The following is a 72,089-nucleotide window of genomic DNA, read 5'->3' on the forward strand; positions in this document are numbered from 1 at the left end:
GTCATGCAGAGCTAGTTCCCTTTTGTGACCACACCCCAGTCATCAGCTCTCTGTCACATATGCCTGCTCTGTCCTTTCCAGTCCTACTTGTTAAGTGGTGGCCCCAGTGGATCCCTGAGTTATCCTCCACATCCAGGGTCCAAAATGCCCCTTCCTTGGCCTCCAATGCTGCTGGGGAGAATGCAACGCATGTATCTGGGGACCCAGGGTACACAGAGCCTTCAGCCTTTCTGAGCTTCCTCCAGGGGTGGAGCTATAAACTCTCTGCTTGAAGCTGCCATGGTTAGGCACTTTTCAGTGGAAGCATCCGTTCTTTCCACCTGGAGGCCCTCAGTAGATGCCTCAGCTGAGACAGCAGGGGTCAGAGGTTGATTTCCTTTCAGATTGACTGGTTTGATCCCCTTGTTGTATAAGGGACTCTCAAGAATCTTCTCAAGCACCACAGTTCAGAAGCTCAATTCTTTGGCATTCACCCTGTCTTACGGTCCAGATCTCACACCTGTACATGATTACTGGAAAAACCATAGCTTTGACACTACAGACCTCTGTAGCAAAGTGAATCTCTGCTTTTTAATACACCATCCTGGTTTTTCATAGCATTTCTTCCTTCCAAGGAGCAAGTGTGTTTTAAGTTTGTGGCTGCAAACAAGGTCCACAGTGATTTTGGAGCCCAAGAAAATAAAATCTGCCACTGTTTCTACTTTTCCCTCATTGATATGCCATGAAGTGGTAGGACTGGATGCCATGAATGGTGAGTATCTTTTTGTGAATAGTTTATTGAATCTTGAGATTTAAGCCAGTTTTTTCATCTCTTCTCCTCATCGAGAGGGTCTTTAGTTCTTTGCTTTCTGCTATTAGGGTGGTGTCATCTTCATATCTGTGGATGTTGATACTTCTCCCAGCAATATTGATTCCAGCTTGGGAATTATCCAGACTAGCATATTGAATGATGTATCCTACATATAAATTAAATAACCAGAGTGACAATCTACACCTTGTCATGCTCCTTTCCCAATTTTAAATCTTTCAGTTGTTCCGTGTCTGATTCTAACTGCTGCTTTTTGACCTACATACAGACTCTTTTAGGAGAAAGGTAAGGTGACTTAGTACTCCCATTTCTTTAAGAATTTTCCACAGTTTGTTGTGGTCCACACAGTGAAAGGCTTTAGCATGGTCAGTGAAGCAGATGAAAATGTATTTCTGGGATTCCCTTGCTTTTTCTATGATCCAATGGATGTTGGCAATTTGATCTCTGGTTCCTCAAACTAGTTTGTATCTCTGGAAGTTCTCAGTTCATGTACTGTAGAAGCTTAGCTTGAAGGATTTTGAGCATTAACTTGCTAGCAAGTGAGATGAGCACAATTGCATGATAGGTTGAACATTCTTTGAAGTTGCCTTTCTTTTGGATTGGAATGAAAACTGACCTTTTCCAGCACTGTGGACATGGCGGAGTTTTCCAAATTTGCTGACATATTGAATGCAGCACTTTTACAGCCTCATTCTATAGGATTTTTAAACAACTCAGCTGGAATTCCATCCATCACTTTCCCTAGCTTTGTTTGTAGTGATGCTTCCTAAGGCCTACTTGACTTCATGCTCTAGTATATCTGGCTTTATGTGAGTCACCCCAGCATCTTCCCTATCCCAGTCATTATGACCATTTTTGTGTAGTTTTTCTGTGCATTCTTGCCACCTCTTCTTAATCTATCTGCTTCTGTGAGGTCATTGAGTTTTCTGTCCTTTATTGTGCCCAAGTTTGCATGACGTGTTCCTCTGGTATCTCCAATTTTCTTGAAGAGATCCATACTCTACTATTCTGTTGTTTTCCAGTAATTCTTGCACTGTTCACTTATGAGGACTTTTCTTATCTCTCCTTGCTATTCATTCCAGTGAATGCTATTCACTGGAAGTCTGCATTCCATTGGGTGTATCTTTCCCTTTCTCCTTTGCTGTTCACTTCTCTTATTTTCTCAGCTGTTTTTAAGACCTCCTCAGGCAACCACTTTACCTTCTCACATTTGTTTATCTTGGGGATGGTTTTGGTGACCACCTTCCGTACAGTGTTACAAACCTCCATCCACAGTTCTTCAGGCTACCAGATCTAATCCCTTGAATCTGTTTCATCTCCCCTATATAATCATAAGGGATTTGATTCTGGTCATAGCTGAATTTTCTAATGGTTTTCCTTACTTTATTAAATTTAAGCCTGAATATTGCTTGCTTCTGCCTAAGCATTGGTGCCAGATCACCACCCACCACTCCCAGTGGGTGTGGAGCAAAAACACACAATCAGAACTGTTACCCTGGGTTTGTGCTTGACTTTTCACATACTTAGCTGTGTGACCTTGATCAAGTCCCTTAACCTCAGTTTTCTCATCTGGAGAATGGGCATCATGATGATAATTCCACCTTCTAGACTGCATGTGTGCCTAGAAAGAACAAGTGGCCCTGAGAGAGCTCTCTGGGTTTCTGAGTCAGGAACAAATATGAATTATTCTGCCACCTGGGGAGAAGGAAATCTTATGTTTAGAGGTTATGGCTGCCATCTCCAAGGCTAAATATAGATTCAAGCCAAATGACCTGTATTTCTGAACTATGACACAGAACTCTGACTGAGCCGATCCCTCAGTTTTTTGGGTTCCCACAAGAGCTAATGATTACTGGCTCAGATTACTCCCTTCCTCAGCCTTACCATTCAGCCTTTCCTTGTCAACTACTTCTCCCCTGAAATCACACTGAAAGGAAAGCCAAAAAGGCTCTTGGTCTCTTGTCCGTTTCCCACATCTCCAGCATAGCAACAAGTATCTGCTATGGCTACTTGTCATAGCATCAACTATGGCAACCTGTACAGTCCAATCTCAGCCTGTTAAATGAAACTGCCCCCATTTGGCCCCTCATGTTTAAATTACCTACAGTTGTCTTAGAAACCTTCCTATGCTTGCTGTTTAAGGACAAAATATGTGTGGACCTCATCTAGTTTTCTTTCCCAAGCATGATTCCAACCATGCAGTGAAGCAACCAGACACTGAGTCATCTAACTACCCACAGGAATTGACAAAAGTGAACAAACCATTGTGCATTTCTTGCTTGCTCCACAACAGCACTGAAGTGATCTGCTGAAACAATCTGATACATTGGTATGTACACTCCAGAAGGGACACTTTTTCTGGATTCGTTTTCCACCTAGTGCAGAATGTTTACCACATGCCTTGCCCTCCAGCAGCTGGTCACCTGGTTTTTGCAGACTCAGCCTGATCCATATCCCTTCCACATCCCTCAGTAAAATCTAGAGCACAAACTCAGTCAAAATTCTCACTCCTGCAGAATACAGTTTTTTTGTTTTGTTTTGTTTTTTTCAGAAAACAATGTTCAGAAAACATTCAAAATCTTGTGCTCCTTGTCTTGGATTTAAGGACCTGCACCAGAGGATGGGAAGCCTCCCCTTCCACCTAAATCTTTCACCACTCCCACCAGGGCCACAGGCTTGACAGGACCCTCTGTTCTCATTGGTATTGTTCAGTTGCTAAGTCATGTCTGACTCTATGTGATTACATGTACGGAAACAGAACAGGTTTCCCTGGCTTTCACTGTTTTGTGGAGTTTCCTCAAACTCATGTCCTTTGAGTGAGTGATGCTGATTCACCATTTCATCCTTTTGACCCCTCTCCTTCTGCCCACAATCTTTTCAGGATCAGGGTCCTTTCCAATGAGTTGGTTGTTCACATCAGGGGGCCTAAGTGTTGGAGCGTCATCTTCAACATCAGTCCTTCCATTGATTATTGCTCTACCACTTCCAAAACAAAACTCATGTTTCCAATCACCAAGCGATATTGAGTATTGATAAATATTAATCGAACAGGGATCTTGTCCTCTGGGAAATCCCAGCACTGCCGCCCTGTCTTTCTCTTACCATTCTCTTCGCCTGGCATAGAATTGCTTCCCTACAGCTTCTCCAGCTTTAAAAGGCCTGCTGACCCATCATTGTCAGCCAACCAGGAATTGATCCTTCTACCTTCCCCAAAGACTTCTGCCTGCTCCCTGATGTTCTCTGTACATCAGTTCAGTTTAGTGTCTCAGTCATGTCCAACTCTTTGCTATATCATGCGGTGCAGCATGCCAGGTTTCCCTGTCCATCACCAACTCCCATAGCTTGCTCAAACTCATATTCATCAAGTCGGTGATGCCACACAACAATTTCGTCTTCTATCGTCCCCTTTGCCTCCTGCTTTAAATTTTCCCTGCATCTGGGCCTTTTCTAATGAGTCAGTTCTTCTCATCAATTGGCCAAAGTATTGGAAGTTCAGCTTCAGCAATGGTCCTTACAAAGAATATTCAGGACAGATTTCATTTAGGATTGACTGGCTGGATCTCCTTACAGTCCAAGGGACTCTCAAGAGTCTTCTCCAACACCATAGTTCAAAAGCATCAATTCTTTGGTGCTCAGCTTTCTTTATGGTCCAACACTCACATCCAATCACGACTTCTGGCAAAACCATAACTTTGACTATGCAGACCTTTGCTGGTAAAGTAATGTCTCTGCTTTTTAGTATGCTGTCAGGTTTTACGTAGCTTTTCTCCAAGGAGCAAGCATCTCTTTTTTCACAGCTGCAGTCACTATCTACAGTGATTTTGGAGCCCAGGAAAATAAAGGCTGTCACTGTTTTCAGTGTTTATCCAGGTTTTTGTTATGAAGTGATGAACCTGGATGCCGTGATCGTCGTTTTTTGATCTGTACATGCCACATCAAGACCATCCTCAGGAAAAAGAAATGCAAAAAGGCAAAATAGGTGTCTGATGAGGCCTTACAAAATCTTAGAAAAGAAGAGAAGTAAAAGGTAAAGGAGAAAACAAAGACATACCCATCTGAATGCAGAGTTCCAAAGAATAGCAAGAAAAGATTTAAAAAAAAAAAAAAAAAAAAAAAAAGCCTTCCTAAGTGATCAAGGCAAAGAAATAGAGGAAAATATTAGAATGGTAAATACCAGAGATCTCTTCAAGAAAATTAGAGATAGGGAGGGAACATTTTAGGCAAAGATGGGCACAATAAAATAGAGAAATGATATGGACCTAACAGAAGCAGAATATATTAAGAATAGGCTTAAATAATACATAGAAGAACTGTCCAAAAAAGACATTAATGACCCAGATAACCACAATGGTGTAATCACTCACCTAGAGCTAGACATCCTGAAATACTAAGTTAAATGGGCCTTCAGAAGCATCATTATGAGCAAAGCTAGTGGAGGTGATGGGATTGCAGTAGAGCTATATCAGATCCTAAAAGATGATGCTGTGAAAGTGCCACACTAAATGCCAGCTAATTTGGAAAACTCAGCAGTGGCCAAGTGACTGGAAAGGTTGTTTTCATTGCAATCCCAAAGAAAGGTGATTTCAAAGAATGTTCAGCTACCACATAGTTGCATTCATCTCACATGCTAACAAAGTAATTTCTCCAAGCAAGTCTGTAACAGTACATAAACTGTGAAATTCCATATGTTCAAGCTGGATTTAGAAAAGGCAGAGGAACCAGAGATCAAATTGCCAACATCCATTGGATCATGGAAAAAACAAGAGAATTCTAGAAAAACACCTGCTTCTGCTGTATTGACCATGCAAAAGCCTTTGACTGTGTGGATCACAACATACTGCAGAATACTTCCAGAGATGGGAATACCAGACCATCTTACCTGCCTTCTGAGAAATCTGTATGCAGGTCAAGAAGCAACAGTTAGAACTGAACATGGAAAAATGGACTGATTCCAAATTGGGAAACCAATAGGTAAAGGCTGTCTATTGTCACCTTGCTTATTTAACTTGTATGCAGAGTACATCATGCCAACTGGATGAAGTAGAAGCTGAAATCAAGATTGCTGGGAGAAATATCAATAACCTCAGATATGCAGAAGACACCACTCTCACTGCAGAAATTGAAAAGGAACTGAAGAATCTCTTGATGAAAGTGAAAGAGGAGGGTGAAATTCTTGGTTTAAACTGGACATTCAGAAAATGAAGATCATGTCATTTGGTCCCATCACTTCATGACAAATAGATGGCAAAACAATGAAACAGTGAGAGATTTATTTTGGGGGGCTTCAAAATCACTGCAGATGATGACTTCAGCCATGAAATTAAAAGAGGCTTGCTTGTTTGAAGAAAATCTATGACAAAGCTATGCAAATTTTTAAAAACAGAGACATTACTTTGCTGAAAAAGTTCAGTATAATGAAAGCTATGATTTTTCCAGTTGTCATGTATGGATGTGACAGTTGGACCATAAAAAATGGTGAGCAATGAAGAATTGATGGTTTTGAACTGTGGTGTTGGACAAGACTCTGGAGCATCCCTTGGACTGCAAGGAGATCCAACCAGTCAATCCTAAAGGAAATCAATGCTGAACATTCATTGGAAGGACCAATGTTGAAATTGAACCTCCAATAATTTGGCCAACGGATGTGAAGAACTGACTTATTAGAAAAGACCCTGTAAGATTGAAGGCAGGAGGAGAAAAGGACAACAGAGGATGAGATGGTTGGATGGCATCACTGACTTGATGGATATGAGTTTGCCCAAGCTCCAGGAGTTGGTGAAGAACAGCAAGCCTTCAAAAATGCAATTGTTTCCAAGAAATTAACAGTGTTTGCAAACAGTGAAAGAAATAATTTATAAATATTAAAGAACTATCCAGCATCCAAAGGGTAAAAGTGATTACATCCACAATCCAATTTAAAATTTCCATATAAATTGTGAAAGTATTGGTCCTCGTTTCATCTCAATATTGTAAAGTAATTATCCTCTGATTAAGATAAATAAATAAACTTAAGAAGAAAAAAAATCCAAATGTGTAAAGAAGCAAGAAAATACCCATAATGAGTGAAAAATCAGTTAGTGGAAACACAGGTAAAATATACATTACATAATTAGCAAGAAAGGAAACTAAAATGCTTCCTACATCAATAATCCTTATATTCATGTGGCTGAAGAATATTGAGTACGTTAAATAGAGATGTGTAAAATAAAAAGGAAAGACTGTGGGGAAAAATTAATTGTGCATCAGAGAGCTTAGAAACAGCTTTAAAAGTGCTAAAATATATGTAAATGGATTCCTACAGGAAGTGAAAGACAGGAGAATAGAGGAAAGAACTTCATAATTACTGGCTGAAAAATTTCCAGATATGATGAAAGCTTTAAACCTGTTAACACAGAAGCACAATTAATTCAAGGACAAGAAATATGACAACCAGTAAAAGGCATATCATAATTCATTGTTTAAAACAATCAATCAAAGGAATGTAACCAGAAGGGAAAACAGAAATAGCAGAACAAAAATGGGAATGACAGCTGATTAGGAATATGAAACAATGTCAGCCAGAGGAGACTGGCACCACATTTAAAATGCTGAAAGAAATCTAATTGACTCAGAATTCTATAGCCAAGAAAAATACATATCAAAAACAAGATAAAATACTTTCCCAGACATACAACTACAAGACTGCATCACCACCAACACACCAATGTAATAAATGTTTTTTTAAAGGTCTCAAGTCAGAATGAATTTTAAACGAAGTGGAAATCTGGATCTACAGGGGAATGAATGGTACCCAAAATGATAAACATGTAATATGTATTAAAAGGTAAATATAGAGATTTCCTTGGTGGTCCAATGGTTAGGGAACTGCTTTGCATTCCATGGGATTCTGGTTTGTTCCTTTGCCAGAGAACTAAGATCCCACATACCACTGATTAACTAAGCCTGCATATCTCAAATAGAGTTTACATGCTGCAAGTACTGAGCTTGCCCTGCTCAAATAGAGAATCCCTTCCACAAAGAAGACCTGCATCCCACACTAAGAACCAACACAGTCAAAGAAATGACAAATAAATAAATAATTTAATAATTATTAATAATTATCATAATTAATAATGACAGATGGGCAAGTTAAACACATACCATGGGTCTTAAAACTACTTTAAAAACAGTTATATTTAATAAAGTGACAAAGGATATAAAAGGGAATCATAAAAACTACTCAGTCACAAAGAAGTCAGGGGTAGACAGAGACGTGGAAAGAAAGAACATGGGATAAATTGAAGATAAAGAGCAAGATGATAGAATTAAACCCAACTAGAGTTAACCCCTCAGATGTGAACCCAGACTGAAGATATAACCCAGGGCCCAGACAACAGCAGATCCACATACACTACACTCTGCAACAGAAACAGAGCCTGCCAGGCTCCAGGGCCCCATGTGCCTGGGCACAGAACAGCCCCAAAGGTTTATATGGGACAGTAAATTAGAAGTCTTCCATCATACAAAGTATATGCTGTTTATAAAGAAATTGCATTAGAAATCAATGTTCACTGGAAAAAAGAAGAACTAGGTGATAGCATAGTGTGGACCTTCCCTCTTATACTACTCTAATTCTTCTCAGGAGGGAGCAGATAAATTGACAGGACTTACGTCTCTTCAGTGCTAAATATACTTGACCTGGGATACAGGTTTGATTTTCACGGTTCACTCTCCTCTCTCTTCTCCTCTCTTGCACAGCCTGGGCAACAGGGACTGATCCGCTAAAGCAACGCTCAATCACTACAAACAAATTCAGATGATATTTGCTGAGTCTTTCACATACACCAGTGAAAACTTGTTTCCTCCTATTTCACACTCTTGGCTCAACATACCATGGCTCTCGTCCTACCTCCTGGGATCCTGGTCCTCTGTCACTTGCAGCCATGTTCCCATATACTGGGCCTCAGTTATACCCATTGAAATTCCTATCTAGAGTGGCCATAATACATGCAAAAGGGAAGGAACAGTCAGATCCTTACACTCCTCTCTTGTTCCTTCACTACATACATTCACTGAAAGCCTGTCTAGAAAGTCTGTTACAATCAGACCTTCAAATGGAAAACTTTCAGACATGTAAAAGTGCATTTGCACGGGCAATCCCATCAGTTAGCTCACAGATCTGACACACACTGTCATGGGCACATCCCAGACAAGTGGGTGTGCTTTGTGTACTTTATTGTACAGAAGTGCATGGGGGACAATAGTGCAGTATTTTTACTTCAAGCCTACGCTGTCTGGACGGAAGCATAAATGCAGTGGTGATGTAGATGGTACTACTACTCTACTTTTAAAGGTGAGCTTAGTTGCTCAGCTGTGTCCAACTTTGGCAACATACGGACTGTAATCTGCCAGGCTCCTCTTACCATGGGGATTCTCCAGACAAAAATACTGGAGAGGGTTGCCATACCCTATCTAGGTATTGCAAGATTAAATATGTTTGTTTTATTGTTTGTGTTTGTTATTTTATGCATTACTTGTGTAAATAGTATCATAAAGCTATTAAACTACAATTTTAAACTAATATATAAGCAATTGTCTTAGTTGGCTACCTAAGTAACTTTGCTGGACTTATGAAGAAATTGGGATTTTTGAACACCCTTTTGAAATGTAACTTGTTCACATACAGGGGACTTACTCTTCTGCTAAGACCTGTGGATGCAAAAGTGAACACATCCCCTCCAGGGCCAAGGAAGTCACATTCTTGGTTAGGATTTTAGAGGAAACGTGAGATCTCCATAATTCTCCCCATCTCAGTCCTTCAAAAGACCTTGATCAGGACAAACAAATACTAAAGTAGAAATAGTCATTGTGTTTCTACCCACTTCTAGAAAGTATTGCTAACTCCTCAGTTCTGGACCTTGCAATGCTGGTGGACTAGACGGAGAAGTGATGTGAACAGAAATAAGGGAGGTGAGACAGTTAGGCCAGAATGTGAGGTAACAAAGACAAGGTATTTAGAAGCTGAAGAATTGAGAGAGATTTGGGACCTGAGTTGGAAAAGCAGTTTTCAAAACAAATTGGGTCGTGTGGTATGTATAATCCTCACTTCAGTCCTTAGAAGATCTCTACTGACCAGTCTGTGTCTTTTATCTGGAGCACAGTTCAGATCCATCTGTTTCCCATTGTTTCTCCTTCCTCCTGGCTCCCACACTGTGCCTAGCCATTCAGCCTCATCCATTCAGAAAAGGTTTTTACTTTAAGGCAGGCGCTTGTGGCTACCTACAAAGTGATCTATTCTCTGCTTCTCTTTCAAAACTGAAAATTGTTTGTTATATAGTTATGAGCCCAGTAGCTACTGGATTGCATTTCCTGCCCACCAATGCTCTTTGTCATGATCAGTGACTTTGAGATGCAAGCAGACATAGAAGAGGGATTTCTTGGAAGACTGCTTTCAAGGAGCTGATTTAGCTGAGAGATGAGACTCTTCCCTTCCCCACCTATTTCCTAACTGTTGTTTGGAGTTTAGTTGAGATCACTGGAACTCTTCTAGTTGTAATGGCCAATCATGTAAACTTGAAGATGGATACCACCAAGGTTTGGCTGGCACACCTCCAGCTTTGTTCCAGTGGGAGAGAAAAATCAAGTTTGTCTTGCTAAAATTATGGTTGTTTTAGTTTTTTGCAGTGTGCATCCAAATTTAATCCTGATATTACTATGTGTATAATATGATACAGCCTTATTATTTTGTTGCATTTAGTGAATATATTTATATTTTACATTTCTCTTATTTTTTTAAATTTTATAAATTGATTCATAACAGAGAAGGCAATGGCACCCAACTCCAGTACTCTTGCCTGGAAAATCCCATGGACGGAGGAGCCTGGTGGCCTACAGTCCATGGGGTCCCTAAGATTTGGACATGACTGAGTGACTTCACTTTCATTTTTCACTTTCATGCATTGGAGAAGGAAATGGTAACCCACTCAAGTGTTTTTGCCTGGAAAATCCCAGGGATGGGGAGCCTGGTGGGCTGCCATCTATGGGGTTCCACAGAGTCAGACACGATTGAAGCGACATAGCAGCAGCAGCAGGCCTAAATTGTATAAATGCAAAATTATGATTACAAGCATGCTTTCCTATAGATTTTGCATTTTTATACTTTCTTATCTTCTTTCCTTTCTTGTTCTCTACTTATTTGTAGAGCCTGGGCCATTTCCTCTCTTATAATCTCATCCATATCCATATCTGCAGACCAAAACAGACAGAGAGATTTGTGGGGAGAATCAAAGAAGAAAGAATTACGGGGACATGAATGAAGGATGGTGACCCTTGTTACTCATCATGAATGCTCTGTAGTAGGATCACATTCCCCTGCCCTTCTATGAACCCACCACCCCAGGTTTGCCATGACCATGGAAGATACTTTGGCCAGTGGAATTTGAGTAGAGTTGATAAGTCACTTCCAAATGGAAATATTATCTTCTGTCCCACGAGCTGGGATGCAAATATGACAGGAGCTGGAGTAGCCATTTTATACCAGAGGTACATAGCACAGGTGGAAGATGTGACAAGAAAGAAATGGGTCCCCAACTCTCTGGAGAGACCTGCACTACCATTATATGAAAGAGAATTGCAATTGTATTCTGTTTAACACAATGCTATTTCGGGTTTGATTACAGTAGTTGAACCTACAACCTAACACTCATAATAGAATAACTGATCTTTGTGTTAACCTTGTCTTGACATTAGAGTCTGAATGAGACAAGGTCTACTGATGTATACTTACAAGTGACAGCCTTTTAAGTCACTTGAAAGGACAGTCAAGTGACAGCCCTGCCATCTGGAAGCTGTGGTCTAGTGTGGGTTTCAGAAACTCAAACAAGAGCAAAGCCACATGGCAGGACAGTCAAGATACTATCGGAACACTTGGGAGGGGAACCTAAATCAGTCCTGGTCTCAGGAGATTGCTTGAAGCAGGGGACACTCCCCTATCAGTCTCCTCATCAATGGGCCATGGTGCCAAGATTCATGTAAAAGTGATACATTTCAAATTCCTTTCAGAGTGTTTTCCCTTTTGATCCAGTGCTTAAGATATGTGTTTGAGATCTGGTTTGGAAGACTGCAACTGCCCCAGGGCAACTAAGCTGGTGGGCCACAACTTCTGAGCTTCAGTACCCTAGAACCTGGGATCTGCTCAAGAGAAGCACAAGATTGAATACCAGTGCACTACAATTACAGAGTAGCCCATACTTGCTGCAAATAAAGAAGTCCTGAGCAGCAATGAAGCCCTAGTGCAGCCAAAATTAAAAACAAGAAACAAAAATATCCCAGAGAAACTAGTGTGGTCTCAGGGGAAGCAGGACATGGCAAAGGATGAAACCAGTCTGGGTCTGATTTCATGCAAGTCGTGGAGAGGGAAGCTACAGTCTGTTTTCACATGGAATTTGGGACGTAAGTTGTGCCTCAAATGTGCCCCAACCCAAGGCTAGGAAGCTGGGATTTCACTCTCCTACAAACACCTCCCTCTCACCCTGCAACTACACCCAGCTGTTGTCTCTAAGCCCTTGCATTTGCATTAGATCTTCGAAAGACAAATGAATGGTGACACTAGAAGCCAAAGACACCAATGCTCAGAAAAATGAAACCTTAGATCATTTCTAGATTTCTGCATCCACTCTGCCATCCCCAGCATCATATCTGAAACCCTGTGTCTCTAAAGAACAACATAGGTCTCTACAGGTAGTCTTTTTTTTTTTTCTAAATTGAGCTTTTAATTTATTTAGGACTATAGTGTATTTACAGTATTGTATTAATATTAGATGTATGGGAAATTAATTCCCTTATACATACACATGTATCCATTCTTTCTTGGATTCATTTCCCATACAGGATATTACAGACTACTGAGAAGAATTCCTGTGCTGTACAGTAGGTCTTTGTTGATTATCTATTAAATATAGTAGTATACATATATTAATCTCAAACTTTCAATTTATCCTTCTCCCACCTTGCCACTGTGGTAACTATAATTATTATTTTGGCTGAGGGAAGTGCCTAGGCACTTTCTGTATCAGAGTCTGTGCTTGTGAGAGTGCAGTGGCCAGGGAAAGCAAACCTGAGAGACACTCATTTGAGAGGATGCTAAATGTTGAGAAGGGCCCGGCCATGCAAAAAGCTGGAAGAAAAGTATTCTAGATGTGGGAAGTAGCCAATGCTAAGAACCAAGGTAACCATGCTTAATAAATTGCTACCCTTGCATTGCCAACCATTCTTCCATGCTTGGAATGTGGCCTGCAGGTCAACCACCATGGCGTCATCCCATACTTCAGCTCTGAGTTAGCAGCAGTAAGCCATATCAACCTCCCCAAGAAGGAAGAACCTGGGACTATCACAAGGCTGTATCGGCTCTGGCCTCAGGGACATGTACACACTCTGGTTATCACCAGAAGCCTCAGGTGCCAGAGGCACCACCAATGGCTTGGCTATCTCCATGTACTTGTTCTCAGGCATAGAAACTCCAAGGAACTGACAGAACAAAGAAAGAAGTAATCACTCTTGTTTCATCTTGCCCTGTGTCATTCCCATGGCCCTTTGACCACACTCCTCTCTGCCCAAAAACTCTTTCCTCTATTCCTTCTTTGAAGGTGGCTTGTGAATAACATCAGCCCCTGACTCTGAAGTCTGGTGGCTGAAACTCAACTCACAATCAGCTGGGAACCAGAGATGTCCAGCCTTGTCCTGTGTTTCTGTCCTTTTTCTCCAACCAGATTCATAAAGCAAAGTCCCTGAAAAACATAAAATTGATTGTAACCTACTTAAGGCCCTTGAAGCTCCAAGATCTCTTGGAGCATCAAAGAGGGAACACATCCCCTTCATCCAGGCTAGTCTCAAACCCCAAATTCGCTCAGCCAGGGGTTCCCTGAGGAAACTTAAGACACTTATCTAAGTTGCCAGAAGGCTGGGAGCAGAATGCTTCTAGCAGTGAATGCAGGTCCATGTTACCCAGGCAGCCGAAGTTCTGTGTTATGTGAATCAGGAGCAGGTGCTCTTTCGATCCTAAGTTGGGAGTGAGTCAGTCACCACCTGCACGACTGCCTCCTGGGGTCACAACAGCTGGGCCTTCCCCACTGTGCCTTGAAAACAGAAGAAATAGCCCTGAATATTGCTTTCCTGCTGCTACATGGAGGCAGGTTTGCTGGTCAAATTGGAACCAGACTTGAGGGGCAACGGAAAGGAACTTCCACTCTGGTGTTTGCAGACATCTGAGAGCTCCTCAGCAGTGGATGTAATTGAGCTTTCGCTCATCTTGCCCTTCCTTGAAGCCTCCTAGCCTGGGAACCGGAGTTCCTGGCTCCCAAGTCTTCACTAACTTACCTACAGCCTTAAGGTGAGTCATACACCCTAGGGTTCAGTTTCCCATCTCTTGGATGAGGGAGACTGGACTTCCTCCAGAACACTTGTTCCAGACTGAAGCTCAGTGCCAATCAGTGGACAAGTGGCTCAGAGGTGCGTGTTGCTGAGGATGCTGAGGCTGCCACTGGTGGCTGTAACTGTCTGGTGATGTTCCTGGGTGCTGGGCTCAGGCCTGGGAGTGGCAGACCACTTGGCACACAGCTCCTGTGACACCGGGGACCTTAGAGGCCTTGCCCATTGGAACTTAACATCACTTGGGTTCTGTGAGATGAGATCAGGTCATTATAAGCCAGAAGTTACCAATGGGGAAGCGTGTAGATTCTTCAGTGGAAACCCAAATTAGGCTGTTTAATCCTCTCTCCCACAAAACTCTGGGAACAAGATATGTGAAGGCTCTTAGACAAATTTTGAAATACTCTTTCAAGTAGGTCATCTTTTGGATGACCTGCTCTCTGGCTTAGGAGGATACACACAGTTAGAGTGGAATCAAAGGGCCTCCGGGGGAGGCTGTCCATCTCTTCGTGACTCCTTGGCAGTGAGTACAGCTCTATCCCCTCCACATCTGGAGTAATAATTCCAGCAGGAAGGACGTAACTTACATGTTTAACCAGAGGACTCAGCTAGGTATGGCCTTCTGTTAGGCTCTGTTCTTTTCCCTGTACTTCTTCCTTCTCTCCAGGGTCCTGTGCAAGCTGCCCACCTCCTAGTGACTGGGTTCTGAATTCCTCCTCCCTCACTTGCAGATATCTATGGAGTCCCACTTGTAGCTCACTCCTTACCCAGGCCAAATCCCTCACCTGACGATGGCACTAAAGAAGGGAAAACCAAGGAGCGGTCTGCCTAGTTCATTGTTTCTAAAAATGTCTGCATTCCTCCTGCTTCCAGACCCTGTCCTGAATCAATATCTCCACCAAGATAACTCAGATTAGCAGGGAAATGGAGATGAAAATGGTGGGGAAGGGCGGGCGTGGAGGGCTGTAAGTTTTTCAGGTGTGGGGGACAGTTTTCAGATGACAAGAGATGAGATGGAGTAAGGAGCATGTGGTCCTCCAGTTACTCATTCATTGGGAACCTGCCTGAGTCTGTTATCTAGGACTCATCAGGGTATCACTAAGACAGAAACTTCAAAATGGGCCTTCAATAAACTTCTTACTACTAAATGATTTCACACATAACAAATATAAGAAGGAAGAGTGCCATGAACCCTATATTTCATCATCTGAAATCTATTACTACAAAACTAACTTCTTAATCCCACAGGTTGTCATAGTTGGAGACAAAGCAACATCAAGGTGGTGGACACTTGAGTTCCCAGTAAAGACATTCTTTTTATTTTATTTTATTTATTTATTTATTCCATTTATTTTTATTAGTTGGAGGCTAATTACTTTACAATATTGTAGTGGTTTTTGCCATACATTGACATGAATCAGCCATGGATTTACATGTGTTCCCCATCCCGATCCCCCCTCCCGCCTCCCTCTCCATCCCATCCCTCTGGATCTCCCAGTACACCAGCCCTGAGCACTTCTCTCATGCATCCAACCTGGGCTAGTGATCTGTTTCACCCTTGATGGTACAATTGTTTGAATGCTATTCTCTCTGAACATCCCACCCTCTCCTTCTTCCACAGAATCTAAAAGTCTGTTCTGTACATCTGTGTCTCTTTTTCTGTTTTTCATTTAGGGTTATCATTACCATCTTTCTAAATTGCATATATATATGTGTTAGTATGCTGTATTGGTCTTTATCTTTCTGGCTTACTTCACTCTGTATAATGGGCTCCAGTTTCATCCATTCCATTAGAACTGATTCAAATGAATTCTTTTTAATGGCTGAGTAATATTCCATAGTGTATATAGCTTCCTTATCCATTTGTCTGATGATGGGCATTTAGGTTGCTGCCATGTCCTGGCTATTACAAACAGTGCTGCGATGAACATAGGGGCACACGTGTCTCTTTCAGATCTGGTTTTCTAAGTGTGTATGCCCAGAAGTGGGATTGCTGGGTCACATGGCAGTTCTAGTTTCAGTTTTTAAAGAAATCTCCACACTGTTCTCCATAGCAGCTTTACTAGTTTGCATTCCCACCAACAGTGTAAGAGGGTTCCCTTTTCTCCATACCCTCTCCACCCCAAAATTGATGCTTTTGATCTATGGTATTGGAGAAGACCCTTGAGAGTCCCTTGGACTGCAAGGAGATCAACCGAGTCCATCCTAAAGGAGATCAGTCCTGAGTGTTCATTGGAAGGACTGATTCTGAGGCTGAAACTCCAGTACATTGGCCACCTGATGTGTAAAGCTGACTCATTGGAAGGGACCCTGCTCCTGGGAGGGATTGGGGGGGCAGGAGGAAAAGGGGACGTCAGAGGATGAGATGGCTGGATGGTATCACCAACTCGATTGACATGAGTTTGAGTAAACTTCTGGAGTTGGTGATGGACAGGGAGGCCTGGTGTGCTTCGATTCATGGAGTCACAAAGAGTTGGACACGACTGAGTGACTGAACTGAACTGAACTGAACTGAATTGAAAGGCTTAACAAGTGCCTGCATGAGTCCTTCAAGAATACATCTGACAAAATGACTCTGATCTCATCTTTATTTAGCTATGTTGTAGTCCCAGTCTGGTTCTGTAGTTGGTACTGCCTGATTTCTAGTGGGTAGGGTAGTTATCTCGTCCTCCCTCTTCCCTACTGAATCATTACCTAACCATTCATCTCAATAAGCAACCGCTTTCCCCAATACTTGAGTCATTGAGTCAGGAGTCAGCGTTTGCCCCAAGACATACATCGCATCCTTACAAGTAAGGTCATAAAGCAGAGTAACACCTTTAAAAGCTCTAATATATTTTTCTGGGTCCTCTAAATAGTCTCCCAGATCCTCCTTGGGTTTTTGTATTTCTTGATAAGAAAAAGGCTTATTAACTCTCATAGACTGATTATTTCTCCTGGTGGGTGCTTCATGAAGAGGCAACAGCATGTGTGGCTGTTCCTCAATCTCTCTGGCTGCTCTGTGCATATGATCCCAGGGATAGATTGGAGAAACCTGCTTTTCTTTATCTCTTTGTCTCCTGTCCTCCATCTCATCTAGCAAAGTAGGAGGACAGGAGGGAGCTGAAGGTTTCACACCCAAATCTATTTCCTTAGGACCTAAGTCTGACATATTTCACAGAGAGAAAAAGGGCAACACATATGCTACTTCTACCCATTTCCCTTGTTTTCTACAGAACTGGTCTAATTGTAAACCAGTATTATACTTAAGAGACCCTCCAACCGGCCACCATTTGCTGTCCTCCATTGGATACTGTGGCCATGTAGTATCACATAGGAAGACCAGGTGTATTTTGTTTAAGCCCTGGGGATCAAATCTATCCCAGTTTTTCAGGATACAGTTCAAAGTAGTGAGGCTGGAATTCTTAGCTCCCATCTGTAAGAAAGAGGAAAAAAAAAAAAAAAAAGCAACCAGTTCCTTCTTTCTACCAGAGGCATTCCTCCCTGCTGTAGATGGGGTTATAGACAGACTTTACACCAAAGCTTTTCTTTCCTGGTCGGACTTAGTTGGTCCCTTTCCGATGCAGGTGACCTACTCGTCCCTCCTGGTTCTACCATTGAGATGGGGTGGAGATGCACCAGGGGGGTAGACATGATGATATCCCTGAGTAATGTCCAGCTCGTCACTATTAAAGCTTTGCTTGACTCTGATGCCACCCAGGTTGCAATCAGACTAACCTTCCAGAATGCCTCCCATGCTTAACCGCTGGGGGACACATTCTCATCACCTAAGTGCCTGTGCACAACCCTGAGTATATTTCTGACCACAATCTGGCCAATATGAACATAAAACTGAGATGTTCCTTCCAAGCCTCCCAACACCAATATAAGAGCCTCCTAAGAATCACCACACCAGTCCAAGAGTCTCCTCTGTTCCACTAAGAGCCTGCATTACCAAAGGGGGGGAAAACATCATTGACATTCCAATCTGAGTAACCTTTAACCTCAGAGATGCTCTTGAAGCTAGAGCTCCATCTATCTTCAAACTTTCCATGCCTAGCAAGGCTAGGCGCTTCCTGACTACCAATCCAAGTTTGGATCCGAAGTCATTGTACACAGTAATAGCAAGGTCACAAGTCCCTTGATAGTCTATGATCCAAAAGATTAGGTTAGTACTTCTAATTCCAAAGAGCTCTGAAATTATCAAAGAGATCAAAAAAGTTTGACCAAAAAGGAGAGTTCAGTCCACACACTTTTCCCATTTCTGGTGGGTCCCCCAAAGAAGCCATGGGTCCCTCTTGGCATTGGCAGGTCGGTATAAACCCCGAACAGGTATCTGCCATAAGCCGTGTGAGGTCGCCACGGAACCGCAGAGCAGGGCTCCACATGTGCATTGTGTAGCGCATGTGATTCATTCACACAAGCACACCATAGAGCTAGTAAAGCAGAGCAGAGAACGTGTTCACTAGGAGAACAAGGAACTAGAGCTCCAAGCATCCTTACCCTTTCCTGAAGAATCCCCCCAAGATGAAAGGTTGTTGCTGAACCATGCAAAGACGACTGAATTCTTGGCATCCAGAGGAGAAGAATTCAATCCGAGATGAGGCTTGATTGCTCAGAGCTTTTGTGTAATAAAATTTTATTAAAATATAAAGGAAATAGAGAAAGCTACTGACATAGGCATCAGAAGGGGGCAGAAAGAGTACCCCCTTGCTAATGTTAGCATTGGAGTTATATGCTCTCTAACTAGTTATTGTAGTGAATCAAAATAATATCTGGAGGTTGTAAACACCTCAATAGACCTACTCCCATAATTTACACCTTAAGATAACAGGATTAGCCACGAGGTTTTTTGTTTTTTGTTTTTTTCCCAGAGACTGTCCTCAAGCAGGAATCATTATCGTTATATAATCATAAGAAATGTAAAGGGACACAAAAAGTTTGTCCTTTCTTCCTCCTTGAGAATTCCAGATCCCTCTCTCCTTGGGGGCCCCTGGACTTATTAATCTGCCTAGGAATTTCTTCTCTCAACAATATACAGCATTTACATACTCCTTTTCCGATTTGGAACCAGTCTTTTAATCCATGTTCAGTTCTAACTGTTGTTTCTTGACCTGCATACAGATTTTTCAGAAGGCAGGTAAGATGGTCTGGTATTCCAATCTCTGTAAGTTTTCCACAGTTTGTTGTGATCCACAGTCAAAGCCTTTTGCATAGTCAATAAAGCAGAAGTAGGTGTATTTCTGGAATTCTCTTTCTTTTTCTTTTTCTTTTTTTTTTATGATCCAGTGAATGTTGGCAATTTGATCCCTGGTTCCTCTGCCTTTTCTAAATCCAGCTTGAACATATAGAATTTCACAGTTCATGTACTGTTGAAGACTTGCTTGGAGAAATTACTTTGGTAGCATGTGAGATGAGTGCAAATGTGTGGCAGTTGAACATTCTTTGAACTCACCTTTCTTTGGGATTGCAATCAAAATGAACTTTCCTCTCCTGTGGCCACTGCTGAGTTTTCCAAATTTGCTGGCATGTTGAGAGCAGCACTTTAATAGCATCATTTCTTAGGATTTCAAATAGCTCACCTGCAATTCCATCACCTCCACTAGCTTTGCTTGTAATTATGCTTCTGAAGACCCCCTTGACTTCACATTTCATGATGTCTATCCCTAGGTGAGTGATGATACCATCGTGGTTATCTGGGTCATTAATATATTTTTTTGTATAGTTCTTCTCTATATTCTCTCAACTTCTTCTTAATATACTCTTCTTCTGCCATATCCATGCCATTTATGGCTTTCATTGTGCTCATCTTGCATGAAATGTTCCTTCCCTAACTCTAGTTTTCTTGAGCAGATCTCTGATCTTTTGAATGCTATGGTTTTCCTCTATTTCTTTGCATTGATCACTTAGGAAGGCTTTTTTAAAAAAATCTCTTCTTGTTATTCTTTGGAATTCTACATTCATAGCGTATGTCTTTTGTTTCTCTTTTGACTTGTGCTTTTCTTCTTTCTTAAGTTATTTGTAAGGTCTCCTCAGACAACCATTTTGCATTTTTGCATTTCATTTCTTGTGCATGGCCTTGATGTTGTGTATAGAGATCAAAAAACAAGCATAATTGCCTCCAGTTACATTACTTCATGGCATATACATGGAAAAACAATGAAAACAGTGACAGACTTTATTTTCCTGGGATCCAGAATCACTGCAGATAGTGACTGCAGCTGTGGAAAAAAAAAAAAAAAAAGACACTAGCTCCTTGGAAGGGCGGGGGGGAACTATGACAAACCTTGACAGCATACTAAAATGGAGAGACATTCTTTTACCAGTAAACCTCTGTATAGTCAAAGCTTTGGCTTTTTCCAGAAGTCATGGGTGGATGTGAGCGTTGGACCATAAAGAAATCTGAGTACCAAAGTACTGATGCTTTTGAACTGTGGTGTTGGACAAGACTCTTGAGAGTCCCTTGAACTGCAAGGTGATTCAACCAGTCCATCCTAAAGGAAATCATTCCTGAATATTCTTTGCAGGGAACAATGCTGAAGCTGAACCTCCAACACTTTGGCCACCTGATGGGAAGAACTGACACATTAGAAAAGACCCTGATGCTGGGAAACATTAAAGGCAGGAGGCAATGAGGAAGACAGAAGACGAAATTGGTGGGTGGCATCACCAACTTGATGAACATGAGTTTGAGCAATCTGTGGGAGTTGGTGATGGACAGGGAAACCTGGCATGCTGCACCACATGTTATAGCAAAGAGTTGGACATGACTTAGAGACTGAACTGAACTGATGTACAGAGGGCAATCAGGGAGCAGGCAGAAGTCTCTGGGGAAGGAGGAGGGAACAATTCCTGAATAGTTGACAATGATGGGTCGGCAGGCCGGTTCAAGCTGGAGAAGCTGTAGGGAAGCAATTCTATGCCCGGTGGAGAGAATGGTAAGAGAAAGGCAGGGCAGAAATGCTCAGATATCCCAGAGGACAAGATCCCTATTCTATTAAACTTCATCAATGCTCAATTTTGTTAGATGGTTGAAAGCATGAGTTTTGTTTTGGACGTGGTAGAGCAATATTCATTGGACTGATGGTGAAGTTGAAACGCCAACCCTTAGGCCTTCTGATGAGAATATCCAGCTCATTGGAAGAGACACTGATGCTAGGAAAGGTTGAAGACATAAGGAGAGGGATCAAAGGGATGAGATGGTGAGATGGCATCACCGACTCAATAGACATGAGTTTGAGGAAACTACACAAAATAGTGTAAGACAGGGAAGCCTGTTCTTTTGCCATACATGTAATCACAAAGAATCAGACATGACTTAGCAACTGAATAATACCAATGAGAACAGAGTGTCCAGTGAAGCCTCTGGCCCTGGTGGGAGTGGAGAAAGATTTAGGTGGAAAGGGAGGCTTCCCATTCTCTGGTCCAGGTCCTTGAATCCAATGCAAGGAGCACAAGATATTGAATGTGTTACCAACCATAGTTTTCTAATAAAAAACAAAAAACTGTTTTCTGCAGGAGTGAGAAATTTGACTGAGTTTGTGCTCTAGATTATACTGAGGGATGTGGAAAGAAACTGGAGTGGGCTGAGTCTGCAAAAACCAGGTGACCAGCTGCTGGAGGACAAGGCATGTGGCAAACGTTCTGCACTAGGTGGAAAACAAATCCAGAAAATGTGTCCCTTCTGGAGTGTACATGCCAATGTATCCCTTTGTTGTAGTAGATCACTTCAATGGTGTTTTGGGGCAAGGAAGAAATGCATGATGGGTGTTTTGCTTTTGTCAGTTCCTGTGGATAGTTAGATGACTCAGTGTCTGGTTACTTCACTGCATGCTTGGAATCATACTTGGGAAAGAAAACTAGATGAGGTCCACACATATTTCGTCGTTAAACAGCAAGTATAGGAAGGTTTCTAAGGCAACTGTAGGTAATTTAAACATGAGGGGCCAAATGGGAACAGTTTCATTTAACAGGCTGAAATTGGACTGTACAGGTTGCCATAGATGTTGCTATGACAAATAGTCATAACAGCTACTTTTTGCTATGCTGGAGATGTGGGAAACTGACCAGAGATGAAAAGCCTTACAATTCTCCGTGCAGTGCAATTTTAGGCTAGAAGTACTTGGCAAGGAAAGGCTGACAGGTAAGGCTGGGAAGGGAGTAATCAGAGACAGTAATCATTAGCTCTTGTTGTACCCCAGAAAACAGATGCATCGACTCAGAGTTCTGTGTCATGGTTCAGAAATAGAGGTCATTTGACTTGAATCAATATTTAGACTTGGGGATGGCAGCCATAACCTCTAAGCAATAGATTCCCTTCTCCCCGGGTGGGAGGATAATTCATACTTGTTCCAGACTCAAGAACCCAGAAAGCCCTCTCAGTGCCACTTTTTCTCAGCAGGCACACATACAATCTGGAAGGTGGAATTATCATCATGGTGCCCATTTTCCAGATAAGACAACTGAGGTTAAGAGATTTGATCAAGTTCACACACATATACACATGAATCGCCAAGCAAAAACCCAGGGCAACAGTCCTCAGTTTGTGTGTGTTTGCTACACACCCACGGGTAGTGTTGGGTGGTGATCTGGCACAATGCTTAGGCAGAAACAAGCAATATTCAGGCTTAAATTGAAGAAAGTAAGGAAAACCACTAGAACATTCATCTATGACCTGAATCAAATCTCTTATGATTATATAGAGGACTTGAAAAATAGATTCAAGGGATTAGGTCCAGTAGCCTGCAGAACTATGGATGGAAGTTTGTAACATTGTATGGGAGGTGGTCACCAAAACTATCCCCAAGAAAAGCAAGTATGAGAAGGAAAAATGGTTGCCTGAGAAGGTCTTAAAAACAGCTGAGAAAATAAGAGAAGTGAAAGGCAAAGGAGAAAGGGAAAGATATACCCAATGGAATGCAGACATCCAGAGAAAAGCAAGGAGAGATAAGAAAGTGTTCGTAAATGAACAGTGCAAGAATTAGAGGAAAATAATAGAATTCTAAAGGGTATAGGACTCTTCAGGAAAATTGGAGCTACCAGAGGAACACTTCATGCAAACATGGGAACAATAAAGGACAGTAAAGTCAAAGATCTACCAGAAGCAGATGAGATTAAGAGGAGGTGGCAAGAATGTCGAGATGAACCGTACAAAAATGGGCAAAAATTCGGGATAGGGATGATGCTTGGGTCACTCTTATAAAGTCAAATATACTGGAGTATGAAGTCAGTGGGCCTTAGGAAGCACCACTGCAAACCAAGCTAGTGGGGGTGATGGAATTCCAGCTGAGCTCTTTAAATCATCCTAAGGCTATAAAGTGATGCATTCAGTATGTCTATAAGGCTATAAAATGATGCATTCAATATGTCAGTAATTTGGAAAACTCAGCAGTGGCCACAGTCTAGGAAAAGTTCAGTTTTCAACGAATCCAAAAGAAAGGCAATTTCAAAGAATGTTCAACCTATCATGCAATTGTGCTCATCTCACTTGCTAGCAAGGTAATCCTTGAAACCCTTCAAGCTAAGCTTCAACAGTACATGAACTGAGAACTTCCAGCTGTACAAACTAGTTTGAGGAACCAGAGATCAAATTGCCAACATCCATTGGATCATAGAGAAAGCAAGGGCATCCCAGAAAACATTTCTGTCTGCTTCACTGACTATGCTAAAGCCTTTCATTGTGTGGAAAACAACAAACTGTGGAAAATTCTTAAGGAAACGGGAGTACCAGGTCACCTTACCTGTCTCCTAAAAGTCTGTATGTAGATCGAAAAGTGGCAGTTAGAATCAGACATCGAACATCTGAAAGATTTAAAATTGGGAATAGAGCGTGACAAGGTGTACATTGTCACTCTCGCTATTTAACTTCTATGTAGGATACATCATTCGATGTGCTGGACTACATAGATCCCAAGCTGGAATCAAGATTGCTGGGAGAAGTACCAACATCCACAGATATGAAGATGACACCTCCATAATGGCAGAAAGCAAAGAACTAAAGAACCTCTTGATGAGGAGAGGAGATTCAATAATTGACCTAAAACTCAACATTGAAAAAACTATTCACAAAAAAATACTCAACATTCATGGCATCCAGTCCCACCACTTCAAGGCATATAGATGAGGGAAAAGTGGAAACAGTGGCAGATCTTTTTTCTTGGGTTCCAAAATCACTATGGACCTTGACTGCAACTGCAAAATTAAAACACACTTGCTCCTTGGAAGGAAGGAGGGCTATGAAAAAACTTGGACAGTGTATTAAAAAGCAGAGATTCTCTTTGCTACAGAAGTCTGTAGTGTCAAAACTATGATTTTTCCAGTAATCATGTATAGATGTGCTATCTGGACCATAAGAAAGGATGAAAGGCAAAAAACTGAGCTTTTGAACTGTGGTGTTTCAGAAGATTCTTGAGAGTCTCTTATAAAGGAGATCAAACCAGTCAATCTGAAAGGAAATCAACCTCTGACACATGCTGTCTCAGCTGAGGCATCTACTGAGGGCCTCCAGATGGAAAGAACGGATGCTTCCCCTGCAAAAGTGCCTAAACGTGGCAGCTCCAAGCAAAGAGTTTGTAGTTCCACCCCTGGAGGAGGCTCAGAAAGGCTGAAGGCTCTGAGTATCCTTGGTCCCCAGATACATGCGTTGCATTCTCCCCAGCAGCACTGGAGGCCAAGGGGCATTCTGGGCCCTGGAGGAGGGGGATGACTCAGGGATCCAACTGGGGTCACCACTTACCAAGTAGGACTGCAAAGAACAGAGCAGGTGTATGTGGCAGAGACCTGGTGACTGGGGTGTGGGAACAAGAGGGAACCAGCTCTGCATGAACTACCTCTCCCAGTCTCCCCTGGATGAGAAGCCCAGTGATAAGATCATCTGAGATGTGATGAAGAGAGTCTATTTCATTACCCTTTAGAATTCCTCTGAATGAGGAGGCGGTGGAGTTGTTGGATCATCACGAACTCTTCCATGGCCTAGACCATCCCCCAGTCGCTATCCTTGGGGCTGCCTCTCCCCAGCTTCAGTCATGTAGTTATGGAGGAAACTGAGAATCATGTGTGCTGCTGGGTCAGGGCCAATGACCATGTAGAGCCAGTCATAGGACCCCATGGCCCTGCTAGGATGGCTGATCTGGGGCTGTACAGGTGATCTGAGGTGGGTCATTCAGGGAACACCATTGAACTCTGATATCTCCTAGCTTCTTTCCTTACTAGGTGATGCCTTGGGGATATCAAACCCTAGTGGAAGTAGCTTGGACTTCCACACTAGGTGTTGAAGCCTTGAGGAAGAAAGTTGTCAGGCTAAGATCATCAAAGAAGAGGGAAGGGAAAGAGCGAGGGTGAGAAAGAGAGAACTGATGACTTCTGATTTCTTGGGTCCGGTCACTGAGATCTTTGTATTTGCTCTGATTCTTGTGTCCTGCATTCCCAGAATCATTTCAATGAGTCTCCCTTCTCCTTGAAGCCAGTTGGAGCTGGGCTCCTCTCAATTTTGATTCAGACTAGGTTCTAGATCCTTAACTCCCAGACACAAACAGAGGCACCCATTTGTTTCAGCACCATTACGAGCGAAATACTTTATTCTTTACTGAGAATAGGGTGTGCAGACCACCAAATACAGTTCACCAGCATCCTGGGCAAGAGTGCCCTAAGTGTGAGTGAGTGTGTGTTAGGAGTGTCCTTACTCATTCCTGAATCATTCCAAGTATTTATACTGCCTTTGCCAGGCCAATCCTGTCATTTCCTCGATCATAAACCGAGAAGTACTGCCTCAGGAAGACGTCACCCAGGGTCCACATCTCTGTAGATTTACTCACTGAGTCCTCTCTAATGCCGATATAGCAGTTGCCGCGAGAATCCTGGGGGAGTCAGAGACACACACCTGTCAGCCTGAGCCCTTATGTGTGACTCCCACAAATATCCAGACCCAGCACAATTCTTGGATTTATTTCCCTATTTTGGTAAGTATCAAGAGGTTTTATGAGCAGCAGGGGATGTGAGAGTTCATCCAAAACCAAAAAGGGCACATACATGTGGCTGCCTTGAGGAAGAGTGTAGTGAGTGAATGACTGGGATTTCGGGAAACAGTGAAATGATAAACAATAAAGTCCTACTGTAGGAACTATATTCAATATCCAGTGATAAACCACATGAAAAGAATAAGAAAAATAATATATATTTGTATGTGTATAACTGAGTCACATTGCTGTACAGCAGAACTTAAGGCGACAGGCTGTCATATAACTGAGTGGAGTTCCCTGTGCTACACAGTAACTCACTGTTGGTTATCCATCTTAAATACAGCAGTGCCCACAACACATTCTTGACGACTTAACTCAGGAACTCTGGGAAACATTCAGCCCACACTCACCCTCTTTGGCCACTCCAGGCTTGATTGGGTAACTTATTCTGGTTCCCCTTTCCCACCAGTCAGTCCGTAGCCCTCATCACCCCTAGTAAGTCCCCAGTGCCCCAATGTAGAGCACCTTGGGATGCCATTTGCATGGAGTCCAGTGCAGTGTTGCCTAGAACCAAGCAACCCTCCATATGGCTCCATGAGTTTGTGGTTTAAGAATTTCTGAAATTCCCTTGGTTCCTCAAAGCCTTCCTTGAGCCCATCAGCCTGCTATGTACTCCCACAGGGAGCTGACATGAAGCCTCCACCCTGTGCCTGGGCTGAGCAGTCACTGTGCACCCTTTATTCACCTAAGTATCCAACAATCCCACAAAGGGGTCGGGTATCCCGATTCATAAAGGGGACCTGGCCAGAGCAAGGGGAAGAAGCAGCCGAGATCTAGGCTGACCATGTAATTTGTCATCCAAAGCAGGAAAACTTTGAGAAGCGAAGGGAGACTGCTAATTTATGATGGGACATCACACCGGGATTGTCCCCAGCCATTCTCCTTGTAACATGGCCTATTTCAGGGACTCCTAGTTCTGACTTTTGTGTTCATGCACCTAAGTGTTCAGATTGAACTGAAGCTCTCTGAGGACTGAGGGCCTCAGTGTTCCCCTCGCCTTGTGATTCCCACCATGCCAGCATGGTGTGACGTCTCCACATTTATTTCAGGATGATCACTGTCCCAGAGGGCCCTTTACTCGTAAGTAGTTGATTTTGTGGGAGGCATTGGCCCAGCCACAAGGCTCAGCAGCATCTGCAATGGTGTGACATGGCCTGCAGAGGGCGCCCTCCTCCCAGCAGCAGCCCAGGGGATCCTGAAAGCTCCAGTTTGAGAACCAACCCTCAGTATTGTCCCCTCACCTTGATGGCGTAGGCTTGAGCTGGCAGTGGGTAGTTGATGCCGTTGATGGTGAAGTCAATAGAGGGCAGGGTATTGACCGCAGAACATGAAACGTAGTGCTGTTAGAGAGAGAGGGAGAGAGGTTGGCCCTGGAGATCATTATTGCGTGTGGAGACAGGGAGTAACCCTGGGGCATGACCTTTCACCTTGGAACCCCGTGGCGTGGCACCGATGAGCCTCAGGGTATTATTGACCAGACTTCTTGGGCCTTGGATCAGTGATGTTCCGGTGTCCAAAAGGGCCTCACAGCCGCCAGAACAAGCAATAGTCTGTCTGTTCATGGAGATGCTGAGAGACAGTAGAAGAAAATGGGCATCAAGGTCACTCTGAGTCTCCCCAGAGCTGTCCCCTTCCCGACTGTCTCCTAAACAGCCCTTTGTCTCTCGCCCTGACTCTTTTCCCTTGCTCTCGACACTGCACCTCCCTTCACATCCTTGAATGCAGTACTTGAATACACCAGGATCTTTCATACCTTGACAAAAGACTCCCCTCCCCTTTGACTAGCAAATTTCTTCTCACCTTCCAGATTCCGGCTTAATTGTATTGTTTTCAAGGAAGACTTTCCCCCAGTGGTTACCAGTCTCCTGTCTTAGTCAGTCTCTGTAGACCCTTCCTCACGTCTAGCATGTACCAAAGTCACAATTCACTATTTGTCTGTGTCATTTCTGTGCATCTGCTTTCTTAGATGTGAGGGCGAGTTTTATTCTCATTGCCTCCTTAAAGTGCCTGGAACACAGTGGATGCCCAATGTTTGTCTGTTCAATGAGTGAATGAAGACTGTGAAAATAATGAGAAACATCCAGAGAGTTGTATCTGGTGGGGAGGAAATAATTGGTCAAACACAGAGTGAAGATGGAGATTCGCAGGGGCAGCAGATTCTCATAGTAGGGGGAAAGAGGGGCTCCTCTGGGAGAGGGTGTCTCCCAGCACTGCTCCTACAACCAGCTCAGACCCTGAGACCATGGCCAGGAAATATATGACTAGCCCACGGAAACTCCAAAGGACATGTCAGCTTTTGTCTGAGGGTATCACACAGAATCCTATCAGTTATTGCCTCTTCTCCTCAGGTCACTCATGGATCCCACCTTTCTGAATCTCTCAGTTATAGCCCCTGCCCCACTCTGTGCCCAGGGATGTGGGGTGTCATTTTTATTAGTTGCTTTCAGATCTTAAGACTGCAGCCAACCTCTTTTCACTGCTGGGTAGCTTCTCCGTAAGGAGACCAGTTTTCCCCATTTTCTCAAAACTTTCCCTGTTTGTAAACTGACATTTATTTCTACTGAGAACTTCCTTGGTCCTAGGTATACCTGGACATTTTGTCATCTTATAATGCTGTCCATGCTAGTAAAATCCTCCCTGATCCTGTTCACCACACTGCAGAGTCCTCTGACCATGCTCCCCGCCTCACAGGACAGTGGGTGCAGCACTCTCCCAGCTGCACAGACTTCTCTGGACCCTTTGAGGACCCTGCTCTGAGCCCTGGTCAGGAGGCCTGGGGATTATGAACCATGGGCTGTTTGTGTATCTATTTGCTTGTGTGTTTGTATGTATGTGTCTCTGTGTGTACTTCTGTGTTTCTGATGAGCTATGCAATTCTTGCATGTTTTTATGTGTCTCTTTGTATATTTATATGTGTCTGTTTGTTTTTTACATGTGTCTGTGTGTCTGTCTCTGTCATTGTGGGTGGTGTATATGTCTCTGTGACTTTTTGTCTGAGAATGCATTTGTGAGTGTCTGCCTGTATCCTCGTACCATAGTGGGAGCCTCCCTTGGGTTGAACCTCAGAAAGAGAGGCTTACCGGTCCATGTGTACACGCCAGGTGCGTGCTTGGATTAATGGTACCCAGTTGAGCGTTCCCTGGTAGTAGGATTTATCCACCCCACCAAACATCACCACACTGCCCTCTGGCTTGCTTCTGTAGAGAGAAGACAGCGAGGGGATCCTTGGAGGATCGTAACAACAACACTGTCTGAGAGCTGTGCTTGTCTACTCATCAAGGCCCTAATAAGGTCCTCATCAACAGATGCAGAAATCGAGGCTAGGAGCAATTGAGAACCAGACTGAGGTCGGTTACTGGTTAATGAGTGGCACAAAGGAGGTTAGAAGCTGAGTCACCTGGCTGGGCTCCACCCACTATATCTTCTGAAGATGCCCTGGACCTCCTGTGACCTGAGTGCTCAGACACCCTCAGAGGACAGGGTGCTGAAGCATTTTATCTCTTCTCTTATCCACTTTGTCATTTTTCAGCAAAATCAAGGCCTGGGAGTGCTAAGGGTATGGTTTCAGGTCACCCAGATTTGGCTCCACTGGCCTGTGACCTCCCACATTTTCCTTTTTCACTGGCTACTGCAAATTGAGTAGCTGGTCCTGGGCTCGCAGTGAAATGCTAATGAGGAAGGAAAGCTACCCAACATCCTTCTCCTTCCTTATCCAATCCATGAGCAAATCCTAATGCCTTTCCCTCCAACTTGTTTCCTCTTGCCTTCCGTTAGTGTTTCTCATCACTCATCCCCCTAGACCAGGTTACTGATCTGGAGCCCAGGAACAGGGTTATGTTCCAATAAGATGTTATTTATAAAAGCCAATGGTGAAGCCAGGTAGGGCCTTGGGGCCATAGTTATCTTGGATTAGATTATCTCTCAGGATTTTTTTTTTATAAAATGTTCTATTAATTTCCTACAACTGAAAGCTAATTTGGAGAAATGGATTGTCCATCTCAGACTTACTTGCTCAGGTAGAAGGCAAAGACAGGCTCAGAAATGGCACCTTGATTCCTTAGGTTGTCAAAGATGGGGATGCCTCCCATGAAAGACATGTTGGGGTAGCTCAAGCCCAAGACGCCATCAAAAGGTAACTCCTCAAACCCGGATTGCTCCATGCTTAGACCGAACTGCTGGTCAACACTTACAAGGTCCCCAATCTGTGGGAGAGAAGAGTGATCCCACTTACAGATATGTGAATTGGGGCTAGGACTGGGCTGGGGTGCATTGCCAGTTGATCCTCAGAGAAGAATTGAGGCTGGGCTGTGTCTTTGGTGGACCTCAGACGTTAGACCAAGCTGGGAGGGGAATTTGGGTTCCATTTGAGAGAGGCTGTGAATTTTAAAACATCTGCCCCTCTGAAAAACACCACTTTGGTGTCAAATTGGCCTCGTGACTTCTGTACAGGTGGGGCAACCAAGAGTCACGCCAGGTCCCATCGGTGCCCCCTTGTGGACAAAATGAACCGAGAGAAAGGTAGCCTTCTCTTTCCCATCACTGTGACCTAATGAGAGGAATGGACTGCATTCTCTGTAAGGTACTGTGGATTCTGCATCTGTCCATGAAGACAGAAGCCAAAAACAAAAACTTCCTTGCAGGTATCCATAAAATTCCTGCCTGGGGATTCACCTTTGGGGATAAGTGTGTCTTTGTGTGAGTGTGTATGGGAGAGAAAGAGAGAGGGGGAAACTACTCAAATACTTTGGGGGAGGCAGGCCATAAGTTTTGTTGGACTATCAAAGGCCCCCTAGAGTGAGAACTCATTTATCAGGCCCCTTAACTTCTCAGGCCTCCAGTTTCCCAGTCTGGATATCTGAAGCCCTTGACTACCCCGAGGGTCCCCAGATCAGTTTTATCCTGTCCCCAAACACCCCACAGCAACTGCAGTCCTGAAAAGCCAGTTGAGCTCCACAGTTTACCACATGCGTTTCCTCAGTAAGGCCCTTGATGTCTGTACGTCAATTTTCTCATATGTCTCATGAGCTACTCAGAGTAACTGCTGTGTGGGGTTGTTGTAGAACTAAACTAGTTATCACCTGAAAGTGCCTGGAACAGTCTGTGAATATAAAAGTGGGTGCCTTTTCCTCCCTCTTCTCGCTCCCAGCAAAATGAACCTTGAACTGCTCATGGGCAGAGAAGCTGCAAGTCCCCATCTCAAGCCACTCTCTGGGTTAGCTAATCTGTGTGCTCATGTGTCACCACGGGCACTGCCTACCCAGGGACAGGCTCCTGTGGGTAAGATGGCCAATATCTATGGGACTTAGACTGGAAAGGGTCCTGCCAGATGGTCCTGCATCTGTTTTGCAAGCAGTGGTCACCCCACAGCCAGTCCTGACTCAGCATTTGTTACACTGTTACCCGAACGGTATCACGACCAACAACTCCCTTCATCCTCCCAGAACCGTATACAATGCCGAAGGTCTTTCTGATAAGCCGGAAGGTGGAAGACTCAAGATGTCTGAACATAACGTGTGAGGCTGCAGACACAAGAGATAAGTGTCATCAGGTGCCAAGGGTGCAAAACAGGGTGGCAGGGCAAGAGAATGATGATCTGGGTGCGGGGTGTCTGTACTCACCACAGGTTGGGCTGGTGCAGAAGATGGAGGGCACCCACAAGTCAGCTGATGCTGTGTCAAAGGCAACCTGGAATTCCTGAGGGGGTGTTCCAATGGTGATGTTACCCATGTAGATCATCTACAGGGAAAATGAGTGAGTAGGTTAGTGCAGAACTGGCTACCCACTATTCCCACACTCATGCCTCCCTCTGGATGTCACATATCTCTTGAGATCACTTTCTAACCATCGTGCAGCTCACTGACTTTGGTCACAGAGGTGCCTGCATTTGATATATTTTTCCTATGCTACATGGTATGCAGGATACTGACTCTATGACCAGGCGTTGAAGCGGTACCTCCTGCATTGGAAGCACAGAGGCATAACCACTGGGCCTCCACCAATGGACAACCAGGAAAGTCCTAGTGCCTTCATTTGAGAAGCTCTGTAGTCTCTTCAAACCCAGCCTTAGCACCCCCTTCTCCAGGAGCTCCTTCTTGATCAACCTCAGCCACTCCATCTAAACTCAGACCACATTCAATCAATACCACACAGGTGACCCTTTCATTTAACATGTATTTACTAATATGCCTATCTCTCAGGTCAGCATGAGCATTCTTGAAGACAAAATAATCCCTTTTTCCAATCTAAAAACAGTAACCACAGTGTTAGATACTCATGGCCTTACATGGAATACGGGTTCAGTAACATTTTACGGTTGTGGTTCTTGCTGCTGTGGGAACTGAATTCCTCTGCCTGGTCATTCACAATTGATTTGCCATTGGTTCTACTATGTGATCAGTGATGGTTCACTCTTCATCTGTAACTTACTGACTCACTTATTTCAGAAGGAACAATCTCCCTCAAACTAATGACACATCTTTGACACAGAAATGGATATTTTCCTGCCACCTGGTAATTGCCATGCCCAGTCACAAAGACAAACAGTTGAGGATGAGAGTGTGTTCTCCTCTGGGTGGGGTCCCTGTTTTCCAGTGTTTCTACCTCCTGCAGGAACCCCAACTCCCAACATCCCACCTGGCACCTCCAGATGAGCCCCGGGGCTAGGCTAGAGCACCAGGGGGCGCTGTGAAGCACCATCCTCCCAAAATACTCACATCCTGGATGTTTCTCAGGGGGTGAGTAGTTATTTTTGAGCCAGGAGAAGAAGTCAGGTACAGACTGTAAGCATGTTCCTTCAGGAAATTGTTCAGCATTTTTTTTTCACTGCGGGTTTTTCTTATGATCTGCACTCTCGTTAGAGGTATTCTTTACCGAGCAATTGACAAAGAAAACAAAGAAGATACAATTAGCTGTCATTGTTAAGATAAAACTGTTGTTATAATGGCCCTGTGTATTTTCTAATCATTTCTATGAGGCACATTATTATCAGAATTTTATGCATTTACAATAGCAAAGACATAGGTTTGATTACACGTTCTGTTCTGCAATCTGGGATAAGCCATATGACCATGTGGTATCTCAGTCTCCCCCTTGGTAAAATGGTGGAATGTAACAAAACAAACCCTCCAAATAGAATATCTTGGAGATAGTGAAGTGATGGATATAAGGTACCTGATAAATAGGAAGTCTCAACAATGACAGGCATTAGCATTGCTGTTGCCATCCCACTGTATCCTTCTCATAGAACCTCAAGGAAGGAGGTAGAAGGGGAACTCTTATGCCCTTTAACAAGGGAGCAATTTGAAATGCAGGAGGTTACTGAGTTAGCTGTGGTCACACTGCTTGTCAGATATAAAACTGTATATCAAACAGTGTATCTTTCTCCAAGTTGAAAGAGAAGAGGGAGTTGAAAGAAGAATCCAGGAGATAGGGAACAAGTAAGGGAAATTCAGAGGTTCAAGAAGGAGGGATGAGTCAAATGAAAAAATTAATTGAAAACAACACAGAGAGAAATGCACTCACAGAGACTTCCAAAGAGATGGAGAGGAAAATGATAGTGATAGAGATATGCAGACATAGTCATATACACACTGAAGTAGATAGGGAACAAAGAGGACTTGTTGAATGAAATGTTGAAAAGTGCTATTCCACAGGACCACACCTACATCTGTATAGACTGTGCACTGAACAGCTGTAAGGAATTGCACTTTCCATAGGTCATGACTGGACCCCAAGAGTTGTGCAACCATACATATCTACACCAAGACCCTTGGGATCCACAGTTCCTAAATCAAAGTACTTATCAATAAGTAAGAGCTGAACTTTAAGACTGTCAGGGAAATATTCCATTCCCATCTAAACCTAATGGGTGAAAGAATAATCAGATGAAAAGAAAAATCCGAGAAAGCAAGATGACACATATTACAGTCCCCATACTTACTTGACTATGCACTCTGAGAAGGCCACCAGCCAGAGGAGCAAAAGCCACTTCATGTTTCTTTCCTGGCTCCAAGTACTCAGGGACGTTCGGGTTCTGAGCATGCAGTGGTGACCATGAACCCCTAGTTATATATGCTCTGACCTACCCTAGCTTTCCTCTTTATGCCACTAGTAGATCTGATAAAAATACAAAGCTTTGGATAAAATCTTTATCTTCCTCAGTGTCCTTGGCGAGTGGAATTTGAAGCTTCTCAAAATACAGACAGTTGAACTGTAATCTCTTCCTTGAATCTTGGCTGGAAAATCTACCTGATCTGCGTGGACATCTAAGAAGATGGAGAACCTTGCCTACTTGTACAAAAAAAAAACTGCTAAGAACATCATGAAAATGGTAACTAGGGGCCATATTTGACATTAATGGTTTCATGTCATCTTCCTAGTCACTTCATGAGATATGCATTACTGTCTTCGTTGGAGAGGAGATTGCTAGGAGGATAAGTTGTCAAATGGCAAAGTGAAGATTTCAGGGACAGCACAGGTACCTACAACTGGCCTTAGTTAGTGGGTCTAATGGCAGATATCAGGGGCATCTGTGATGTCAGTCTGCATCAAAGATTTATGGCAGAGTTGTACTTCAATTGCATGGGTTTCAGTATTGGAAAAAATGTCATATGCATCCACAAGATACTTTATATCATCCAACAAACATACAAGGAAGAACTTTGTGCTGGGTTCTGGGTTAAAGGCTTCAAAGTCAAAGTTGATCAAGACAAAAGTAGTCTTTATCTTAAGAGAGCCAGCAGTCTAGTTCTCACAAACTCATGGCCCCAGGAGGCAAGAGAAATGATTGTCAGACTAGGTGGTTATGCTGGACCCTGGGCAGCACAGGCCTGACCACTGGGAGCAGCCTTTCCTCTGCTTCAACCATGCTGGAAAGCAAGCCAGTTGGCCTTGTTTCAAGAGAATCAGAAGTTTGGATATTTATGTCCAAGCTACTGATTTTAATGGTAACAACTAATTTTTTCTTCCCCAAAAAACAGTGGAAACAAAATCTCCACAATGATGTGCTGGAATCAGCCTTCAGTTTCTGCAGGTTTTTATTTCTAACCTAGACTTGGGAGTGCAGTGGGGACAGAGAGGAATGTAATTCAAGTTGGTTGAATTACAAAGAGACTGAATGCATACTGAACATGTTTGTTACTTTTCTATTCATAAAGAAAGATCATTGGGGACATACAGACCAACAAATTTAACTGCTGAAGATAAATGGATATATTTCTGATATAATTTCCCCATAGGGTCTATGCCATGAAAAATTTTGTCTGCCAAAGCAAACACACAGAAAAATAATTTTGAAAGGTCTTCCCAATCAAAGAAGACAAACACCCGTGGCAGCCAGCCAAAGTACAGACAGTTGTGTTTAATGACTCATCCAGGACTCCCAGGCCTATTCAGCATGAGATCTATCCAGGCTTGTCCCTTAAATACAACAGGAGCCTCTCCTGTTGCCAGGTGTATGTAGGTGGTGCTCTATGTCTTAATCCTCATTTTTGCATTTTGTTTCAATTCCGTTTTGGTGAGTAAATCCCAACAGGGGGAATATGACATCACTGAGAATTGGCACACATATATGCTCTTTGAACTATGGCATTGGACAAGACTCGTTTGTTTTTTTTTTGTTGTTGTTGTTTTTGTGGTATATTTCATTTATTTTTATTAGTTACAGGCTAATTACTTTACAATATTGTAAGGTTTTTTGCCATACATTGACATGAGTCAGCCATGGATTTACATGTGTTCCCCATCCCGATCCTTCCTCCTGCCTCCATCTCCATTCCATACCTCTTGGTCTTCCCAGTCCACCAGTCCTGAGCACTTGTCTTGTGCATCCAACCTGAGCTGGTGGTCTGTTTCACCCTTGATAGTATACGTGTTTCAAGTCTATTCTCTTGAACATCCCACCCTCGCCTTCTCCCACAGAGTCCAAAAGTCTGTTCTATACATTTGTGTCTCTTTTTCTGTTTTGTGTATAGGGTTATCATTACCATCTTTTTAAATTCCATATATATGCATTAGTATACTGTATTGGTCTTTATCTTTCTGGCTTACTTCACTCTGTATAATAGGCTCCTGTTTCATCCATTCCATTAGAACTGATTCAAATGAATTCTTTTTAATGGCTGAGTAATATTCCATAGTGTATATGTACCATAGCTTCCTTATCCATTCATCTGCTGATGGGCATCTAGGTTGCTTCCATGTCCTGGCTATTATCAACAGTGCTGCGATGAACACTGGGGAAAATGTGTTTCTTTCAGATCTAGTTTCCTAGGTGTGTATGCCCAGGAGTGGGATTCCTGGGTCATATGGCAGCTCTATTTCCAATTTTTTAAGGAATCCCCACACTATTCTCCATAGTAGCTGTACTAGTTCGCATTCCCAACAACAGGGTATGAGGGTTCCATTTTCTCCACACCCTCACCATCTTTATTGCTTGTAGACTTTTGGATAGCAGCCATCCTGTCTGGTGTGTAATGGCACCTCATCATGGTTTTGATTTGCATTTCTCTGATAATGAGTGATGTTGAGCATCTTCTCATGTGTTTGTTAGTCCTCTGTATGTCTTCTTTGGAGAAATGTCTGTTTAATTCTTTGACCCATTTTTTGATCGGGTCATTTATTTTTCTGAAATTAAGCTGCAGGAGTTGCTTGTATATTTTTGAGATGAGTCCTTTGTTTGTTGCTTCATTTGTTATTATTTTCTCCCATTCTGAAGGCTGTCTTTTCACCTTCCTTATAGTTTCCTTTGTTGTGCAAACGCTTTTAAGTTTAATTAGGTCCCATTTCTTTATGTTTGCTTTTATTTCCAATATTCTGGGAGGTGGGTAGAGGATCCTGCTGTGATTTATGTCGGAGAGTGTTTTGCCTATGTTCTCCTCTAGGAGAACATTTATAGATTCTGGTCTTACATTTAAATCTTTAATCCATTTTGAGTTTATTTTCAGGTATGGTGTTAGAAAGTGTTCTAGTTTCATTCTGGTTGACCAGTTTTCCCAGCACCACGTGTTAAAGAGTCTGTCTTTTTTTCCAATGTATATCCTTGCCTCCTTTGTTAAAGATAAGGCGTCCATAGGTGCGTGCATTTATCCCTGGGCTTTCTATTCTGTTCCACTGATCTATATTTCTGTCTTTGTGCCAGAACCATACTGGCTTGATGACTGTGGCTTTGTAGTAGAGCATGAAGTCAGGCAGGTTGATTCCTCCTGTTCCATTCTTCTTTCTCAAGATTGCTTTGACTATTTGAGGTTTGTTTTTTTGGTTTTTTTGTTTTTTTTTTTTTTTTGTATTTCCATACAAATTGAGAAATTATTTGTTCTAGTTCTGTGAAAAATACCGTTGGTAGCTGATAGGGATTGCATTGAATCTATAGATTGCTTTGTGTAGTATAGGCATTTTCACAATATTGATTCTTCCAATCCATGAATGCAGTACATTTCTCCATCTGTTTGTGTCCTCCTTGATTTCTTTCATCAGTATTTATAGTTTTCTATGTATAGGTCTTTTGTTTCCTTAGGTAGATAGACTCCTAAGTATTTTATTCTTTTTGTTGCAATGGTGAATGATATTGTTTCCTTAATTTCTCTTTCTGTTTTCTCATTCTTAGTGTATAGTTATGCAAGGGATTTCTGCCTGTTAATTTTATATGCTGCAACATTACTGTATTCAGTGATTAGCTCTAGTGACTTTCTGGTAGAGTCTTTAGGGTTTTCTATGTAGAGGATCATGTCATCTGCAAACAGTGAGAGTTTCACTTCTTCTTTTCCTATCTGGATTCCTTTTATCTCATTTTCTGCTGTGATTTCTGTGGCCAACACTGCCAAAACTATGCTCCATAGTAGTGGGTATAGTGGGCACCCTTGGCTTGTTCCGGACTTTAAGGGAAATATTTTCAACTTTTCACCATTGAGGATAATGTTTGCTGTGGGTTTGTCATACATAGCTTTTATTATGTTGAGGTATGTTCCTTCTATTCCTGTTTTCTAGAAAGATTTTATCATAAATGGATGTTGAATTTTGTCAAAGGCTTTTTCTGCATCTATTGAGATATTCAAATGGATTTTATCTTTCAGTTTGTTAATGTGGTATATTACATTGATTGATTTGAAGATATTGAAGAATCCTTGCATTCCTGGGAAAAAGCCTACTTGGTCATGATGTATGATCTTTTTAATATGTTCTTGATTTCTGTTTGCTAGAATTTTGTTAGGGATTTTTGCGTCTATGTTCATCAGTGATATTGGCCTGTAGTTTTCTTTTTTTGTGGCGTCTTTGTCTGGTTTTGGTATTAGGGTGATGGTGGCCTCATAGAATGAGTTTGGAAGTTTGCCTTCTTCTGCAATTTTCTGGAAGAGTTTAAGTAAGATAGGTGTTAGGTCTTCTCTATATTTTTGGTAGAATTCAGCTGCAAAGCCATCTGGTTCTGGGCTTTTGTTTGCTGGAAGATTTATGATTACATTTTCACTTTCTGTGCTTGTGATGGGTCTGTTGAGATCTTCTATTTCTTCCTAGTTTCATTTTGGAAAGTTATACTTTTCTATGAATTTGTGAATTTCCTCCAAGATGATCATTTTATTGGCATAGAGCTGCTGGTAGTAGTCTCCTATGATCCTTTGTATTTCAGTGTTGTCTGTGGTGATCTCTCCATTTTCATTTCTAATTTTGTTGATTTGCTTCTTCTCCCTTGTTTCTTGATGAGTCTGGCTAATGGTTTGTCCATTTTATTTACCTTTTCAAAAAACCAGCTTTTTGCTTTGTTGATTTTTCTATGGTCTCTTTTGTTTCTTTTGTATTTATTTCTGCCCTAATTTTTAAGATTTCTTTCCTTCTACTAACCCTGGGATTCTTCATTTCTTCCTTCTCTAGCTGCTTGAGGTGTAGAGTTATGTCATTTATTTGACTTTATTCTTGTTTCTTGAGGTAAGCCTGTATTGCTATGAACCTTCTACTTAGCACTGCTTTTACAGTGTCCCATAGGATTTGGGTTGTTGTATTTTCATTTTCATTCGTTTCTATGCATATTTTGATTTCTTTTTTGATTTCTTCTATGATTTCTTAGTTATTCAGAAGCTTTTTATTTAGCCTCCATATGTTGGAAATTTTAATAGTCTTTTTTTTTTTTCTGTAATTGAGATCTCATCTTATTGCATTGTGGTCAGAAAAGATGATTGGAATAATTTCAGTTTTTTGAGTTTACCAAGGCTAGATTTATGGCTCAGTGTGTGATTTATTCTGGAGAAGGTTCCTTGTGCACTTGAGAAAAAGGTGAAGTTGATTGTTTTGGTTTGAAATGTCCTATAGATATCAATTAGGACTAGCTGGACCATTGTGTCATTTAAAGCTTGTGTTTCCTTGTTAATTTTCTGTTTAGTTGATCTATCCATAGGTGTGAGTGGGGTATTAAAGTCTCCCACTATTATTATATTATTGTTTATTTCCCCTTTCATTTTTGTTAGCATTTGCCTTACATATTGCGGTGTTCCTATGTTCAGTGCATATATATTTATAGTTGTTATATCTTCTTCTTGGATTGATCCTTTGATCATTATGTAGTGTCCTTCTTTCTCTCTTTACACAGCCTTTATTTTAAAATCTATTTTATCTGGTATGAGTATTGCAACCCCTGCTTTCTTTTCATCTCCTTTTGTGTGACATATTTTTTTCCAGCCCTTCACTTTCAGTCTGTATGTATCCCTTGTTTTGAGGTGGGTCTCTTGTAGACAGCATATATAGGGGTCTTGCTTTTGTATCTATCCATCCAGTCTTTGTCTTTTGGCTGGGACATTCAACCCATTTACATTTAAGGTAATTGTTGATAAGAATGGTTCCATTGCCATTTGCTTTGTTGTTTTGGGTTCACGTTCTTACAGCCTTTCTGTGTTTCCTGTCTAGAGAAGATCCTTTAGCATTTGTTGAAGAGCTGGTTTGGCGGTGCTGAATTCTCTCAACTTTTGTTTGTCTGTAAAACTTTTGAATTCTCCTTCATATCTGAATGAGATCCTTGCTGGGTACAGTAATCTAGGTTGGAGTTTATTCTCTTTCATTACCTGAAGTATGTCCTGACATTCCCTTCTGGCCTGAAGAGTTTCTATTTAAGATCAGCTCTTATCTTTATGGGAAGACCCTCGTGTGTTATTTGTTGTTTCTCCCTTGCTGCTTTTAATATTTGTTCTTTGTGTTTGATCTTTGTTAATTTCATTAATATATGTCTTGCAGTGTTTCACCTTGGGTTTATCCTGGTTGGGACACTCTGGGTTTCTTGGACTTGTGTCACTATTTCCTTTCCCATTTGGGGGAAGTTTTCAGCTATTATCTCCTCAAGTATTTTCTCATGACCTTTCTTTTTGTCTTCTTTTCTGGGACTCTTTTGATTTGAATGTTGGGGTGTTTCACATTGCCCCAGAGGTCCCTAAGGTTTTTTTATTATTATTATTCTTTTCTCTTGTTTCCTCTCTGCTTCATTTATTTCCACCATTTTATCTTCTACCTAACTTATCCTATCTTATGCCTCAATTATTCTACTGTTGGTTCCCTTCAGAGTGTTTTTTATCTCATTTATTGCATTATTCATTTTTAATTGACTGTTTTTTTATTTCTCCTTGGTCCTTGTTAAACATTTATTGTGTCTTCTCAATCCTTGTCTCCAGGCTATTTATCTGTAACTCTATTATGTTTTCAAGATTTTTGTTCATTTTTATTATCATTATTCTAAATTCTTTTTCATGTATATTCCCCTTCTCCTCCTCTTTTGTTTGGCTTGGTAGGCATGTTTCATGTTCCTTTACCTGCTGGGTATTTGTCTGCCTTTTCATCCTATTTAGATTGCTGGATTTGTGGTGGCCTTTCTGTATTCTGGTAATCTTTTTTTTTTTTTTTTTTTTAATTGTGGAGCTTTCTCTCTGTGGGTGGGGCTGGACATTTGGCTTGTCAATGTTTGCTGGTTAGGGAAGCTGGGGTTGGTGTTCTTGTGGGTGGAGCTGGATTTCTTCTCTCTGGAGTGCAATGGAGTGTCCAGTAGAGAGTTTTGAGATTGGCCTATGTGTTTGTTTTGTGTGACTTTGTGCAGCCTGTGTATTGACGCTCAGGGCTATGTTCCTGCAGTGCTGGAGAATTTGCATGGTATGTCTTCCTCTGGAGCTTATTGGCTCTTGGGTGGTGGTTGGTTTCAGTGTAGGTATGGAGGCTTTTGGATGATCTCTTATTAGTTAATGTTCCCTGTAGTCAGGAGTTCTCTGGTGTTCAAGGTTGTGGGCTTAAGCCTTTTGCCTCTGGATTTCAGTCTTATTCTTCCAGTAGCCTCAAGACTTCTCCATCCATACAGCACTGATAATAAAACTTATAGGTTAATGGTGAAAGGGTTCTTCACAGTGAGGGACACCCAGAGAGGTTCACAGAGTTACATGAAGAAGAGGAGAGGGAGGAAGGTGATAGACGTGAGAAGCAGGAGAACAAGGGGGATTCAAGAGAAGAGAGACAGATCTAGGCAGTACTCTGTTCTCTGCAGCCCCAAAACACACAGAGATTCACAGAATTGGATTGAGAAAAGAAGGGATGGGGGAGGAAATAGAGGTGATCTGGAGGAGAAAATGGAGAATTAAAATGGGGAGAGAGTGATCAAACCAGTAATCACACTCCTCAGTAAAAATGGATATTGAAGGTTGGATTTGTAAATGTCCAAAATTGATAGCAAATACTGAAAAACAAAGATTAAAAATCTAGAGTAGAGGTTAGACTCTTAAAAATACTATATTAAAATAAACAAAAATTTAATAAATATATATGAATTTCGCTTTCAAAATAGGTTTTTTTTTTTTTTTGGCCAGTTTATAGTGGGTTATAAAATGAAAATTAAGGAGTAAAAGAGATCTTTAAATAAAAAAGAAAAAAACAATTAATAATAATAGCAAAATATATATCTAATAATTTCTCTGGAGTTGTTGCAGACAATGTGGATTCAGTTCAGTTTTAGATAGCTTCTTCTTCCAGCTTACACTTCTCAATATCTATAGGCCCCTTCCAGTGTGGTCGGTGTTCACTAGAGAGATTTTAATCCATTGCACCTGTCACTTCTAAGGCGGTTCCATTTGGTTATTTGGCTTCTGCTTGCAGGTCTCTTCAGTGTCTAATTTATGCCCTGACACAACTGGGTGGAGGTGGCCTGTTGCTTAGGTTCGATTGTTCAGTCGTGCTGTGGGGAGGGAGGGGCACTGCAGATAAATATCACTGGCGTGTGTGGGGAGTACTCGCAGTGTTCCGGCCACACTGGGTTTGCCCCTGCTCACTACATGTGTGCTTTCCCCCTCTAAACTGCTCAGGCTCCAGTCTGCTCTTCAGGGAGCAGGCCCTGAGTTGTGTACACTTCCCAGGCCTTAGCTGCTCAGATTCATGTTCTTGGGTACTCCACAAAGGCCCAGACTCAGTGGGGCCTGTGTTTTCTGCCTTCCCTGTCCAAGCAGCTCAGACAACCAGGAGCTTGATGAGTGCACTCTCCCTGGGTGCAGCACGCCTTATTCCCTCTGCGGTCCCAGACTCACTTTCAGGGTGCGCTGGTCAGGTGTGCCTTGTGTCTCTTCTGGGGAGCTGATTTCTGGCTGCGACCCTCCTGGCGGATGTCAACCATCCAGAATCTCAGGAAGCCTTTGGTTAGAGACTGGAAGCCTGTTTGCAGTTTGGTAGGGGATGCCATCTCTGGAGCCAGGTTTGCCCCTTTCCCCTCCCGCCTGCCTCCTGCCTCTGGTGGGGGATGGGCCGGTCCGCAGCCGGCTAGCTTTTCTCTGGTAGTCGCTCAGTCCTTTGTTCTGGGAACAGGCGGGTAGTGCCTTAGTTTAGGGCTTTTCCCAGGTTAATTCTCTCTCTCTTGCTATCCCACAGTTTAAGTTGCTATCTCTTGTTAGCTCCCTCACGTTGCCCTCAGGGCTTTCAGGTTCTGTCCTTACCCTGAGCAATGACGCCACCTGCTCTTCTGCGTTCACCCCCACTTGCTTGTGGCAGATGCGAGCATCTGAGGTACTTTTCTGCTGGGAGTTGTTTTTAGGCATGTAATCTGTGGGTTTTATTTATTTTTCCTCCCAGTTAGGTTGCCCTCCGAGATTCAAAAACTGACCTCAGACCCGCCAGTGTGAGGGTTTCCTGGTGTTTGGAAACTTCCTTTATTAAGACTCCCTTCCTGGGACGGATCTCCATTCCTTACTCTACTGTCTCTCCTTTTGTCTTTTATATTTTGTCCTACCTCCTTTCAAAGACAAAGGCTGCTTTTCTGGGTGTATGATGTCCTCTGCTAGAAATCAGAAGTTGTTTTGTGGAGTTTGCTCAGCATTCAAATGATCTTTTGATGAATTTGTGGGGTAGAAAGTGGTCTCCCCATCCTATTTCTGCAGCATCTTAGCTCCTTCCCCTGGATAAGACTGTTGAGAGTCCCTTGGACTGCAAGAAGATCAAACTAGTCCATCCTAAAGGAAATTAGTCCAGAATATTCACTGGAAGGACTGAAGCTGAAGTTGAAGCTCCAATTATTTGCCCACCTGTTGGGAAGAATTGATTCATTGGAAAAGACTCTGATGTAAGGAAGGATTGAAGGCAGGAGGAGAAGGGGAAGAAAGAGGATGAGATGGTTGGATGTCATCACCCACTCGATGGACATAAGCTTGAGCAAGCTCCGGGAGTTGGCGATGGATAAGGAAGCCTGACGTGCTGCAGTCCATGGTGTTGCAAACAGACAGACACGACTGAAGGACTGAACTGAACTGAACAAATGAGAACAAAGACTAATAAATCTAATTGCATCAAGTTGGTGACAAGCTGCAACAACACATTATTTAAGTGGCTTTAAAATTCAGACTTCTGACTACATTCAGAGTGGAATATCTTCTAAGGAAAAATAAAAACACTGCCCATCAAAAATAAAACCATTCAAAACCAAAAGAAAAAAAGGAAAGAAATCTGAAACTATATCCAACAACTTCTGTTCAATTCAGTTGCTCAGTCGTGTCCAACTCTCTGTGAGCCCATGAACCGCAGCTCACCAGGAATCCCTGTCCATCACCAACTCGTGGAGTACACACAAAATCATGTCCATTGAGTCGGTGATGCCATCCAACCATCTCATCCTCTATCATTCCCTCTCCTCCTGCCCTCAATATTTCAGTGGCCAAAGTATTGGAGTTTCAGCCTCAGCATCAGTCCTTCCAGTGAACATTCAATACTGATTTCCTTTAGGATGGACAGGTTGGATCTCCTTGCAGTCCAAGGGATGCTCAAGAGTCTTCTCCAATACCACGGTTCAAAAGCATCAATTCTTTGGGTCTCAGCTTTCTTTATAGTCCAACTCTCACATCCATACATGACCACTGGAAAAACCATAGCCTTGACTAGACGGACATTTGGTGACGCAGTAATTTCTCTGCTTTTCAATATGCTGTCTAGGTTGGTCACATCTTTCCTTCCAAGTTGTAAGCGTCTTTTAATTTCATGGCTATAATCACCATCTGCAGTCATATTGGAGCCCATAAAAATAAAGTGAACCAGTGTCTCCACTGTTTCCCCATCTATTCGCCATGAAGTGATGGGACCAAATGCCATGATGATAGTTCTCTAAATATAGAGCTTTAAGCCAACTTTTTCACTCTTCTCTTTCACCTTCATCAAGAGTCGCTTTAGTGCCTCCTCACTTTTTTCCATAAGGTTTGTGTCATCTGCATATTTGAGGTTATTGATATTTCTCTTGGCAATCTTGACTCCAGCCTGTGCTTCCTCCAGCCCAGCATTTTCATGATGTACTCTGCATATAAGTTAAATAATCAGGGTGACAATATACAGCTTTTACATACTCCTTTCTTATTTGGAACAAGTCTGTTACCATGTCCAGTTCTAACTGCTGCTTCCTGACCTGCATACAGGATTCTCAAGAGGCAAGTCAGGTGACCTGTTATTCCTATCTCTTGCAGAATTTTCCACATTTTATTGTGATCCACACAGTCAAAGGCTTTGGCATAGTCAGTAAATCAGAAGTATGTGTTTTTCTGGAATTCTCTTGCTTTTTCGAATATCCATTGGATGTTGGCAATAGGATCTCTGTCCACTCTGCCATTTCTAAAACCAGCCTGAACATCTGGAAGTTCACGGTTCACGTATTGGTGAAGCCTGGCTTGGAAAATTTTAAGCAATACTTTACTAGTGTGTGAGATAAATGCAATTGTGCAGTAGTTTGAGCATTCTTTGGGATTGCCTTTCTTTGGCATTGGAATGAAAACTGACCTTTTCCAGTCCTGTGGCCACTGCTGAGTTTTCCTAATTTGCTGGCATATTGAGTGCAGCACTATAACAACATCATCTTTCAGGATTTGAAGTAGCACAACTGGAATTCCATCACATCCACTAGCTTTGTTCATAATGATGCTTCCTAAGGCCCATTTGACTTCACATTCCAGGATGTCTGGCTCTAGGTGAGTGATCACACCATCGTGATTATCTGGGTTGTGAAGATCTTTTTGGTACAGTTCTTCTGTGTATACTTGCCAACTCTTCTTAATATCTTCTGCCTCTGTTAGGGTCATATCATTTCTGTCCATTATTGAGCTCATCTTTGCAAGAAATATTCCCTTGGTATGTCTAATTTTCTTGAAGGGATCTTTAGTCATTCCATTCTATTGCTTTCCTCTATTTCTTTGCCCTTATCGCTAAAAAAGGCTTTCTTATCTCTCCTGGCTATTCTTTGGAACTCTGCATTCAAATGGGTATATCTTTCCTTTTCTCCTTTGCTTATTGCTTCCCTTATTTTCACAGCTATCTGTAAGGTCTCCTCAGACAGCCATTTTGCTTTTTTGCTTTTATTTTTCTTGGGGATGATCTTGATTCCTGTCTCCTGTACAATGTCATGAACCTCTGTCATAGTTCATCAGGCACTCTGACTATTAGATCTAGTCCCTTAAATCTATTTCTCACGTTCACTGTATAGTCATAAGGGATTTGATTTAGGTCATACCTGAATTGTTGAGTGGTTTTTTCCACTTTCTTCAATTTCAGTCTGAATTTGTCAATAAGGAGTTCATGATTTGAGCCACAGTCAGCTCCCAGTCTTGTTTTTGCTGACTGTATAGAGATTCTCCATCTTTGGCTACAAAGAATATAATCAATCTGATGTCGGTGTAGACCATCTGGTGATGTCCCTGTGTAGAGTCTTCTCTTGTGTTGCTGGAAGGCAGTGTTTGCTATGACCAGTGTGTTCTCTTGGCAAAACTCTGTTAGTCTTTGTCCTGCTTCATTCTGTAATCCAAGGCCAAATTTGCATGCTACTCCAGGTGTTTCTTGACATACTACTTTTGCATTCCAGCCCCCTGTAATGAAAATGACATCTTTTTTGGGTGTTAGTACTAGAAGGTCTTGTAGGTCTTCATATAACTTCAATTTCAGCTTCTTCAGCATTGCTGGTCAGGGCATAGACTTGAATTATTGTGATATTGAATTGTCTGCCTTGGAAACAAACAGAGATCATTCTGTCACTGTTGAGATTGCATCCAGGTACTGCATTTCGGACTCTTTTGTTGACTATGATGGCTACTCCATTTCTTCTAAGGGATTCCTGCCTGCAGTAATAGATATAGTGGTCATCTGAGTGAAATTCACCCATTCCAGTCCATTTTAGTTCGCTGATTCCTAGAATCTCAGTGTTTACTCTTGTCGTCTCCTATTTGACCGCTTCCAATTTGCCTTTATTCATGGACCTCACAATCCAGGTTCCTATGCAATATTGCTCTCTACAGCATGGAATCTTCCTTCTATCAGCAGTCCAATCCACAACTGTATGTTGTCTTTGCTTTGGCTCCATCCCTTCATTCTTTCTGGAGTTATGTCTCCTCTGATCTCCAACAGCATATTGGGCACCTACCAACCTGGGGCATTCATCTTTCACTGTCCTTTCTTTTTCCCTTATCATACTGAACTTGGGGTTCTCATGGCAAGAATACTGAAGAGGTTTGCCATTCCCTTCTCCAGTGGACCACATTCTGTCAGACTTCTCCACCATGACCCGTCTGTCTTGGGTGGCCCCACATGAAATGACTTAGTTTCATTGAGTTAGACAAGGCTGTGGTCCATGCGACAGATTGGCTAGTTGTCTGTGATTGTGGCTAGTCTGTCTGTCCGCTGATGCCCTCTCACTGTGCATACCATATTACTTGGTTTTCTCTTACCTTGGACGTGGGGTCCCTCTTCATGGCTGCTCCAGCAAAGTGCAGCTGCTGCTCCTTACCTTGGAACTAGTGTAGCTCCTCTAGGTTACCACCCCTGACCTTGGATGTGGGGAAGCTCCTCTCCAACGCGCTTCTGCGCTGCCTTTGCAGCTGTGGCTAGCAGTAGTTCAGCAACTTATTCTTCCTGATATTGTTTTTGTTATTGTGACAGAATCATGCATATGTTAATAGCTAAAAGCAAGACAATAATTAAAACTAATATTCTGATGTAAACCTTTCAGTGGCTAGAAAAAGAAGTTAACACATAACATAAAGAAGCTTAATTAAAACCCTGAGTATTAAATCTTGAACTGAAAGCATAAGTTTGTACCAACTAAATACATTTCATTTTATTTTATTTTCTAAGGAAAATGTATCCTTCCTTCTGTAACCACTATAAAGCCTAGAAGCAAGACAACTTCATAACAGTGACTGTTCTGAGGTCTAATATGTAGCTTCTAAAGTCATTTCCCATCCCATGATCTTAAAGAGATGGCTGATTTCAGGACTGGATCAAGAAATGCACAAAATAATCTTGGGAATCTTGAATGACAGGAATCTTAGGAACTTCAAAGACCAGTGGGGACTGGACAGAAAGTTTAGGAATCCAAATGAAAAGCCCAAACATCTACAAGTTTGTTGGGCAGAATGATATTTCTCCTTCTCAACACACTGTTTCGGTTTGTCATAGCTTTCCTGCCAAGAAGCAAATTTCTGATTTCATGGCTACAGTCACCATGCACAGTGGTTTTAGAGGATAAGATGAAGAGATCTGTCACTCCTTCCTTTTCTCCTTCTATTTGCCTTGAAGGATGGGGCTGGATCCCGTGATCAGAGTGTTCTAATATTTAATTTTAAGCTGGCCAAATGGGTCCAAATGTTAATAGGCAACATCTAATTTGGCACTGTGATAGACTGCTAGGGCACCAACTCACCATTCTGAGCTCTGAGAAAGGAAATAACCATCAATATGTATGCTATTTTTGTTTCTATTAAGCATATGTCATGCAACTACAAACAGTTTTAGGAAAACAAGCTAGACTGCCCCTTCTGGGGGTGATGAGAGAGTAACAGGGAGCAGCTATAATACAGATGAAGCCTCACTCACTAGCCGGCAGCTCACCTCCTGCCATGGAATTCTGGTTCCTAATAGACCAAGGACTGGTACTGGTCCTGGCCCACTCTGCTCGTATTGTAGATTCCTGCTCTAAACCCAATAGTGGGACATTCTGTAAGACAAACCACCATGCTTCCTCCCAGTTTCTGAACAGTAGATGGTATTAGAATTGGGAGAGGAACAGTTAGTTTTTCTTAAAGGAAAACAACCAAGTGCAACAAATGAGTGCATTCTTTCAATAAACTTTGAAAAGACATCTGCTTTTTGAGAATCAGGGAAATTTGCATATGGACTGGATATAAGATGTTCATTTTATTGGGAAAAAAAGAACAATTTTTTCACATCCTATGATTTTACCCCCAATACTCATTATGTACATTTTGTGAAATGTTCATCTCATCCCTAAAACACTTCAGAAAAAGTGAATATGGAGTAAAAGAGAGAATGAAATGAGGGTATGTCTTGATTTAAAAAGATATCTGCATAGCTGCTATGGATTGAATTGCGTCCACCCTTGACTCCCAATGTGATGGGATTATGAAGTAGGGTCTTTGGGAGGTATGCAGGTTGACATGGGGTTTTGATGGTGGTCCCTCATGATGGGATTAGCCTCTCCTTCTTTTTCTTTCTTATTCTTCCTCTTCCTCCATCCCATCCCCCACCACATGTGTGAACATAGCAAGAAGAGAAAGATCTGATGCATGTCAAGAATGTCTTTACTGGGAACTCAACTGTCCACCACCTTGATGTTGCTTAGTCTCTAGTCTATTGACAACCTGTGGGACTAAGAGGTTAGTTTTGCCGTTATAGATGTCAAATGATGAAATATAGGGTTCATGACACTCTTCCTACTTATATTTGTTATGTGTGAAGTTGTTTAGTAGTAAGAAGTTTATAGAAGGTCCATTTTGACGTTTATGTCTTAGTGATACCCTGAGAAGCCCAAGATAGCAGATTCTGGCAGGTCCCCAATGAATGGGTGATTGGAGGACCACATGTTCATTACTCCAACTCATCTCTTGTCATCTGAAAACTGTCCCCCACACATGACAACCTTACCGCCACTCCCCACACCCCACCATCTGCATCTCCATCTGCTAAACTGAGTCATCTACCTGGAGATGTTGATCAGGACAGGGTCTGGAAGCAGAAGGAAAGCAGACATTTTTAGAAACAATGAACTGGGCAGACGCCTCCTTGGTTTTCCCTTCTTTAGTGCCATTGTCAGGTGAGGGACTGGGCCTGGGTAAGGAGTGAGCCACAAGTGGGGCTCCATAGATAACTGCAAGGTAAGAGAGGAGGAAACCAGAAGCTAGTAACCAGGAGGCAGGCAGCTTACACAGGACCCAGGATGGAAGTAAGAAGCACTGGGAAAAGAATAGTGTCTAACAGAGGGCCAGACCTACCTGAGTCTTCTCGTTAAACATGGAAATCATGTCTTTCCTGCTGGAAGTCTTACTCCAGGTGTGGAGGGGATAGAGCTGCACACACTGTCAAAGAGTCACAGGGAGATGGGCAGCCTCCCACCGAGGCCCTTTGATTCCATTCTAACAGTGGGTATCCTCCCAAGCCAGAGAGCAAATGACAGGTCATCCAAAAGATTACCTACTTGAAATAGTATTTAAAATACTACAAAATTTGTCTAAGAGTCCTGGCACATCTTGTTCCCAGAAATTTTTAGGAGAGAGGATTCATCAGCCTAATTTGGGTTTCTGCTGAAGAATCTACAATCTTCCCCTTTGATAACATCTGATTTATAATGGCCTGATCTTATCCCACAGAATCCAAGTCATGGTTAGTTCCAGTGGGCAGGTCCTCTAAGGTTCTCGGTGTCACAGCAACTGTGTGCCAAGTGGTCTACCACTCCCAGTCCTGAGCCCAGGACCTAGGAACATCACCAGACAGTTACAGCCACTGGCCCACCAGAGGCAGCCTCAGAATCCTCAGCAACATGCAATTCTGAGCCACTTGTCCACTGATTGGCACTGAGCTTCAGTCTGGAACAAGTGCTCTGGAGGAAGTCCAGTCTCCCTCATCTGAGAGATGGGAAACTGAACCCTGATGTGTATGACTCAGCTTAAGGCTGCAGGTAAGTTAGTGAAGACTTGGGACCCAGGAACTCTGTTTCTCAGGCTAGGACACTTCCAGGAAGGGCAAGATGAGCGAAAGCTCAATTGCATCCACTGCTGGGGAGCTCTCAGATGTCTGCAATCATCAGAGTGGAAGCTCATTTCCCGTCGCCCCTCAAGTCTGGCTCCGATTTTATCAGCAGACCTGCCTCCATGTAACAGCAGGAAAGCATTATTCAGGGCTGTTTCTTCTGTGTTCAAGGCACAGTGAAGAAACCCTAGCTGTAGTGACCCCAGGAGGCAGTCGTGCAGGTGGTGACTGACTCACTCCCAACTTAGGATCCAAAGAGCACCTGCTCCTCATTCACACAACACAGACCCTTGGCTGCCTGGGTAACATGAACCTGCATTCACAGAGAGAATCATTCTCTTCTCAGCCTTCTGGCATCTTAGATAAATGTCTTATGTTTCCTCAGGGAACCCCTGGCTGAGCGAAGTTGGGGTTTGAGACTAGCCTGGATGAAGGGGATGTGTTCCCTCTTTGATGCTCCAAGAGATCTTGGAGGCTTTGTTTTGTTACTCATTGGCATGTAGGATCTTAGTTCTCTGGCAAAGGAACAAACCAGCATCAAAAGCAATGCAAAGCAGTTCCTTAACCATTGGACCACCAAGGCAGTCCCTATATTTACCTTTTAATATATATTGCATGTTTATCATTTTATGTACTGTCCATTCCCCTGGAGATCCAGATTTCCACTTCCTTTTAAATTCATTCTGAGTTCAGACCTTTTATAAAACATTTATTACATTGGTCTGTTGATGGTGATGCAGTCTTGTAGCCGTGGTATGTCTGAGAAAGTATTTTATCTTATTTTTGATATGTATTTTTCTTGGGTATAGAATTCTGAGTCAATTATATTTCTCTCAGCATTTTAAGATGTGATGCCAGTGTCCTCTGGCTAGCATTGTTTCATATGCCTAATCTGCGGTAATTCTCATCTTTTTGTTCTACTGTTTCTGCTTTTCCTTCTGGTTACATTTCTTTGGTTGATTATTTTAAACAATGAATTATGATATGCTTTTTTTTAATTGTCATATTTATTGTGCTTGAATTAACTGAGCTTGAATTAATTGTAATTACTTTACATTATTGAGATGAAACGAGGACCAATACTTTCATAATTTATATGGAAATTTTAAATTGGATTGTGGATGTGATCACTTTTATCCTTTGGATGCTGGATATTTTTTAATTTTTGTAAGTTATTCCTTTCACTGTTTGCAAACACTTAATTTCTTGGAAACAATTGCAGCTTTTGAAGGCTTGCTGTTCTTCATGAACTCCTGGAGCTTGGGCAAACTCATGTCCATCAAGTCAGTGATGGCATCCAACCATCTCATCCTCTGTCGTCCTTTACTCCTCCTGCCCTCAATCTTTCCCAGTGACAGGGTCTTTTCTAATGAGTCAGTTCTTCATATCCATTGGCCAAAGTATTGGAGGTTCAATTTCAGCATCAGTCCTTCCAATGAATATTCAGGATTGATATCCTTTAGGATTGACTGGTTGGATCTCCTTGCAGTCCAAGGGACTCTAAAGGGTCTTCTCCAACATCACAGTTCAAAACCACCAATTCTTCATTACTCACCATTTTTTTATGGTCCAACTGTCACATCCATACATGACAACTGGAAAAATCATAGCTTTCATTATACTGAACTTTTTCAGCAAAGTGATGTCTCTGCTGTTAAAAAAATTTGTATAGGTTTGTCATAGATTTTCTTCAAACGAGCAAGCTTCTTTTAATTTCATGGCTGAAGTCACCATCTGCAGTGATTTTGTAGCCCCCCCCCCCAATAAATCTCTCTTTGTTTCCATTGTTTTGCCATCTATTAGCCATGAAGTGATGGGACCAAATGCTATGGTCTTCATTTTCTGAGTTTGGAGTTTAAACGAGATGTTTCACCCTCCTCTTTCAATTTCATCAGGAGGTTCTTTAGTTCACTTCAATTTCTGAGGTTATTGGTATTTCTCCCAGCAATCTCAATTCCAGCTTCTACTTCATCCAGTTGGCATGATGTATTCTGCATATAAGTTAAATAAGCAAGGTGATAATATAGAGCCTTTACCGAATTGTTTGTCAATTTGGACCCAGTCCATTGTTCCATGTTCAGTTCTAACTGTTGCTTCTTGACCTGCATACAGATTTCTCAGAAGGCAAGTTAGATGGTCTGGTATTCCCATCTCTGTAAGTTTTCCGCAGTATGTTGTGATCCACACAGTCAAAGGCTTTTGCATGGTCAATACAGCAGAAGTAGGTGTTTTTCTAGAATTCTCTTGCTTTTTCCATGATCCAATGGATGTTGGCAATTTGATCTCTGGTTCCTCTGCCTTTTCTAAATCCAGCTTGAACATATGGAATTTCACAGTTTCTGTAGTGTTAAAGACTTGCTTGGAGAAATTACTTTGGTAGCATGTGAGATGAGTGCAACTGTGTGGTAGCTGAACATTCTTTGAAATCACCTTTCTTTGGGATTTGAATGAAAACGACCTTTCCAGTCCTATGACCACTGCTGAGTTTTCCAAATATTCTGGCATATTGAGTGCAGTACTTTCACAGCATAATCTTTTAGGATATGATATAGCTGTACTGCAATTCCATCACCTCCACTAGCTTTGCTCGTAATGATGCTTCTGAAGGCCCATTTGACTTCACATTTCAGGATGTCTAGCTCTAGGTGAGTGATTACACCATTCTGGTTTTCTGGGTCATTAATATTTTTTTGGTACAGTTCTTTAATGTATTCTTTCAACCTCTTCTTAATATATTCTGCTTCTGTTAGGTCCATATCATTTCTCACTTTTATTGTGCCCATCTTTGCCTGAAATGTTCCCTTCCTGTCTCTAATTTTCTTGAACAGATCTCTGGTATTTACCATTCTAATGTTTTCCTCTATTTCTTTGCATTGATCGCTTAGGAAGGATTTTTTTTTTTAATCTCTTCTTCCTATTCTTTGGAACTCTGCATTCAGATGGGTATGTCTTTCTTTTCTCCGTTGTCTTTTCCTTCTCTTCTTTCCTAAGTTATTTGTAAGGCCTCCTCAGACACCCATTTTGCTTTTTTGCATTTCTTTTTCCTGGGGATGGTCTTGATGTGGTATGTACAGATCAAAAAATGAAGACCACGGCATCCAGTTCCATCACTTCATGACAAATCCCTGGATAAACAATGTAAACAGTGACAGCCTTTATTTTCCTGGGCTCCAAAATCACTGTAGATAGTGACTGCAGCTGTTCAAAAGAGATGCTTGCTCCTTGGAGAAAAGCTATGAAAAACCTGACAGCATACTAAAAAGCAGAGACATTACTTTACCAGCAAAGGTCTGCATAGTCAAAGCTCTGGTTTTGCCAGAAGTTGTGACTGGATGTGAGTGTGGACCATAAAGAAAGCTGAGCACCAAAGAATTGATGCTTTTGAACTGTGGTGTTGGAGAAGACTCTTGAGAGTCCCTTGGACTGCAAGGAGATCCAACCAGTCAAACCTAAATGAAATATGTCCTGAACATGCTTTGTAAGGACCGTTGTTGAAGCTGAACTTCCAATACTTTGGCCAATTGATGAGAAGAATTGACCCATTAGAAAAGGACCTGATACAAGGAAAGTTTAAAGGCAGGAGGCAAAGGGGAAGACAGAAGAGGAAATTACTCGGTGGCATCACCGACTTGATGAACCTGAGTTTGAGCAAGCTATGGGAGTTTCTGATGGACAGGGAAACCCGGCATGCTGCACCACATGATATAGCAAAGAGCTGGACATGACTGAGAGACTGAACTAAACTGATGTACAGAGGACATCAGGGTCCAGGCAGAAGTCTTTGGGGAAGGTAGAAGGATCAATTCCTGGTTGGCTGACAATGATGGGTCAGCAGGCCTTTTAAAGCTGGAGAAGCTGTAGGGAAGCAATTCCATGCCAGGTGAAGAGAATGGTAAGAGAAAGGCAGGGTGGCAGTGCTGGGATTTCCCAGAGGACAAGATCCCTGTTCGATTAAAATTTATCAATGCTCAATATTGTTCTGTGATTGGAAACATGAGTTTTGTTTTGTAAATGGTAGAGCAATAATCAATGGAAGGACTGATGTTGAAGATGAAGCTCCAACACTTAGGCCACCTGATATGAAGAGCCAGCTCATTGGAAGATACCCTGATGCTGGGAAATTTTGTGGGCAGAAGGAGAGGGGTCAAAAGGATGAAATGGTGATTTGGCATCACTCACTCAATGGACATGAGTTTGAGGAAACTCTGCAAAACAGTGAAAGCCAGGGAAGCCCATTCTGTTTCCGTACATGTAGTCACAAGGAATCTGACATGACTTAGCAACTGAACAATACCAATGAGAACAGAGGGTCCAGTCAAGCCTGTGGCCCTGGTGGGAGCGGTGAAAGACTTAGGTGAAAGGGGAGGCTTCCCATCCTCTGGTGCAGGCCCTTGAATCCAAGACAAGGAGCACAAGATTTTGAACGTGTTACCAAACAATGTTTTCTGAAAAAAACAAACAAACAAAAAGCTGTATTCTGCAGGAGTGAGAACTTTGACTGAGTTAGTTCTCTAGATTTTACTGAGGGATGTAGAAGGAATATGGAGTGGGCTGAGTCTGCAAAAACCAGGTGACCAGTTGCTGGAGGACAAGGCATGTGGTAAACATTCTGCACTAGGTGGAAAACGAATCCAGAAAAAGTGTCCCTTCTGGAGTGTATATACCAATGTATCAGATTGTTTCAGCAGACCACTTCAGTGTTGTTGTGGGGCAAGTGAGGAATGCAGGATGGTTGGTTTGCTTTTGTCAATTCCTGTGGGTAGTTAGATGACTCAGTGTCTGGTTACTTCACTGCATGGTTGGAATCATGCTTGGGAAAGAAAACTAGATGAGGTCCACACATATTTTGTCGTTAAACAGCATGAATAGGAAGGTTTCTAAGGCAATTGTAGGTAATTTAAACATGAAGGGCCAAATGGGGCAGTTTCATTTAACAGGCTGAGACTGGACTGTACAGGTTGCCATAGTTGATGCTATGACAAGTAGCCATAACAGATACTTGTTGCTATGCTGGAGATGTGGGAAACTGACAAGAGACCAAGAACCTTTTTGGCTTTCCTTTCAGTGTGATTTCAGGGGAGAAGTAGTTGACAAGGAAAGGCTGACTGGTAAGGCTGAGGAAGGGATTAATCTGAGAAAGCAATCATTAGCTCCTGTGGGAACCCAGAAAACAGAAGCATCGGCTCAGTCAGAGTTCTGTGTCATGGTTCAGAAATAGAGGTCATTTGGCTTGAATCTATATTTAGCCGTGGGGATGGCAGCCATAACCTCTAAACAAAAGATTCCCTTTTCTCCGGGTGGGAGTATAATTCATATTTGTTCCAGACTTGGGAACCCAGAAAGCCCTCTCAGGGCCACTTGTTCTCAACAGGCACACATGCAATCTAGAAGGTGGGATTATCATCATAGTGCCCATTTTCCCGATGAGACAACTGAGGTTAAGGGACTTGATCAAAGTCACACAGCTAAATATGTGAAAAATCAAGCACAAACCCAGGATAACAGTTGTCAGATTGTGTGTTTTTGTTCCACACCCACTGGGAGTAGTTGGTGGTGATCTGCAACCAATGCTTAGGCAGAAGCAAGCAATATTCTGGCTTAAATTGAAGAAAGTAAGGAAAACTACTAGAACATTCAGCTATGACATGAATCAAATCCCTTATGATTATATAGTGGAGATGAAAAATAGATTCAGTGGATTAGGTCTGGTAGCCTTAAGAACTATGGATGGAGGTTTGTAACACTGTATGGGAGGTGGTCACCAAAACAATCCCCAAGAAAAACAAATGCAAGAAGGCAAAGTGGTTGCCTGAGGAGGCCTTATAAACAGCTTAGAAAATAAGAGAAGTGAACAGCAAAGGAGAAAGGGAAAGATATACCCAATGAAATGCAGGCTTCCAGTGAATAGCAAGGAGAGATAAGAAAAGCCTTCGTAAATGAACAGTGCAAGTTTCCTGGAAAACAACGTAATTGTAAAGAGTATAGATCTCTTCAAAAAAATTAGAGAAATCAGAGGAACACGTCATGCAAACTTGGTCACAATAAACGACAGAAAACTCAGTGACCTAACAGAAGCAGATAGATTAAGAAAAGGTGGAAAGAATGCACAGAAGCACTATACAAAAATGGTCATAATGACCAGGACAGGGAAGATGTGGGGGTCACTCACATAAAGCCAGATATACTAGAGCGTGAAGTCAAGTGGGCCTTAGGAAGCATCACTACAAGCAAAGGTAGGAAAGGTGATGGATGGAATTCCAGCTGAGTTGTTTAAAAATCCTATAGAATGAGGATGTAAAAGTGCTGCATTCAATATGCCAGCAAATTTGGAAAACCCAGCCATGGCCACAGTGCTGGAAAAGGTCAGTTTTCACTCCAATCCAAAAGAAAGGCAACTTCAAAGAATGTTCAACCTATCATGCAATTGTGCTCATCTCACTTGCTAGCAAGTTAATGCTCAAAATCCTTCAAGCTAAGCTTCAACAGTAGATGAACTAAGAACTTCCGGATATACAAAGTGGTTTGAGGAACCAGAGATCAAATTGCCAACATCCATTGGATCATAGAGAAAGGAAGGGAATCCCAGAAAAACATTTTCATCTGCTACACTGACTATGCTAAATCCTTTTACTGTGTGGACCACAACAAACTGTGGAAAAGTCTTAAAGAAATGGGAGTACTATATCACCTTACCTTTCTCCTGAAAAGTCTGTATGTAGGTCAAATAGCAGTAGTTAAAATCAGATATGGAAAAACTGAAAGATTTAAAATTGGGACAGGAGCATGACAAGGTATAGATTGTCACTCTGGTTATTTAACTTATATGTAGGATGCATCATTCAATATGTTAGTCTGGATAATTCCAAGCTGGAATCAATATTGCTGGGAGAAATATCAACATCCACAGATATGAAGATGACACCACCCTAATAGCAGAAAGCAAAGAACTAAATAGCCTCTCAATGAGGAGAGGAGATGAAAATACTGGCTTAAAACTCAACATTCAAAAAACTATTCACAAAACGATACTCCCCATTCATGGCATCCAGTCCCACCACTTCATGGCATGTAGATGAGGGAAAAGTGGAAACGGTGGCAGATTTTATTTTCTTGGTCTCCAAAATCACTGTGGGTCTTGTTTGCAACCTTAAAATTAAAACACACTTGCTCCTTGGAAGGAAGAAGGGCTATGAAAAACCAGGATGGTGTATTAAAAAGCAGAGATTCACTTTGCTAGAGAGGTCTGTAGTGTCAAAGCTATGGATTTTCCAGTAATCATGTACAGATGTGAGATCTGGACCATAAGACAGGGTGAATGCCAAAGAATTGAGCTTCTGAACTGTGGTGCTTGAGAAGATTCTTGAGAGTCCCTTATACAACAAGAGGATCAAACCAGTCAATCTGAAAGGAAATCAACCTCTGACCCCTGCTGTCTCAGCTGAGGCATCTACTGAGGGCCTCCAGGTGGAAAGAACGGATGCTTCCACTGAAAAGCGCATAAGCATGGCAACTCCAAGCAAAGAGTTAGTAGCTCCAGAGGAGGAAGCTCAGAAAAGCTGAAGGCTCTGTGTACCCTGGGCCCCCTGAAACAAGCGTTGCATTCTCCCCAGCATCATTGAAGGCCAAGGAAGGGGCATATTGGACCCTGGAGGAGGGGGATGTCTCAGGAATCCACTGGGGCCACCACTTAACAAGTAGGACTGGAAAGGACAGAGCAGGCATATGTGGCAGAGAGCTGGTGACTGGGGTGTGGTCACAAAAGGGAACCAGCTCTGCATGAGTACCTCACCCAAACTCCCGTGGAGGAGAAGCCCAGTGATAAATTCATCTGAGATGGGATGAAAACAGTCTATATCATTACCCCTTAGAATTCCTCTGAATGAGGAGGTGGTGGAGTTGGTGGGTCATCACAAACACTTCCATGGCCTAAACCATCCCCCAGTCGCTATCCTTGGGTCTGCCTCTCCCCAGCTTCAGTCATGAAGTTCTGGAGGAAACTGAGAATCATGTGTGTCCTCTGGGTCAGGGCCAATGACCATGAAAAGCCAATCATAGGACCCCATGGCCAGGCCTGGTTGGCTGGTCTGGGGCTGTACATGTGGTCTGAGGGGGGTCATTCAGGGAACACACTTGAACTCTGATGTCTGCAATCTTTTTCCTTATTGGAGATGCCTTGGGGATATAAAACCCTAGGGCAGGTAGCTTGGACTCCCTCACTAGGTGCAGAAGCCTTAAGGAAGAAAGTTGTCAGGCTAAGACCCTCAAAGAAGAGTGAAGGTGAGAAAGAGAAATATGATGACCTATGATTTCTTGGGTCCAGTCATTCAGATCTTTATATTTGCTCTCAGTCTTTTGTCCTGGATTCCCAGAAACATTTCAATGAATCTCCCCATTCTTCCAAGCCGGTTGCAGTTGTCTCCTCTTTACTGTGATTCAGACTTTGTTCCAGATCCTTCCCGATCATTGTACACCTCCCAGGCACAAACATACGCACCCATTTGTTTCAACACCATTATGAGTGAAACCCTTTATTCTTTACTGAGAATAGGGTGTGCAGACCACCAGTTACAGTTCACCAGCATCTTGGGCAGGAGTACCCTAAGTGTGAGTGAGTATTTCTTAGGGGCGGCCATACTGATTCCTATACCACTCCAAGCATGTACACTGCCTGTGCCAGGCCAATCCTGTCATTTCCTGGATCAAAGGCTGAGAAATACAGTCCCAGGAAGACATCACCCAGGATCCAGGTCTCTGAAGATGTACTCACTGTGTTCTCTTTAAAGGTGGTATGGTGGTGGCCTCTAGAATCCTGGGGGAGTCAGAGACACACACCAGTCACCCTGAGCCCTATGTGTAACTCCCACAAATATCCAGACCCAGCACACTTGGTTTTATTTCCCTCTTTTGGTAAGTACCAAAGGATTTTCCCTTTAGCAGGGGATATATGAGAGTTCATCCAAAACCAAAAAGGGTCCGTACTTGCAGTTGCCATGAGGAAGGGTGTGGGGGAGGGGAGAACTGGGAGTTGGGAAACAAGGAATGCTAAAAAACTAAGTCCTAATGTAGAGCATAAGGAACTATATTCAATGTCCAGTGATAAACCACATGAAAGAGCATACGAAAAAGAACATATGTTTTCCCTGTGTATAACTGAGTCACATTGCTGTGCAGCAGAACTTAAGGCGACACTGAAGATCAGCCACACTTGAATACAATTTTCAGAAAAGAACAAGCGTGGCCCCTGGTTCTCCTCACTCCCTGTTTCCTTCTGACTCCTGCTCCTTGTTTTCTCTGCAGAGAATGCCAGTTCTCCTCCTGCATCCCCACAATCAGTACTTTATTTAAAAAACTTTATTTTGTGTTAGAATATAGCTAATTAACAATATTCTGGGTTTCAGGTGGACAGTAAAGGGACTCAACCATCTGAATCCATGTATCCTGGTCCCAGAGATACCCCTCCCATCCAGGCTGTCATATAACTGAGCGGATTTCCCTGTGCTACATAGTAACTCCTTGTTGGTTATGCATCATAAATATACCAGTGCCCACAACACGTTCTTGAAGACTTAACTCAGGAGCTCTGGGAAGCCTCCTTCAGTCCACACTCACCCATTTTGGCCACTTCAGGCTTGGTTGGGTAACTTACTCTGGTTCCCCATTCCCACCAGTCAGTCTGTAGCCCTCATCACCCCTAGTAAGTCCCCAGTGCCCCAATGCAGAGCACCTTGTGATGCCATTTGCATGGAGTCCAGTGCAGTTCTGCATATAACCAAGCAACACTCCATATGGCTCCATGAGTTTGTGGTTTTAGAGTTCCTGAAATTTCCTCTGTTCCTCAAAGCCTTGTTTGAGCACATCTTCCAGCTCTGAACTCCCATAGGGAGCTGACATGAAGCCTCCACCCTGTGCCGGGGCTGAGCAGTCACCATGCACTCTATATTCACCTTAGCATCCAGCCTCCCTAGAGAAGGGTCAGGTATCCCAACTTACAAAGGCATCACCTGGCCAGAGCAAGGGGAAGATGGCAGCCGAGAACTAGACTGACCATGTAATTTGTCATCCAAACCAGGAAAACTGCGAGAATGGGAGGGAGAGTGCTATTCCCTGTGTTGGGACAGCACACTGGGACTGTCCCCAGCCATTCTCCTTGTCACATGGCCTATTTCAGGAACTGCTAGTGCTGACTTTCCGGGTTCATGCATCTGAGGTTTCATTTTGAACTGAAGCTCCTTGAACACTGAGGACCTCAGTGTTCCTCTCTCGTTGAGACTCCCACCATGCCAGCATGTTGCGGCACCTCCGCATTTATTTCAGGATGATCAGTGTCCCAGACTGGCCTTTACTCTCAAGTGGTTGGTGGTGTGGGAGGTTCTGGCCCAGCCACAGGGCTCGGCAGCATCTGCAATAGTGCGAAATGGCCTGCAGAGGGCGGCCTCCTCCTAGCAGCAGTCCAAGGGTTTTTTTGAGTCCCTATTTGAGAACCATCCCTCAGGGTCCTCCCCTCACCTCGAGGATGTAGGCTTGAGCTTGCACTGGGTAGTTGATGCCACTGATGGCGAAGATAATAGAGGGCAGGTTATTGACGGCAAAATATGAAACGTAGTGCTATTAGAGAGAGAGGGAGAGAGGTTGGCCCTGGGATCCTTGTTGTGTGTGGAGACTGGGAGTGATCCTGGGGCATTAGCCTCCACCTCGGAACCCGCTTGTGTCAATGGTACCCAGATGAGCTCTCCCTTGTAGTAGTGTTGGTCCACCCCACCAAACATCACCACACTGCCTTTGCCCTGCATGTGTAGAGAAAATAGAGGAGGGAATATTTGGAGGACAGTAGCAACAGCACTGTCTGAGAGCTTTGCTTCTTTACCCATCAAGGCCCTAATAAGGTCCCCATCTGCAGATGCAGAAATCGAGTCTAGGAGCGATTGAGAACCAGACTGAGGTTGGTTACTGGCTAATGAGTGGCATCGAGGAGGTTACAAGCTGAGTCACCTGGTTGGGCTCCACCCACTATGTCTTCTGAAGATGCCTGGACCTCCTGTGACCTGAGTCCTCAGACACCCAGAGACAGTCTGCTGAAGTATTTTGGCTCTCTCCTTCTCCAGATGTCATTTTTCAAGAAAATCAAGGCCTGGGAGTGCTAAGGATGTGGGTTCAGGTCACCCAGAGCTGGCTCCGCTGGCCTGTGACCTCTACTGTCCAAAGGGCCCCATGCTCAGAAGGGAACCCACCTCTGCTCTCCCCGTTTTGAAATGCCTAATATTTAGTGAACAAGGGGTCCCACACTTTTGTTTTGTGTCCCACACTTTCTTTTTTCACTGGCTCCTACAAATTGGGTAGCGAGTCCTGAGCTTGCCATGAAATGCTAATGAGGAAGGAAAGCTACCCACCATCCTTTTCCTTCCTTCCTTATCAAATTCATAGGCAGATCCTTTTGCCTTTTCCTCCAACTTGTTTCCTGTTGCCTTCCATTGGTCTTCCTCCTCACTCAGTCCCCTAGACCAAGTTACTGGGCTTGAGCCCAGGAGCATGGTTGTGTTCCAATAAAACATTATTTGTAAAAGCCAGTGGTGAAGCTAGGTGTGGCCCTAGGGCTATAGTTATCCTGGGTTAGATTATCTCTCAGAATACTTCTTTATCAAGTGTTCTATAATTTTCGTGCAACTGAAAACATCTTACAGCTAATTTAGAAAAGGCATTGTCCATATCAGACTTACTTACTCAAATGGGAGGCAAAATCAGGCTAAGAAATGGCACCTTGATTCTTCAGGTTGTCAAAGATGGGGATAGCTCCAAAGATGGATAGCTCAGGGTAGTTCAAGCCCAAGATGCCATCAAAGGTACACCCTCACACCTGTATTCTGCCACACATAGACCGATCACCTGGTCAGTACTTACAAGGTCCCCAATCTGTGGGAGAGAAGAGTATTCCCACTTACAGATATTTGAAGTGGGGCTAGGACTGGAATGGGGTGCATTGTCATTAGATCCTCAGAGAAGAATTGAGGCTGGGCTGTGTCTTTGGTGCACTTCAGATGGTTAGACCAAGCTGGGAGGGGAATTTGGGTTCCATTTGTGAGATGCTATGAATTTTAAAACATCTGGCCCTCTGAAAGACACCACCTGAGTGAGTCAAATTGGCCTTGTGGCTTCTGTACAGGTTGGGCAACCAAGAGTCAGGCCAGGTCTCATCGGTGCCCACTTCTGGACAAAATGAGCCGAAAATAAGGTAGCCTTCTCTTTGGCATCACTGTGGCCTAATGACAGGAATGGACTGCATTCTCTGTAAGGTACTGTGGATTCTGCATCTGTCCAGGAAGACAGAAGCTGAAAACACAATCTTGTTTGCAAGGATCTATGAAATTACTGCCTGGGAAATTCACTTTGGGGATATGTCTGTGTTTGGGTATGAGAGAGAGAGAGAGAGAGGAACTACTGAAGTGTGTTGGGAAGGCAGGCCATAGGTTTTATTAGACTCTCAACGGTGCTCTAAAGTGAGAACTCATCTATCAGGGCCCCTGACTTATCTGACCTCCAGTTTACCAGTCTGGATACCTAAAGCCCTTGACTTCCCAGAAGGTCCCTAGATCAGTTTTATCCTGTCCCCAAACACCCCACAGCAACTGCAGTCCTGAAAAGTCAGCCTAGCTCCATTGTTCACCATATGTGTGACCTCAGCAAAGCCTTTGCTGTCTGCACCTCAGCTTCCTCATATGTCTCATGAGCTAATCAGACTACCTGATATGTGGGGTTGTTGCAGGATTAAAACAATTATTACCTAGAAGTGCCTGGAACAGTCTAAGAATATAAAAGTGGGTGTTTTTTCCCCTCTTCTCGCTCCCAACAAAATGAACTTTGAACTGCTCATGGGCAGAGAAGCTGCAAGTCCACACCTCAAGCCACTCTCTGGGCTAGCTAATCTGTTTACTTGTGTGTCACCACAGGCACTGCCTCCCCAGGGACAGATTCCTGTGGGTAAGGTGGCCAATATCTATGGGACTTAGGCTAGGAAGGGTCCTGCCAGATGTTCCTGCATCTGTTTTGCAAGCAGTGGTCACTCCATAGGCAGTCCTGACACAGCTTCTGTTTACACGTTACCCAAATGGTGTCATAAGCAAGAAATCCCTTCATGCTCCCAGATCCATATGCAATGCTGAATGTCTTTTGGGTAGGCCGGAAGGTGGAAGACTTGTAATGTCTGAACCTAACTTGTGTAGCTGTAGACAAGAAATGAGTGTCATCAGGGCCAAGGGTGCAAAACAGGGTGGCAGGGCAAATGAAAGATGGTCCAAGTATGGGGTGTCTGTACTCACAACAAGTTGGGCTGGTGCAAAAGAGGGAGGGTACCCACAAGTCAGATGAGCCTGTGTCAAAGATAACCCGGAATTCCTGAGAGGGTGTTCCAATGGTGATGTTACCCACATAGAGCATCTACAGGGAAAAGGAGGGAGTGGGTTAGTGCAGAACGTCTAACTGCATAGACATCTAAGAAGATTTAGAACCTTGCTTACTTGAAGGAAAAAAACTGCTAAGAACATCATAAAAATGGATACTAAGGGCCATATTCAACATTCATGGTTTCATGTCATCTTCCTAGCCACTTCATGAGATATGCATTGCTGTCTTCGTTGGAGAGGAGATTGCTAGGAGGATAAGTTTTCCGATGGCAAAGTGAAGACTTCAGGGACAGCCCAGGGACATACAACTGGCCTTAGCTGGTGGGTCAAATGGCAGAGATAAGGGGCACCTATGATGCCAGTCTGCATCAAAGATTTAGGGCGGAGTAGTACTTCAATTACATGGTTTCAGTATTGGAAAAAATGTCATATGCATCCAAAAGATATTTTACATCATCCAACAAATGTACAAGGAAGTACTGTGTATTGGGTTCTGGGTTAAAGTCTTCAAAGTCAAAGTTGATCAAGACAAAAGTAGTCTTTATCTTAAGAGAGCCAGCAGTCTAGTTCTCACAAACTCATGGCCCCCGGAGGCAAGATAAATGATAGTAGGACTAGGTGGCCATGCTGGACCCTGGGCAGCACAGATCTAACCAATGGGAGCAGCCTTTCCTTCACTTCAACCATGCTGGAAAGCAGGCCAGTTGTCCATGTTTTCAATAGAATCAGAAGTTTGGATATTTATGTACAATCTACTGATTTTAATATTAGCAGCTATTTTTATTACCAAAAAAACAGTTGGAATGCAATTTCCACAATGATGTGCGGAAATCAGCCTTCAGTCTCTGCACTTTTTTATTTCTGGCCTAGACTTGGGAGTGCAGCGGAGACAGAGAGGAATTTAATTCAAGTTAGTTGATTTACAAAGAGACTGAATGCATACTAAACATGTTTGTTTCCTTTCTGTTTATAACGAAAGATCATCCGGGACATACAAGCCAATGAATTTCACTGCTGAAGATAAATGGACATATTTCTGATACAATTTCCCCATAGGGTCTATGCCTTGAAAAATTTTGTCTACCAGAGCAAACATAAAAAAAATAATTTTGAAATGTCTTCCCAATAAAAGAAGACAGAACAACTGTGGCAGCCAAAATAAACACAATTGTGTTTAATGACTCATCCAGGACTCCCAGGGCCTATTTCTGCATGGGATCTATCCAGGCCTGTCCCTCGTATTGCTAAGTGTATGTAGGTGGGACACTGAGACTTAATGCTCATTTTTGCATGTTGTTTAAATTCAGTTTTGGTGGTTAAATCCCAAAAGGGGAATATGACATCACTGACAAATGACACACGTATATGCCCTTTGAACTACGGTGTTGGAGAAGACTCTTGAGAGTCCCTTGGACCTAAAGGAGATTAAACGAGTCCATCCTAAAGGAAATCAGTCCTGAATATTCACTGGAAGAACGGATGCTGAAGCTGAAGCTCCAATTATTTGCCCACCTGATGGGAAGAACTAACTTAATGGAAAAGACCTTGATGTTAGGAAAGATTGAAGGCAGGAGAAGAAGACAGAAGATGAGGTCATTGGATGGCATCACCAACTTGATGGACATGAACTTGAGCAAGGCCTGGGAGTTGGTGATAGATAGGGAAGCCTGGCATGCTGCAGTCCAAGTCGTTGCAAACAGAAGGACACAACTGAGCGACTGAATTGAACTGTACAAATACAGAACAAAGACTGATAAATCTCATTGAATCAAGTTGGTGACTAGCTGCCCATAACAACACATTACTTAAATGGCTTTAGAATTCAGAATTATGACTACATTCAGAGTGGAATATCTTCTAAGGAAAAACAAAAATACTGCCCATCCAAAACAAAACCAAAGAAAACAAAAAGAAAAACAGGAAAGAAATCTGAAACTATATTCAACAACTTATTGTTCCTCATATTCCTTCTGTTATTGTGATAGAGTCATATATATGTTAACAGGTAAAAACAAAACAATAATTAAAACTAATGTTCTGAAGTAAGCCTTTCAGTGACTAGAAAAAGAGGCTCACACATAACATAAAGAAGTTTAATTAAAACCCTGCTGTCTTAAATCTTGAACTGAAAGAGTAAGTTTCTACCAACTAATTATATCCCCTTTTATTTTATTTTTTAAGGAAAATGTGCACTTCCTACTCTGACAAATGTAAAGCCTACAAGCAATGACATCTTGATAACACTGACTATGCTGGGGTCTACCATGTAGCTTCTAAATACATTTTCCATCATACGATCCATGGATTCTTAAAGAGAAGGCTGATTTCAGGACTTGGTAAAGAAATACACAAAATAATCTTGGGAATTGTGATGGACCAGAAAGCTGAGGGACTTCAAAGACCAGTGGGGACTGGACAGAAAGTTTAGGAATCCAAATGAAAAGGCCAAACATCTATCAGTTTGTTGGCCAGAATGATGTTTCCGCTTCTCAAACAACTGTTTATGTTTGTCATAGTTTTCCTGCCAAGAAGCAAATGCCTTCTGATTTCATGGCTGTAGTCATCATTCACAGTGGTTTTAGAGGCTAAGATGATAAAATCTGTCCTGCTTTGACCTTTTCTCGATCTATTTGCCATGAAGGATGGGGCTGGATCCCATGATCAGAGTTTTTTAATATTTAATTTTAAGCTGGCCAAATGTGTCCAAATGTTAATAGGCAACATCTAATTTGTCACTGTGATAGACTGTTAGGGCACAAACTCACCATTCTGAGCACTAAGAAAGGAAAATAATCATCAATATTTATGCTCTTTTTGGTTCTATTAAGCATATGTTATATAACTACAAACAGTTCCAGGAAAACAAGCTGGACTGTCCTTTCTGGGGGTGATGAGAGACTGATGGGGAGCAGCTGTAATACAGATGAAGCCTCACCGACTTGCAGCTCACCTCCTTCTGTGGAGGTCTGGTTCCTAATAGACCAAAGACTGATACTGGTCCTGGCCCACTGTGCTGGTATTGTGGACTCCTGCCCTAAAACCAATAGTGGGACAAACTGTAAGAAAAACCACCCTGCTTCCTCCCAGTTTCTGAACAAATAAATGGCATTTAAATTGGGAGAGGAAGATATTTTTTCTTAAAGAAGAACAACCAAGTGCAACATATGATTATATTCTTTCAATAAACTGTGAAAACTCCTTTTTGTGAATCAAGGAAATTTGTACATGGACTGGATATTAGATGGTAATTTTATTGGGGACAGAAGAGCATTTCTTTCACATCTTATCATTTTACCCCAAATACTCATTATGTACACTTTGTGAAATGTTCATCTCATCCCTAAAATACTTCAGGAAAAATAAAGAGGAAAAAAGAGAATTAAATGAGGGTTTGTCTTGATTTAAACACAGATCTGCATAGCTGCTATGGATTGAATTGTGCCCACCCTTGACTGCCATTGAGATGGAATTAGGAATTAGGGTCTTTGGGAGGTACACTTGTTGACATGGGGTTTTGATGGTGGTTCCTCATGATGAGATTTGACTCTCCCTCTTTTTCTTTTTTATTCTCCCTCTTCCTCCTTCCCTTTCCCCACCACAAGTGAGAACATAGCAAGGAGAGAAAGACCTGGTACAAATCAAGAATGTCTTCACTGGGAACTCAATTGTCCACCACCTGGATGTTGCATAGTCTCCAGTATATGGCAACCTCTGGGACTGAGGAATTAGTTTTGTAGTTATTGATGCTGGATAGTGAAGTATAGGGCCATGACACTCTTCATTCTTATATTTGTTATGTTTGAAATCATTTTGTAGTAAGAAGTTTATAGAATGAAATTTCTCTCTTAGTGATACCCTGAGGGGCCCAAGATAGCAGATTCAGGCAGGTCTCCAAAGAGTGAGTGCTTGGATAACCACTGCTCTTTACTCCAACTCTTCTCTTGTCATCTGAAAACCATCCTCCCTCACCTGACAACCTTACCTCCAACCCTATCTGCATCTCCACTCTCTTGCTAAGCTACTGAGTCATCTAGCTGTAGGTCTTGATGATTCAGAAGAGGATCTGGAAGCAGAAGGAATGTGGACATTTTTAGAAAGAATGAACTGGGCAGACCACTCCTTGGTTTTCCCTTCTTTAGTGCCAACTTCAGGCGAGGGATTGGGCCTGAGTAGGGTGTGAGCCACAAGTGGGACCTCGTAGTTATCTGCAAGTGAAGGGAGGAGGAATTCAGAAGCCAGTAACCAGGAGGTGGGCAGCTTGCACAGGACCCAGGAGGTAAGGAAGAAGCACTGGGAAAAGAATAGTGCCTACCAGAGGGCCAGACCTACATGAGTTATCCGGTTAAACTTGTAGGTCATGTCATTTCTGCTGAAATTCCTACCCCAGATGTGGAAGGGCTAGAGCTGTACTCACTGCTATTGAGTCGTGGGAAGAGGGAGAGCATCCCCCTGGGGTCCTTTGATTCCACTGTAACTATGGGCATCATCCCAAGCCAGAGAGCAAATGGCAGGTCATCCAAAAGATGACCTACTTTAAACACTGTTTAAAATACTACAAAATTTGTCTAAGAGTCCTGGCGTATCTTGTTCCCAGAGTTTTTTAGGACAGAGGATTCATCAGCCTAAATTTGTTTTCCGCTGAAGAATCTACAAGCTTCATCATTGGTAACTTCTGACTTATAACTGCCTCATCTCAACCCACAGAACCCAAGTGATGGTAAGTTCCAGGGGGAAAGGCCTCTAAGGTCGTCGTTGTCACAGCAGCTGTATGCCACGTGTTCCATCACCCCCAGTCCTGAGCCCAGGACCCAGTAACATCACCAGACAGTTACAGACCCCTGCCGACCAGAGGAAGCCTCAGCATCCTCAGCAACACGCCCCTCTGAGCCATTTGTCCGCTGATTGGCACTGAGCTTCAGTCTGGAACAAGTGTTCTGCAGGAAGTCCAGTCTCCCTCATCCAAGAGATGGAAACTGAACCCTGATGTGTATGACTCAGCTTAAGGCTGCAGGTAAGTTAGTGAAGACTTGGGACCCAGGAACTCTGTTTCTCAGGCTAGGACACTTCCAGGAAGGGCAAGATGAGCGAAAGCTCAATTGCATCCACTGCTGGGCAGCTCTCAGATATTTGCCAGCACCAGAGTGGAAGTCTCTCTCCTGTCACCCCTCAAGCCTGGCCAAGATTTTGTCAGCAGACCTACCTCCATGTAGCAGCAGGAAAGCAATATTCAGGGCTGTTTCTTCTGTGTTCAAGGTACAGTGGGGAAACCCCAGCTGTAGTGACCCCAGGAGGCAGTCGTGCATGTGGTGACTGACTCACTCCCAACTTAGGATCCAAAGAACACCTGCTCCTCATTCACACAACACAGACCCTTGGCTGCCTGGGTAACATGAACCTGCATTCACAGTGATAAACATTCCCTCCTCAGTCTTCTGGCAACTTAGGTAAGTGTCTTATGTTTCCTCAGGGAACCCCTGACTGAGCAAATTTGGGCTTTGAAACTAGTCTGGATGAAGGGGATGTGTTCCCTCTTTGATGCTCCAAGCGACCTTGGAGCTTCAAAGGCTTTGAGTAGAATTACAATCACATTTATGTTTTTCAGGGTCTTTGCTTTATGAATCTGGTTGGAGAAAAAGGACAGAAACACAGGACAAGGTTGGGCATCTCTGGGTCCCAGCTGATTGTGGGTTAAGTTTCAGCCACCAGGCTTCAGAGTCAGGGACTTATGTTATTCACAAGCCACCTTTGACGAAGCAATAGAGGAAAGAATTTTTGGGCAGAGAGCAGTGTGGTCAAAGGCCATGGGAACCACACAGGGCAAAATGAAACATGAGTGATTACTTGTTTCTTTGCTCTATCAGTTCCTTGGTGTCTCTACACCTGAGAACAAGTACATGGAGATAGTCAAGGCATTGGTGGTGTCTTTGGCACCTGATGCTCCTGGTGATAAACAGTATGTGTACACTTCCCTGAGTCCAGAGCTGATTCAGCCTTGTGATAGCCCCAGAGTCTTCCTTCTTGGGAAGGTTGATATGGCTCCTTCCTGCTAACTCACAACTGATGTACGGAATGAAGCCATGGTGGTTGTCCTGTAAGTCAATTTCCATGCATGGAAGGATGGTTGGCAGCAGAATGATAACCATTTATTAAGTTTTGTTACCTTGGTTCTTAGCAGTGGTTACTTCCCACATTTAGAATGCTTTTCTCCCATCTTTTTGCATGGCCAGGCCCTTCTCATCATTTAGCATCATCTCAAATGAGTGTCTCTCATGTTTGCTTTCCCTGGCACTACACTCTAACAAACAAAGACTCTGATCCAAAAAGTGTCTAGACACTTCCCTTGGTCAAAACAATACAGTTACCACAGTGGCAAGGTGGGAGAGGGATAAATTGAAAGTTTGAGATTAATATATGTATACTATTATATTTAATAGATAATGAACAAAGACCTACTGTACAGCACTGGAATTCTACTCAGTATTCTGTAATGTCCTGTATGGGAAAAGAATCTAAGAAAGAATGGATGCCTCTGTATGTATAAGGGAATTAATTGCCCACACAACTAATATTACTACAATACTGTAAATAGACTATACTCCTATTTAAATTATAAGTTCAGTTTAGAAAAAAATGTTTACCTATAGAGACCCATGGGCTTTTTTTACACACAGCATTCCACATACGATGCTGGAGATGGTAGAGTGGGTGAAGAAATCTAGACATGATCTGAGGTTTCATTTTCCGGAAGTCTGTTGTCTTCTGATTCTAGTGTCACCTTTGATTTGTCTTTGGAGGATCCAATACAATAGCTCAGAGACACCAGCTGGTGTAGTTGCAGGATGAGATTGAAGTTCTAGTAGGAGAGAGAAATCCCAGCTCCCTAACCTTGGGTTGGGGCACGTTTGAGGCACGACTTGTGCCCCAAATTCCATGTGAAAACAGATTATAACTTCCCTCTTCATGACTTGCATGAAATCAGGTCCAGGTTGGTTTCATCCTTTTTCCTGTCCTGCTTCCCATGGGACTACACTGGTTTCTTTGGGAGAATTTGTTTTTGTTTTTGTTTTTAATTTTGACTGCACTAGGTCTTCATTCCCGCTCAGAACTTGTCTACTTGCAGCAATCAGGGGCTACTCTGTAATTGCAGCACACTGGCTTTCAGTCTGTGCTTCCCTTTAGCAGATCACAGGCGCTAGGGTAGTCAGGCTCAGAATTGTGTCTTACTGGCTTAGTTACCCTGGGGCATTTGCAATTTTCCCAAACCATGTCTCAAACGCATATCTTAAGCACTGGATCAAAAGGGAAAGCACTCTGGAAGGAATTTGAAATGCATCACTTTTACATGAAACTTGGCACCATGGCCTATTTATGGAGACTGATAGAGGATTGTTCCTTGCTTCAAGCAACCTCCTGAGACCAGGACTGGTTTAGGTTCCCCTCCCAAGTGTTCTGACAGCATCTTGACTGTCTGGCCATGTGGCTTTATTCTTGCCAGAGTTTCTGAAACCCACACTAGACCACAGCTTCCAGAGGGCAGGGCTGTCACTTGACTCACTTGTAAGTACACATCAGTAGATCTTGTCTCATTCATACTCTAATGTCAAGACAAGGCTAACACAAAGATCAGTTATTCTATTGTGAGTGTAAGGTTACAGGTTCAACTACTGTAATCAAACCCTAAATATGATTGTCTTAAATAGATTACAATTTCAATTCTCTTTCATATAATGGTAGTGCAGGTCTCTCCAGAGAGATGGGGACCCATTTCTTCCTTGTCACATCTTCCACCTTTGCTACTTAACTCTGGTCTAAAATAGCTACTCCAGTTTCTGTCATTACATCTGCCTCCCAGCTCGTGGGACAGAAAATAATACTTCGATTTGGAAGTATTTTATCAACTCTACTCAAATTCCACTGGACAAAGTATTTTCCATAGTCATGGAAAACCTGGGAGTGGTGGGTCCACAGAAGGGCAAGGGAATGTGATCC

The 72,089-nt window shown here is 42.7% G+C and overlaps 1 protein-coding gene and 1 pseudogene across 1 annotated transcript; both read right to left on the reverse strand.

The window, feature by feature from the left end:
* Positions 1–25,896: 25,896 nt before the first annotated feature.
* Positions 25,897–34,248, reverse strand: LOC136168799 (pregnancy-associated glycoprotein 1-like). Its single transcript, XM_065936501.1, has 9 exons — positions 34,148–34,248; positions 32,922–33,072; positions 31,827–31,944; positions 31,609–31,727; positions 30,217–30,410; positions 29,289–29,405; positions 27,636–27,777; positions 27,450–27,548; positions 25,897–26,046 (listed from the first exon to the last, which is right to left on the reverse strand). The coding sequence occupies exons 1-9, from the start codon at positions 34,246–34,248 to the stop codon at positions 25,897–25,899; spliced, it is 1,191 nt and encodes a 396-aa protein (XP_065792573.1).
* A 25,099-nt stretch (positions 34,249–59,347) lies between these two features.
* Positions 59,348–72,089, reverse strand: part of LOC136169281 (pregnancy-associated glycoprotein 1-like) — a 24,904-nt pseudogene continuing 12,162 nt past the window's right edge.

Source organism: Muntiacus reevesi, chromosome 5 (genome assembly GCF_963930625.1).
Source record: "Muntiacus reevesi chromosome 5, mMunRee1.1, whole genome shotgun sequence".
Taxonomy (NCBI): Eukaryota; Metazoa; Chordata; class Mammalia; order Artiodactyla; family Cervidae; genus Muntiacus; species Muntiacus reevesi.

Coding starts and splice junctions, on each gene's coding strand:
- LOC136168799 (XM_065936501.1), bottom strand. CDS start 34,248: ATGCTCAGAACCCGAACGTCCCTGAGTACTTGGAGCCAGGAAAGAAAC. Junction 27,778..29,288: donor TGGCGTGTACACATGGACCG/GTAAGCCTCTCT, acceptor ACTGTCTCTCAG/CATCTCCATGAACAGACAGA. Junction 26,047..27,449: donor CTCAAGCCTACGCCATCAAG/GTGAGGGGACAA, acceptor TGACTCCCCCAG/GATTCTCGCGGCAACTGCTA.